At 40.1% G+C, this 72089-nt stretch overlaps 1 protein-coding gene and 1 non-coding gene across 4 annotated transcripts; one reads left to right on the top strand and one right to left on the bottom strand.

Moving 5' to 3' along the window:
• The first annotated feature begins 13319 nt into the window (after positions 1-13319).
• Positions 13320-22914, top strand: Rwdd3 (RWD domain containing 3). Of its 3 annotated transcripts, none has more exons than XM_042678598.1 (4): positions 13320-13441; positions 19419-19906; positions 22096-22211; positions 22310-22914. In XM_042678598.1, exons 1-4 carry the CDS (start codon positions 13354-13356, stop codon positions 22422-22424), a joined length of 807 nt encoding a protein of 268 aa, XP_042534532.1. In that variant the 5' UTR covers positions 13320-13353; the 3' UTR covers positions 22425-22914. The 3 variants fall into 3 exon arrangements, with proteins under 3 accessions (XP_042534532.1, XP_042534543.1, XP_042534551.1); XM_042678609.1 differs by having other exon boundaries at positions 19419-19859; positions 22310-22399; XM_042678617.1 differs by lacking the exon at positions 22310-22914 and having other exon boundaries at positions 19419-19959; positions 22096-22176.
• Positions 22915-52163: 29249 nt separating this feature from the next.
• LOC122112895 lies at positions 52164-52292 on the bottom strand. The gene has a single exon (XR_006148293.1). It is a non-coding gene; the product is annotated as a small nucleolar RNA SNORA51 (small nucleolar RNA).
• Between the last annotated feature and the right edge of the window lie 19797 nt (positions 52293-72089).

Genomic DNA, 72089 nt, shown 5'->3' with positions numbered 1-72089 from the left:
TTCCTATTGTGTTATCAACAGCGAACTACTTCTGTGAGCCTCCATGTTCTTACCCATGAATTGAGAAAAGTATTGATGTCTACATGTAGAGCTTTTGAGGATTAAATGGGAAAATATACCTTTAAATGGTTGTGTCAATTCTGAAGCTATGCTAGCTGCTGGCATGAATTCCTGGGCTGGCTGACTGCAAGGTGCAGGGTTGAAGTAGTGGAGGGATCTGTGCTAATGCTCATCAGTTAGCCAGGGCCTAAGCTCCATTAGACAGTAAAGGTTTGATGGCCTTGCTGCTGGCTGCTGAGAGTCCACACGGAGTCAGCTTCCTCCTGCCCACCTTCACTGTCACCCTCACTACATATGAGTGATAAAGATGCCCTGATCTCTCCCCTATAAAGATAGGGAGCCAGGGATCTCCCCTGCTGAGTTTTTTTTTGTATTGTTTTTTGCTGGTCCTGGGGCTTGAACTCATCTTGGGCGCTGTCCCTCAGCTTCTTTTTGCTCCAGCCTAGTGCTCTCCACCTGAGCCATGACCCCACTTCCAGTTCTTTCTGAGTAGTTTATTGGCAATAGGAGTCTTATGGACTTTCCTACCTGGGCTGACTTCAAACTATGATCCTCAGATCTCAGACTCCTGAGTAGCTAGAATTATAGGCATGAGCCATTGGTGCCTGGCCCTTGCTGGATTTTTGAAAAGCAAAGTTTCCTTTGAAGGAATCGCCTGGAATTAGCAAGGCATGTTGACATATCACAGTGTGTGCAGACAGACAGACAGACAGACAGACAGACAGGCCTCCTTCAAACCCATGGATGTGTGGACACTCTTTTGCTTGAACTTACCATGTTTAAGGTGGGGAATTTTGTATGTGGATGTCTTTTTCCTTTCCTTAGCTTTTCTGCTGTGAAAATGTTCTCCAAAGTAATAAAGCCAGGAGGAAAATCACATCCCTTCACGATTTCTTTAGTACATGTGAGTTAGGCATCAGAGCAAACATTCCAAGCTATATTTATTACTGAGTTTGGAAATTACCTGGTCAGGGAAACTAAATGAGTAATATCTCTGAAATTGCATTATATTTGAAGGTAGTTCACCAAATTCCACCAGATTTTGGAAAAAAATCTAAAAGCCAAACTTGGAAATTCTCATTATAGGAAGAAAAGCTTAGTGCTTTTTTCTTTTTAAGAAAAATGTATTTTTTTGTTACATGTCATGCTTTGTTTTTCAAAGTCAATGACTTGGCTGAAGAGTTTATTTTTTGATTTGTAAAAAGTGTAGGTTGATTGAGATCAAGAATAGAAACATCCTTAAAACATAAAAGAAAACTATGATTTTAAAAATAATTGCAAATCAGTTATTAATGTGAGTTGTTTTATAATTATTTTGGAGTAAAAAGAAAGCAAATGTTGGATGCAAGTGGCTCACGCTTCTATGCCCAGCTACTCAGAAGGCTGAATGCTGAGGATCTAGGTTTGAAGCCAGCTCAGGGAGTCCAGGAGACTTTTCAATAAATAACGAGAGAGAGAGAGAGAGAGAGAGAGAGAGAGAGAGAGAGAGGAGAGGGGGAGAGAGAGAGAAGAGAGGGAGAGGGGAGAGAGAGAGAAAGAGAGAGGGAGAGAGAGAGAGGGGAGAGAGAGAGAGGAGAGAGGGGGAGAGAGAGAGGGAGAGAGGGAGAGAAAAGAGAAAAATTGGGAGTTGGAGCAATGGTTCAAGTGATAGAGTGCTTAGCAATGAGCAAAAGAAGCTCAAGGACAGCACCCAGGCCCTGAGTTAAAGCCCTAGGACCTGTACACACACACACACACACACACACACACACACACACACACACACACATGACGCACTCCTAAGGACTGATGTGTACCCCTACATAGACTACCTGTATCACTATGGTCCCTTACTATACTATATATATATTATATATATAAATTCATAAAATTATTTGAAATAATCAGTTTCTCTGGTGCATTCAGCATCATACAAATAACCATTCTTTTATACTGTTACTTGCCCTGGAATTGATAGCTTTCTTTTTAAATTTTTATTTTTATTTGTTTGTTTGTTTGTTGTAGTACTAGAGCTTGAACTCAGGGCTTGGATGACATGTCTTAGCTTTTTTTCATTCAAGCCTGGAACTTTACTAGTTGAGCCACACCTTTACTTCTGGCCTTTTGCTGGTAAACTGGAGGCAAGAATTTCTCTGGGTTTATCTGTCCAGGCTTGATCCTCAGATCTTAATCTTCAGACTGGCTATGATTATAGACATGAACTACCTAGCCCAGCATTGTCAATCACAAAATAGTAGACTGGGCTCTCTGGCTAAAATTAAATTACTGTCAATGAAGGAATGGCTTTCTCCACTTTTATTCGCATCTAACTCACTGAGAACACCAACACCATTTGAACACACTTGAAACCTACAGCTTTGCTTGCCAAGATTTGGATTATTACATAAAAATCAAGCAGTGGCAAGGCTTAAAGGTTTTTTTTGAAAAGAATCAATGTCCTTCAGTTGTCAAGCTGAGGGGAAGCTCAGCTATGATCCAAGGAGGGGGAAATTTTTTATGAAAATATTACAAATTTATTAACCTGTTTTTCCCAATACTTAAGAAATGTTGAAGCATAATACATATAAAACAAAATGCACAGATCTTAAAGGTAAAGTTAAATATCACCCTAATCAAGGAAGTGCACCTTTCATTCAGGACAGAAGTTTTCCCCTTTGCCCCATCTCTCTCCAACAAGACCCTGTCCTCTTGAACACAATCTGGTCTTTTAATTTAAGCCATAATCAACAACATATTGAAGCATCAGAAAAAAGCAAAAGACACTGCCTCATCTGTACTTCCTTTATGATGTTGGATGTTCCAGTAAAGACAGTGGTAGAATCTGTTTAATACTGATGTGTGGCAATACGTTCAAGGAACAAGGAAGGCTAAATATGGACACACTGCAATTTTACATTCATTCATTCTGAGTCATTCTGCAAAGACTGGACACCTTTTATATGATAAGCACTGTAGGGAGAGTTGGGAGATACAGTCATCAACGACACAGAAATGCTCTGTCATCCAGCTCATCATCCACTGGGACTATGGCCAGAGGCACCATGACAGTATAGTCTGACAAGTGAGGAACTGTGACAAATTATGGTCAGACAGGAAGGTCCTCAGCCCACACTGGGAAGGATGGGGACAATCCAAAACCTGAGGAGCCACTGAGAGTTCTTCAGGCAGAAGTAGAAATGGTGTTTAGAAGAAAGGAGGAAAGGTAAGGACAAAGTGAACGGGGGGGAGGGAGTGATCAAATCTGAACAACAGCAGCCCTGATCCTTCTTCTAGGAGTCTGAAACAAAATGGCGCCATCCAGGAGGAAATGTCTCTAAGACAGGTGAAACTCACATAGAGTTTATCTGAAAGGACAAAAGTCTAGCCCAGATTTTTCTTCTTAGAGTTTTGCTATCACCAAGGAAGGAAGGGGTGGGGGGGAGACAGTGAGACAGAGACAGAGAGAGAGACAGTGAGACAGAGAAAGAAACAGCCCACCGAGACAGAAAGAGACACAGAAAGACAGAGACACAGAGACTGATGTGATATTGCCAGGTGGTAAGAGTTCCAGATGGAGCCATGTGTTTTTCTATATTTTTGACTTTTCTCCCCACTAAAAGCAGGATGAAATTACAAAGTGGAAAATGCCTGGGAACCATAGACACATTTCCACAATGGGACTATTGTATTGACGCAGAGTGTGTTAGAAAGATCAGTAAAATAGTGCTGCTTTGTCTCCTTGCTAGAATTCTAGGCAGGAGTCTCATCTGCTCCCATGATTTGAAGCTGTCAACTAGCAAATGTCTGCTCTCAGGTAGAGAGTGTGATGGGAGCGGGGGTGAGTGAGAAGAGACAGACAGAGACAGAGGCAGAGACAGAGACCGAGACAGAGACCCAGAAGAGACAGAGACTGAGAGAGTCTAATGGCTTCCAGCTGGGTCTCATCTCCTGATGGGATGTGGAGATAAGTCAGGGGCAACAGGCCATCAGAAGCCCAGAAGGTTAGGAATTAAAGCAGAGTAGAGACACAAAATAGAAGCTTGGATCTAGACAATGCCTACCTTGAGATTAGGACTTGTAAGAGAAAATCACTTGGATCTTGTTAAAGTCAGTAAAGTTTTCAGACAAATTTTAGCTTTTGAAGCTAGCCTGGGCTACATGGTAAGACTCAATTTCTTTTTTCTTTCTTTTTTTTGTCAGTCATGGGGCTTGAACTCTGGGCCTGGGCACCATCCCTCAGCTCTTTAGCGCTCTACCACTTGAGCCACAACACCAGCCACTTCTGATTTTCTGGTAGTTTATTGGAGATAAGAGTCTCATGGACTTTCCTGCCTGGGCTGGCTTTGAACCATGATCCTGAGTAGCTAGGATTACAGGTGTGAGCCACTGGTACCTGGCTTGGTAAGACTCAATTTCAAAGTAAAAACAAAAAGCTTAAATCATTCTTATTTCCTCAGCCTTTTCCCCCTTGGCTCTTTCCTTCCTCTTTTATTCCTCCCCTTGGTATGATCTTCTCTCCTGTTTTTGTTTGTCTGTTGGTTTATTTATTTCAAATCCAGGTCCAATTTTCCCAGTCATAGCTGTGGTTCCTTGATATACCTCTTTTTCCATTTTCTTTTTTTTTTATTTTGTTGGTCATGGGGCTTGAACTCTGGGCCTGTGCTAGCCCTCTACCACTTGAGCCACAGTGCTACTTCCAGCTTTTTCTGCTTATGTGGTGCTGAGAAATCGAACCCAGGGCCTCATGCATGCAAAGCAAGCACTCTACCATTGAGCCACCTTCCCAGCCCCTCTTTTTCCATTTTCTATTAGTGGAAATTGATCTTGCCAAAATGGCTGAGATTTCTCACTTATAGTACTTTTATGAGTTTGAGAAAAAGGATTTCTTTTGTTTGTTTTCTTATGTGTGTGTGTGTGGGGATATGTGTACAAGTGTGTATCAGTATTGTAGCTTGAACCTAGGGCCTTTCAGTATCCCTTAGCTTTTTCCACTCAAGGCTGGTCCTCTGTATCCAAGTCATACTTCCATTTCTGGCCTTTTGCTGGTTAATTGGAAGTAAGAGTCTCTCAGGTTTATCTGTCTGGGCTGGCTTCAAACAAAAATCCTGAGATCTCAGCCTCCTGAGTATCCAGGATTACAGGTGTGAGCTAACCAATACCTAGCAAGAAAAATGATTTTTCTTCTAAACGTCACACAATTCTCAACTCCACCTCAGATAATAAATGACTATGCTAGCAATATACACTGAGAAAATACAACCAGTAGACAGAATCTACCTTCACTGGCAACTGGAATTAATTGTTAGATGGTATTTTAACAAGGCAAACTCTAAACAAAGATAAGAAAACATTGTTTTACTAAACTTGATGAGCAAATGCTCCTATCAGAGGATGAACTTAGCTTGGGGATGATTTTTTTTTTTTACACAAAGCTGGACCTGTTTTGATTATCACTCTTGCTTAAGAATCAAGGGCAGGCATTGAGCAATCAATACTTTGGAGGGCATACAGATGATTGAGATATGGTGGAGGCAGATCTTTCTCTAAAAATGGCAGGATTAACATACTCAGCGCCCAATTTTATTTTGGTATCATGGTAAAAAATAAATTCGCAACTTATAATACTACACTATTAAAAAAAAACCGAATAAAACAGAAAAAAACCTGAACAATGAACAGCATTGTGTACCTCCGGAGGCTGACTGTATTCCCTTTCCTTTCCTAGTCCTGGGAACTGTCCCTGAGCCTTTTTGCTCAAGGCTAGCACTCGACCACTTGAGCCACAGCCCTATTTCCAGTTTCTTTTTTGGTGGTTAATTGGCGATAAGAGTGTCACAGACTTTCCTGCCTAGGGGAATGGCTTCGAGCTGCCATCCTCAGATCTCAGCCTTCTGAGTGGCCAGGTATACAGGTGTGAGCCACTGTCACCTGGCATATATATTCTTGAACTTACAAAATTCTTCTCTGGGTACTGCTGGTCCCAGTCCACTTGGTTTTACTTCATCATGGCATTGAACTTCTCACTGATAAGGAACTGCGTAATCCTTGTGTCCTCAGGGCAGCGAAAGCTTGTGCAATTGCTACATGTACATTACAAGTGTGCTGGTGGAAGAGACAAGTCCTTGAGAGCAAGGACAGGTGGCTTTGCTCTGTGGATCTGCGCATGTGGCCTCACTGAACCCCTGCGAACTTCAGAGAAATGCGTCAAGACCTGAGCCCTTACAGAGAACCACAGCACAGCTTCTTGGCAGGCAGTTTACCCAGGAAGTTGGTATTGGATGCTGTTTTATTTCCTTTGTAGTGTTCTGGATGAAATGAAGGCCTTGGGCATGCTAGATGCCAGGCAAGCACCCTTCTACCAAGTTACATTCCCAGCTTTTTTCTTAGGGGTTCTCTGTGTGTGTGTGTGTGTGTGTGTGTGTGTGTGTGTGTGTGTGTGTGTGTGTGTGTGTGTGTGTGTGTGTGTGTGTGTTGGAACTGGAGATTAGACTCAGAACCTGGGACTGTCCCTTAGCCTTTTCACTCAAGGCTGGCACTCTGTTCACTTCTGGCTTTTTACTTGGTTCACTGGAGATCAGAGTCTCATGGACTTTCCTGCCTAGGCTGCCTTTGAGCCTTGATTCTCAAATCTCAGCCACCTGTGTTGCTAGGATTACAGCAATGAGCCACAGATGCCCAGCTTCTTAGTGGTTCTTGAAAGTATTTTTGCTTTTCCCACATGATAATTTTCCTTATTGCTTCTTATTCCAGTATCTATGACACATAGCTTTCTTCCCATGAAAGGAATATTCTTTCCCAATACTCTTAATATTGTGTATCCTTAGTTCCAAGTCCAATTTTATTTTTTTTTTTGGCTAGTCCTGGGGCTTGAACTCAGGGCCTGGGCACTGTCCTTGAGCTTCTTTTGCTCAAGGCTAGTACTCTACCACTTGAGCCACAGTGCCACTGCTGGCCTTTTCTGTGTATGTGGTACTGAGGAATCGAACCCAGGGCTTCATACATGCTAGGTAAGCATTCTATCACCAAGCCACATTCCCAGCCCCAAATGGGTTTTGGTTTAAGATTTTAGACCTAAGAATGGAGTCTTCAGGCGTATAAACTGCTCATTAGAAATTAAGTAGAAATGTTTTCTCAAAAAAAAAGTTAAAAAAATTATCAGTATACATCGCCTTCCTGGCTTAGCAGTTTCAACCAGAGATGAAAGGTTAATAGACTTGGGGAAGGGACTCTTTAAAAATAACTGCAAGTGGGGGCTGGGAAGGTGGCTCAGTGGTAGAACGCTTGTCTTCCATGCATGAGGCCCTGGGTTTGATTCCTCAGCACCACGTAAGCAGGAAAAAAAAGCCGGAAGTGGTGCTATGGTTCAAGTGGTAGAGCGCTAGCTTTGAGGTGAAGACCTGAGGGACAGCGCCCAGGCCTAGAGTTAAGACCCATGTCTGGATCCAAACAAAACAAAACAAAACAAAAACCCGGCAAGCTTGCTAGGCAGCAGTGACTCCTGCCTGTAATCACAGCTACTCAGGAGGCTGAGATCTGAGGAATTCAGTTTGATTTCTGCCCAGGCAGGAAAGTCTGTAAGACTCTTATCTCCAATTAACTACCAAAAATCTGGAGGTGGAGCCGTGGCTCAAATGGCTAGCTCAAGGCTAGCACACTAACCTTGAGCACAATAGTTCAGGGATAGTACTCAGGCCCAGAGTTCAAACCTCAGGACTGGCATGTGCATGCGTGCACGTGTACACACACACACACACACACACACACACACACTAATTGCGTGGAAAAAATACTATGGTTGTAGAAAGTCACAGTCTATTGCGTGTGCTTGTGGGGGGGGAGAGATAGGGAGAGATAATCTTTTTTTGTGTGGTTTGACTTTTTTTTATTATTATGAAAATACGGTATAGAGGGGTTACAATTACATGAGCAAGGTAATGAGTACATTTCTTATCAAGCATTGTTGCCTCCTCCTTTGTTTCCCCTTCCCATCTCTTCCCATCTCCCCTCCCCACCTCCCTCCCCCACGCCAAAGTTGTAAAGTTCATTTTTCGACATAATGTCTTGTACATCTCGTTGTTGCAATGGGTCCACCTGTATCCCTATTTAAACAATTTGTTTTTTCCCTTCCCCTCCACAAATTATACCAACATCAAATACAGTGAAAACAGGGGTTATACTGTTGGGGAGGGACATACAAAGCAACAAAAAAAATATCTTATAAATATGTTAGAAACAATCGCAAGAAAGAGAAAACATTTGGGTCCTTATCTTGGGGTTTATTTCGCCTAACATCAACTTATCTGACCATTTCTACTTGTCTCAGACATATACTAGTTATTGTAAATAAGCGAAACCATAGGACCTATGTTTCTTTGGGCCTGGCTTACTTCACTTAATAGAATTTTTTCCAAGTCTTTCCATTTCCTAACAAATGGGGCAATGTCATTCTTTCTGATGAAGGCATACAATTCCATTGTGTATATATACCACATTTTCTTGATCCATTCATCTACTGAGGGGCATCTGGGTTGGTTCCATATCTTAGCTGTAGTAAATAATGCTGCAATAAACATAGTTGTGCTGGTAGCTTTAGTAGAGTCTTGTTTGTGATCATTTGAGTAAATGCCCAAAAGTGGGATTGCTGGGTTATAGGGGAGCTCTATGTGGAGTCTTTTGAGGAACCTCCATACTACTTTCCAAAGTGGTTGAACAAGTTTACACTCCCACCAATAATGCAGTAGGGTTCCCTTCTGTCCACATCCCCTCCAGCATCTGTTGTTATTAGAGTTCTTGATTCTAGCCATTCTAACTGGGTGGTATCTCAATGTTGTTTTGATTTGCATTTCTTTTATGGCTAGGGAGGTTGAGCATTTCTTTTTTCTTTTTTTTGTCGGTGGTGGGGCTTGAACTCTGGGCCTGGGCACTGTCCCTCAGCTCTTCAGCTCAAGGCAAGCGCTCTACCACTTGAGCTACAGCGCCACTTCCGGTTTTCTGGTGGTTTATTGGAGATAGGAGTCTCACGGTCTCTCCTGCCCAGTCTGGCTTTGAACCGAGATCCTCAGATCTCAGCCTCCTGAGTAGCTAGGATTACAGGCATGAGCCACCAGCGCCCGGCGAGGTTGAACATTTCTTCATGTGTCTATTGGCCATCCTTCCTTCCTCTTCAGAGAAGTTTCTGTTTAAGAGAGATAATCTTAATTGTAGAAGACACTGGCTCCACATTTAAATATTCAGAATTTCCAGTAGTCTGTGAATACCAGAACATTTCTTTCTTGCATGGTAGATGGAGAGATTTGACACGTGGCTGGCTGAGATTTTCATAGTGTGAGAACTATCAAGGTGACATAACACTGTCTCTTATAGGTTCCTTCCAAATGTCAGGTTGCAGACTTGTTCATAGGACATCAGCGCTGGAAGACAGCGACAATCCAATCCAATCGACAGGGCATTCTTATCCACTTCTTCTTTACTTAAACATGCTAAATGAGCTATGAAAGGCAGGTAAAGAAATCAATAGGGAAAAGCAAAGTAACGATGCAATCTACTATCGAAAAGATTTTAAATACAGTGATACATTGCTGTACTTTCATGTTAATTTCCATAGCCCTCTTGCTGACAGCAGGCACCAGCGATTGCCACCTCATGCTTTTGACAGCTGTAATCTGTAATCTTTCTTTTGTGTGTGTGCACGTAGGCTGGTGTGCATGCTGGTACTGGGGCTTGAATTTAGGGTCTGGCTGCTGTCCCTGAACTTTTTTTTGCTCAAGGCTAATGCAAAAATCCCAGCTATACTTCCATCTTTTTTGTGGTTAATTGGAGATAAGAGTCCCCTGGACTTTCTAGCCCTGGCTAGCGGAAGTTCCTCAGATCTCAGTCTCCTGAATAGCTAGAATTACAGGTGTGAGCCACCAGTGCTGGGCTGACAGTAGTAATTTTGGTGTTGATGATTTCATTCATTGTTCCTATTGAAGTTGAAAAATTAAAAGTAGATGAGGGGCTAGGAAGGTGGCTCAGTGGTAGAGCGCTTGCCTTGCATGCATGAGGCCCTGGGGTAGATTCCTCAGCACCTCATACACAAAAAGAAAAAAGCTGGGAGTGGCGCTGTGGCTCAAGTGGTAGAGCTCTAGCCTTGAGCTGAAGAGCTGAGGGACAGTGCCCAGGCCCAGAGTTCAGGCCCTATGACCAGACCTCCCCCCCAAAAAAAAGTAGATGAGAACTATTCAGTTATTTCACATTTAAAAAATGTTTATTGTTTTTTAAGTTTTTGAGCTAGTCTGTTGTCATCTCTAGGCTAGTCTCTAGTTGAAGATCTAGCCTCATCCTCTAGTGTGCTGAGATTATAGGCATGTGCTCCACCACCCAGATTTATTATCTATATTATCTTTAATGAGTAAAATAACTAATGTTTTGCTACCACTCTGCTTTTTGGTGTTAGTAGCAGGGCTTGAACTCAAGGCTCGTACTCTTAGTCAGCTTGCATGCTCACAAAAAACCGGTGCTCTACCCTGTGATGCATACATGGCTCCAGTTTGGGTTTGTGCTGGCTGTTTTAGAAATGGAGTCTCAGCCTTTTTTGCCACCACCAGCTTAGAACTGCAATCCTCCAGTTCTCAGCCTGGACTATAGCTAGGATTCTAGGCGTGAACCATCAGGAACCCAGGCTCCTACCACTTTTCATAGTAACATTGAAGCAAAAAAAAAAAAAAATAACCTAGTGACTTTTCTTTTTTGCTGGTCCTGGGGCTTGAACTCTGGGCTTAGTGCTGTCCTTGGCCTCCTTTTGCTCAAGGTTAGCACTCTACTACTTGAGCCACAGTGCCACTTCTGGCTTTTTCTGAGATTAATTGGAGATAAGCGTCTCATAGACTTTTCTGCCTGGGCTGACTTTGAGCCACAATCCTCAGATCTCAGCCTCCTGAGTAGCTAGGATACAGGTATAAGCCAAGGGTGGCCAGGCAATTTAGTGACATTTTACATTAAAATTTAATTCTTTTCTTCACCAATCTATTTAGTGGTTAATTATGAGCCTACTGAAGTACTGCTATGTTAGAAATAACTCAAAGGAATTCCTTTTCTTGTCTTTTAAAACAAATTGGCCGCATTAGAGATAATTATGAGTTTAAATAAACCTTTGTCTTTCCAATTACGTGCACAGCAGGGTTCTTGATTACTTGGGGTCACTGAAATCCCATGACATTCTGGAACCATTTGTCCTACAGTCCATCTTGTTAGTTTTCAGTATTTGGATGGCCAGATCTTCTGCTTAAAAAAACAAAAAACAAAAAAACTCCTTTTTTAGCAGCAGAGAAAATAAGAGTGATGATGCTTATATGGATTATGAGTCTTAAAGTCAAGTAAGTTTATTCTGATGTCTGTAGGTCTCAAACAGATACTTAGAAAATGTTTTTCTGCCCCAAAGCATTAACTCCTTACTTAGACCCACAAGTCAACTAAAAGCAGGCTAAAACCTGTGGCTCCTCTGGCTTCATTTTATATCTATCTCCTTTGTCTTAAAACAATGGGTCAGATCTGGTTAATTCTGCACACAGCCATGGAAAACGATTAAGACCAAACCTCTTTCATCCCTCTTGAAGTCTGAAGGCAAAGGAAAACAGTTTTCTAACCCATCAAGGTTTTTAATGCCAAGATTCCTACATTGCTCCCTATCAGTGGAAGTAGTTTCTGGAAAAAAAAATTACCTTTTCAACTTAACCTTCCATAGAAGACTTGGCTCACATAATTTGAAAGAGGTAATCACCTAACAAACTCCACTTCATCCCTCTCCATTTTTACCTCTTGAGCTTTATAAATTAACTCTGTGTGTGTGTGTGTGTGTGTGTGTGTGTTGGTCCTGGGATTTGAATTTAGGGCCTGAGTGCTGTTCCTGAGCTTCTGTGCTCAGTGTTAGCACTCCGCCATTTGAGCCCCCTTCCACTTGTTTTTTCTTATTACAGTTTATTAGAGATAAGAATCTCAGACTTTAAAAAAATTAATTTATTGTTATTATAGAGGCGATATACAGAGGGATTACAATTACATGTATCAGGAAAGGAATATATTTCTTTCTTTTTTCTTTTGTCAGTCGTGGGGGCTGAACTCTGGGCCTGGGTGCTGTCCCTCAGCTCTTCAGCTCAAGGCTAGCGCTCTACCACTTGAGCCACAGCGCCACTTCCGGCTTTTTCTGCTTATGTAGTGCTGAGGAATTGAACCCAGGGCCTCATGCATGCAAGGCAGGCACTGTACCACGGAGCCACCTTCTCAGCCCCGGGAGTATATTTCTTTTTGTACAGTGTCTCTTCACATAATTTTTTACCTGGGCTGGCTTTGGACAGTGATCCATAGATCTCAGCTTCCTGAGTAGTTCAGGATTACCACCTGCTTCCTCTTCTCCTGCCTGAAAGCAGTCATCACCTGACTGAGTCAGCAAAGAACCCCAGGCTCTGGGATCACTTTTGAATCCACTCTGGTCCCGCCTCCTGCCATTGCTTCCCCCTCCCCCAAACTCTTTTCTGCCTCAACCATGTGGTGGGTTTTCCTTTCTGGAGAACCTTACAGACTACAGGTGTGATCCACAGATGCAAGTTTAACTGTGTAACTTTTACCCTGAGCCTCTTTTTCCTGCCAGTTACCTTGTGTTTGGAGGGGATAGGACTGATTGAGAAACATCTTTGTGTCAAGAGTGAAGTCTGCCCTCCAGCAGCAGTGATTTCTTATCAGGACCATCTTCACCTCAGTCCTGGCTGATCCTGAGTCCCACGGTGGCAGAGAACGTGCCTGTTTGGTTCCCAACTGTATCTTAAAAACACTTCCAGGGCTGGAGAAGCACTCACCTGTTCTGTGCTCTTCCTTGCTTTTTTTTTTTCAATTGACAAATTTCTTTCTCTCAGTCCAGCCCCACTCCAGCAACCTAATTTAGAGGACTTGGAACTTTGTGTAGGCCCCAGGAGTTGAAGATCGGAGAGCATGGGCGTGGCTTCTAGGGACCACCGGGCCTGCCCCGCCCGCCCCGCCCACCCCCGGCCGCCCCGCCCACCCCCGCCCGCCCCGCCCACCCCCGCCCGCCCCGCCCGCCCCGCCCACCCCCGCCCGCCCCGCCCACCCCCGCCCGCCCCGCCCACCCCCGCCCGCCCCGCCCGCCCCCGCCCGCCCCGCCAGCCCCGCCCACCCACTCACTGTCCCGCCCTCCCATTTCCGTCCTTCCTGGCTGCGGAGGCGCGGGGCGCCCTCCAGTGGTCCTGAGGCTATGCTGCCGCACCTGGCCGAGGGAGAGCGGCCGCGCCGGAAGTGGCTTGGAGGCTGCGGTGCGTCGCGGACATGGCGGCGGCGCTGGTGCGCGAGGAGCTCGTGGCCTTGGCGGCGATTTTCTGCGGCCCCCGCGAGTGGGAGGTGCTGAGCCGCTCAGGTGAATACCCCCGGGCCGTCGGCATCCAGTGCTCTCCGCGAGGCCGGCCGGGGTGTAGACGCCCCCCCTCCCCGCACCCCCCCCCCCAGCCCAGCGGCCCGCCCTCGGCGCGGCCTTGGCCCAGCCCGTCGCACTGAGGCCCACGCTGCCTCCGCCTCGGGGTCCTTCATCCGGGCCTTGGTGAGTTGGGGGTGTCTGGGCGCCTAGAGCAGAGCCAGGCACCTGCTCGGGGTGTGTGCTCAGTCTGTCTTTGGATTCACCCCCAATATTTGGCCTAACCTTTTACAGATGCAACACGAGACTGCTTTCCTCCTCCTCCTTCTAGTTCACGGAAAAGTGGCTGTCAGTGACAGGTGGGTGGGGGGGCGGCTTAATCATCCAGCCCGTGCTTCGTGAGCCCCTGAACCCTGCGGAACTTGTAGGTCACCGGCCTTTCCTGGAGCTTAAGGACTGCAAAGCTTAATGGAGCCTTTTGTTTCTGTCTTAGATTCCCTGAAGTTAAAAAACAAAACAAAAACAAAACAACCCGAACTATCTCTCAGACTGTTTTGGGGTGGGAGTGAGGGGGAAAGGAGAGGGTACCAGGGGATGAGCAGGATCAAGGGAGAGGGAGGGAGTTGTTCAAAGTACTCTTTACCAGCCAGCACCAGTGGCTCCTGCCTGTGACTCTAGCTACACAGGAGGCAGAGATCCGAGGGTCGAGGATGGTACTCCAAAGCCAGCCCAGGCAAGAAAAGTGACGTAAGGAAAGAGACTCTTATCTACAGTTAACCACTAAAAAGCCAGAAGTGGAACCACAGCCAGCCTTGAGGGAAGAAGTTACGCGAGAGCTTGAGGCCCCGAGTTCAAGCCCCAAGTACTAGCACACGCACACACCTACTTCATACAGATCTATGGAACGAACACAGTGGTACCCCTTATACTATGAATGTCAGCTATTAAAAAAATAGTAACAACTGCAGAAAACTCCGAACTTGACATTTATGAGAAAGCACATTAATGTAGTACATGGGGGAGGGGAGGGGCAGGGCTGGGGGACTAGGATTACCCCTTCTTAGAGAATAGTGTGTCTTCTATTGGAATGACTATACATGACCTGGTTCAGGCAGGCATGCAGTCAGCAGTGTGTGGATACAGGAAGCTGTGTTGGAGGAAGGTCTTTTTGGAGTCTCCATGGCCTGTGAACTGCTATCTTTTTCTTAGCCTTCATGCATCCGTGCACCCCCACACATCCATGGAGGGCAGCTGTGCCCAGACACTGGGAACCTATTGGAAGAGGGGAGCTGCTTTCTTTTTAGTAGAGAGAGAGAAAGAGAGAGAGAGAGAGTGTGTGTGTGTGTGTGTGTGTGTACTAGGGTTTGAACTCAGGGCCTTGCTACTGCTTGTTTTATTTTCACTCAGGGCTGGAGCTCTACCACTTGAGTCACACTTCCACTTCTGCCTTCCTGGACTGGCTTAGAACCATGATCCTCAGTTGTTGGCCTCCTGAGTAGCTAGGATTTATAGGTCTAAGCCACCCATGCCTAACTTGCTTGTGTCTTTTGGAAACAGTTCCTTAAAAATTCAGAAGAGGGACTGGAAAGGTGGCTGAGTGGTAGAGCGCTTGCCTTGCATGCATGAGGCCCTGGGTTCGATTCCTCAGCACCACATAAGCAAAAAGAAAAATCCAGAAGTGGCGCTGTGGCTCAAGTGGTAGAGCGCTAGCCTTGAGCTGAAGAGCTGAGGGACAGCGCTCAGGCCCAGAGTTCAGGCCCCACGACTGGACCCCCCCCCCAAAAAAAAAATTCAGAGGAATGGATTTACTCCTGTTTAGTGTTGTGTACTATCATCCCTTTACTGATGGGACGGCATTCTGAATTATCTTTTATTTTTTCCAGTCTTGGGAGTGAACTTGGCTAGGGTGCTGTCCCTGAGCTTCTTTTGCTCAAGGCTGGCTAGCACTCTCTGCCACTTGAGCAACAGTTCTACTTCTGTCTTTTTTTTTTTTTTTTGCTGGTCCTGGGGTTTGAACTCAGGGCCTAGGCCTGACCGTGAGCCTCTACCACTTGAGCCACAGCACCACTTCCAGCTTTTTCTGAGTAGTTTTTTGGAGATAAGAGTCTCAAGGACTTTCCTGCCTGGGCTGGCTTTGAACTGGGATCCTCAGATATCAGCCTCCTGAGTAGCTAGTATTACAGGCATGAGCCACCACCCGGCTGGCATTATGAATTCTTTACCAGCTTCCTCTGTCTCCACTGCTGTCTGTATTGATAATATCCTCTGCCCAAGGCTGCTGTCTGGAAAAATCATTAGTTTTCCTAGATTCCTTTCTAATGGCTCAGTTGGGAATATGTGGGAAAATGGATGAATGATGTCCATTGCACTTTAACGAGGTGGACATGGTCTGAGTCCATGGCTGAGGGTTGACAACTGCTTCTGGGTGAGAGGAAACCTCCCCCAAAAGTGCTGGAAGCGAGACAGCAGTTTCTTCCTGCAGAGAACATTGTGGGCCCTTTATCTGCTGTTAAATTGAGCATGACTTTGAAGCCAGGCCTCCTAATTAATTTAATTCGGGGTTCTGGCATCAATAAGTAATTGAATTATAAAAGAATTTAGTGTAACAACTTAGGACATTTTGTTGCTGAAAGGTTCAATGGTGAGTAGAACAACTGGGTGATTGAAATAGCCGTGTCTGATGCCTACTGCTGGGGAAAGCAAGGTAAGCTGTCAGACCAAAGGAAATGTGCAGCCAACCTGGCCACCGTTCTTCCTGTCCCAGTGGAGTCAGGAGACTTCAGAGGAGGGATGGTATGTCTGCCGAGATCATGGCCTGGGCAGGCCGGGGGACCAGCTGTTAAGGCCCTAAGATTGAAGAGGCTGTGTACTTGGGTGATTTATGCTAAGTATTTTAGGGAATATAGATATGTTTTGGTGTCTACATTAGTCATAGCAAGTTCATATGAAAAAGCAGTGGTTATAACCGCTTATAACCTGTTAAGTATGTGTATATATATAAATTATTTATTTTTGGTGCTGATCCTGGAGCTTAAATTCAGCTTAAATTCAGGGCTTGGATGCTGTCCCTGAGCTTTTGTGCTCAAGGCTAGTGCTCTACCACTTTGAGCCACAGTACCATTTATATTATTATTATTTTAATAGTTAATTGGAGATACAAGTCTCATGGACTTTCCTCCTGGGCTGGCTTTGAACTGCAATTCTTAGCTCTCAGCCTCAGTAGCTAGGATTACAGGCCTAAGCCACCAGGGGCTCGGCATTTTTTTTTTTTTTTTTTTGGTATGTGTGCTGATACTGGAGTTAAATATTGGCCCTTACAGTCTTGGCTTATCTTTCCCCTCAGAGTTAGTGATCTACTGAGCCACAGCTCTACTTCCAGCTTTTTGTTGGTTAAATGTTTGTTTTTACCATCTTGCTTTCTCCTTTTCACTCTCAGAGAAACATCTTTGCACTCTTCAGCCAGCCCCCATCTCTGACTCACTGGCTGTGCTTGCGTTCCTGATCCTACTCCTCCCTTACAAAATGCTCATCTTCTTGTTCGAAAAGAAACAACACGCTGGGTGCTAGGGGATCACACTTGTATTCTTAGCTACTCAGAGGCTGAGAGCTGAGGATCCATAGTTTGAAGCCAGCCCAGGCCAGAAAGCCCATGAGATTCTTAGTCTCCAATAAACTATCAAACAGCCAGAAGTGGATCATCTGTATTTATAGTTATAAATTAAGACATTTTTAAGCATAGACCTTAAGGAAGACCTCTCTGGAATGGCTATCCTTCATGTCATTCTGAAACACTGATACAGTCCACATGACAGGCTCTGTGTCTTACACAGCCCCCTCCCTTCAGGGACCACTGCATGGTCATGCTCAGTGACTGAGGGATGATGAATGATTGAAGGGCTTGAGGAAGACTGGCTTCTGCAGGTCATTATGGGAGTTTATACAGTCATATGGATCTGTTATAGGTCTGCAGGTCTGTTTATAAATGCAAGTGTCAAAGTGAATTGGATTTATGTGACTGATGTATAAACATTTTTACCAAATATGTTTTTTAAAAACAGAATCTTACTGGGTGCTGGTGGCTCACACCTGTAATTCCAGCTACTCAGAAGGCTGAGATCTGAGGATTGCAGTTCGAAGCCCACCTGGGCAGGAGAATCTGTGAGAGTCTTATCTCCAGTTAGCCTGCAAAAAGCTGGAAGTAGAGGTGTGCCTCAAATAGTATAGTGCTAGCCATGAGCACAAGAGCTCAGGGACAGCACCGAGGCCCTGAATTAAAGCCACAGGATTGGCACAAAAACAAAACAACAGTAATAACAACAATAACTCCATAAACTCAATGAAAGAAAAGAATCTTGAGAAATGTGGTAGGTTTCAGAGGGATGTACCCTGTTAGATTTGGGAAATGTTTCTTTATATAGTACTCTTTTCACTTGTGTAAACGAAGTTTCAGTTATAGGAATATGGTCTTTAGGCTGGTTACTGTGTTCTGTCCTGATATAGTAAATCTTTGTGCAACAGACGTGCATGAACCAGAATAATGTCACTGGGGCTTTTATATACTTGCAGTCAGAGGTTCGGAAGAGATTAGTTAGAACTCTGTTAGGGTCTTTAAAATGGGGTTATGTTTGCATCTCAGTTGTTGAGGCTCCTAAACAGTTACCCAGGTATGAAATTCAAGAACAATTTTGACTGCTTTCCTCATGAAGAGGAATGAAATAGGCAGATGGAGAACCAAGGAGGTAGAGGCTGCTTTGACTCCAAGAGATTCTGTGCCCAGTTCTGTCCTTTTCTCAGTAGCGTGGGTGCTAGGCTGGTACTCTACCACTTGAACCAGAGCTCCATTTCCAGCCTTTTTTTCTTTGGTGGTTAGTTGGAAATAAGAATCTCATGGACTTTCTTTCCCCATTGGCTTTGAACTTCGATCCTCAGATTTTAGCCCCTGAACTGCTAGGATTACAGGTGTGATCCACCAGCACCCAGCTGTTCGCTTCTGGTCCCTGTGCCTCTGCCCCTTGCAGAATGAATAAGCCTGCTGTTTCATCAACTCTGTGGAAAGTGGGGTGAAGTGGTGTGGAACACATCAGAAGGGGAAGCTGAGCATGTCTGAAAGAGAACAGAGTATTTCATGCCATATCCTGTGTCCCTTCCCCTGCCTTCCCCTCAGGGAGCCAGACAGGTTAAATTGATATACACTGTTTCAGTTCATCTCTCCGCTTCATGTCACACCGGCCTTCCTGTATCAGAAGGAAGATAGGAGGGGACCAGGCAGTCACAGTGTCACACGCAGCCGTGCAAGCCTCCTGGGGTTCCACTGTGACTTGTTACAAGATACTCTTTCATGAGTTAGCACACAACTTTGTCATCACTTTTCTTAATGTTTACAGGGGACTGTTGCTTGGAAAATTCCTAAGAGATTATCAGTGATTTCCAGCATTATAAGCTATGAATTGTATGGTGAGAAACTTTTGATAATTTAGTAAAAAATGGTCTTTACACTAGTGACTTCCACCTACAAACCTAGTTACTAAGGAGGCTGAGAGCTGAAGATTGGAGTTCAAAGCCAGCCCAGGCAGAAAGTCTGTTGAGATGCTTGTTTCCAATTAAGCACCAAAAAAAAAAGCCAGAAGTGGAGCCATAGCCCAGATGATAGAGCACTAGCCTTGAGTGAAAAGCTCAGGGACAGCATCTAGGCCTTGAGTTCAAGCCCAGGGCTGAGGGAGAAAGGGGGTGGGGGATGGGATAGTTTAAATCCAGGTAAGTCTTGGATAGTGGTGTGAGCAAATGTGTGTATTTATCTATTTATGGTTGAAGGACATGCTCTATAAGTCTTGGCTTTCTTAGTATTGTATGCCTCTTCCTAAAATCACTCTATGATTTATTTTCCATAAAAGAAATTATAATCCAAAACAAAACTTTTCACTTATTAGCATTCCATTGGAATTGAAAGCTGTTCACCTAATGGTTCTTTTTCTATGTCTTTCAGAAACAGATGGGACTGTATTCAGGATTCACACGAAGGCTGAAGGACTTGGAGATGTAGACATACCCGTAGAGTTGGTATTCCAATTACCTGTCACCTACCCCTCATGCCTGCCTAGGATCTCCGTTAATTCTGAACATCTGACCAGAGCCCAGTGCGAGACTGTGAAAGACAAGTTACTGGAGCAAGCAGAGACCCTCCTGTCAGAACCTATGGTTCATGAGCTGGTCCTCTGGCTTCAGCAGAATCTCCGGCATATCCTCAACCAGCCAGAGCCCAGAGAGGGCAGTGGTCAGGATGCTTTTGCAGTCAGCCTGACCACAGATGATGGATTGTGGATGGCTCTTTTGCATCTAGATCATATGAGGGCAAAGACTAAATACATCAGAACCGTGCAGAAATGGGCTTCCGACTTAAGGCTCACTGGAAGACTGATGTTCATGGGTAAAATAATACTGATTTTACTACAAGGAGACCGGAGCAACATCAAGGTGCCCCCAAATTAAGTGCTGAATGTGAACCTGATTATTTTCTCCTTAAAATGGTGTGCCTTTAAGTGTGTCTTATAACAATGGGGTAGAGTAATCATGAAGATGTTTCTGCTTTCCATATCACTCTATAAATGGATCTTCATTTTCTTTTTGAAGCATGTCTCGCTCCTAATTACAGCTACAAACTAGCACACCTCAAGAATAGGAAGAATAGGATTGTATTTAAAAAACCATGCCACTTAATGAAAGTGATAGGCAATTAAAAAAAACAACTGTGGCCCATATGTTTGTTTTTATAATTAGCTATAAGTCTCAACTTTATAAGTACACATTAAAAGGTTGTGAATGTTAATATTTCTTTCAGTAGTTAGGCACAGCAAGATGTGTATTGGTGGGTAGCCTGCAACATTTGTAACTTGCTGGCAGTTAAAAATAAATCCTGACAGTTTAACTTTGTATCTGTACAACCTGGAGAGCAGGGGCTTGGCCCTTACAGCCTAGAGCTAGAATCAGGAGGACTGTCAGCCTGTCACCTCCTACCTACCCTGCTTTCCGCTTGACTTATCACAGTGGTGGCTTTCAAAACCATCATCTTCGGATTTTTCAAATGCCTACTCTGAACCCCTCTAACCTATTTTATGAGGGACCAGACAAGGAGAACTGCTTATTATATTTTAGATCTTAAAAGAGATACAAATCATTTCATAAGTTTCACACTTTCAAATAGATTGGGTCAGGAATAATTACAGTAGAATTTATTTAAAAGAGACTGAGTATGAACAACCTGTAATCTTGTGTGGAGTAATGATCAAGTTTTTTTTCAAGGTGGGCTCTTATTAGAGAACCTGTTTAACATAGATTTCCTGGGCTTTGGCTAAGTTACAGTATACAATATATACAACAAAAAACTCACATTTATTGTCTATGCTGGATTGGTGCCTGAACAAGGAACTCACTGATATTCAGGCAATTCATAGTGCATTTATAGACTTTGATCTCTGAGTAAAATACCATCTGACAGAAATGAATACTAATTAATTTTCTCACTCATATTTACCTGAAATTCAGATTTTTCTTGGAACCAGTGTGGGCCTATTAGGATAAGTGCAGTATTTTGTACATGCTGTTACTAGGATTGAGTCATCAATTAATTAACAACTCTATTCATATGACTGTAACTCTGCTAATACAGAGAAATTATGTTTTTCTGAGTTTTTTCTTTTTGTTGAATAGTGGTTTCTGAAATGTCAGTTTATGTGAATTTCTCTGATTTTTTAAATAAGATTCTTCAGTAGGATTGAGAGTGCTTTGCCCATGCTTTGCCAGAGACCCCTGATTTGGCATGGAGGAGGCCTGAGCGCCTGCCTGATCACTCTGTGCAGATGCTGGTTATGACAGTGAGAGCTTGTCTGTGAAATGTGCCTGAACATCACAGCCTGGTCCCTGTGTGTGCTAAGCATGCACTGTTTTATTTATCTATCTATCACACCACCTAGCATGTAGGTGCTGTTGGGAGTCCTATTTTAGAAAGGAGGTAAACAAGGCCTGGGGGAATTTTTTTTTTTTTTCCAATCCTGGGTCTTGAACTCGACACCTGGGCACTATCCCTGAGCCTCTCTGTGCTCAAGGTGAGTGCTCTACACTTGAGCCACAGCACTACTTCCGGCTTTTTTCTGTTTATGTGGTACTGAGGGGAGGGGGGATTTTTTTTTTTTTTTTTTTGTAGGTCATGGGGCTTGAACTCTGGGTTTGAACTCTGTCCCTGAGCTTTTCAACTCAAGCCTAGTGCTCTACCACTTGAGCCACAGCACCACTTCCTGTTTTCTGGTGGTTTTATTGGAGATAAGGGTATCATGGACCTTCCTGCTCGGGCAGTCTTTGAACCGTGATCCTCAGATCTCAGCCTCCAGAGTAGCTAGGATTATAGGCGTGAGCCACCAGGACCTGGCTCTGGCATAGGGGATTTAAACAACCAACCCAGAATCAGGTGGCTGGTAGTCCATTCTAGATTGAAACGTGTACAGTTCAGTTATATCCCTCCTTATGCACATTCTGCATGCTGCAATGTAACTGTTTTACTGTTTGACCCAGTGAAGTCCTCTGTAAGCATAAAAATAAGCCCACAGGTTTATGACCTCTTTAAGTCTTTGAGGCTCAGAAGTATTTCATGTACTGATCTATCACTTTAGGAGTACCTGATGCTTCAGAAAACAGCCAAAGTCGATGTGGACTCAAGTGGAAAGAAATGCAAAGAGAAAATGATTAGTGTACTATTGGAAACAAAAGTACAGACAGAACACAAAAGGTATAATTTAGTACTATTGCAGATGGAAAAGCAACGGAATCGATAATTATACTCTGACAAATCTAGGCATATTCATGAGTTTCTCTTGTCTAATTCAGGTTTCTGGCATTTGAAGTCAAAGAGTATTTGGTGCTGGATGACTTACAAAAGGAATTTGAAGCTGCAGGACTTCAGAAGCTTTTCTCTGAATTTGTGCTCGGGCTGGAAAAATGAAATGAATGACAGGAGTCTGGATCAAGCAGCAGGGTTTTGTTGTTTTTGCCAAGGGTGGGGGATGGGCTCATTGAAAGAATCACAAGAGGGCAATTTTAAAGTTTCTCTGAAGTACAGTCTTCCTCTTTTCAGGGACAAAAACCAGTTGTGTTTCATGGAATATTACACAAGAAAATACCCCTTATGTCCTAATTTTTGCCAAGAAAACAGAATATTTATTAGGTGATAATAAAAAGAGATAACAAGCCTGTGTTTTATTTATTTATTATTTTTTACTTTTTTATGGTGTCTTTATGAAACAGACCTGTGCTTCCTGTGTTCTTTTTTAAAATTAACTTTTAACATATTATTGATATACAGAGGGGTGGGTACAGTTTTACAAGTCAGGTAATAGTATATTTCTTTTTGGACATTGTCATCTGAGCCCTTGTTTTATATAGACTGGAACTATGCAATTTTCTGGCTAATTTTCTTCCAATTAAATGATTTTTTTAAAAGGCATTTGTTCATGTGTTTATTTTTCGTGTTTATGTTTTTGACATTTAATCATGATTCTTCTCCATTCAGCTTACCAGGTCTTTTGTTTTAAGTTGAATGTTAAGAGAAGAAAAACACTGATTTCTTTGTGGAATTGCATCAATTATTGCTCTAAATGTGAAGCAACGAAGAGCTATAGAATGTGGGGCCAGGTGTGGTGGCTTATGGCTGTAATCCCAACTACAAGGGAGATGTAGATAAGAGGACCAAGGTCTGAGGCTGGCCATGGATAAAACTCTCAAGATCCTATCTGAAAAATAAAAGCAAAAATGTCAGGAGGTGTGTTCCAGGTGGTGAAGTGCTTAGTACCTGACCTAGTACCCCAAACAAAAACAAAGCACAAAACCAAAACATGTATAACCTGAGTTAGAATTGCTTTCTTTGGCATTTTGAAATAAGACATTTTAAATTAAAATTATATTTGAAATGTTTGATTTCTGGTTTTTCAAGGGGAGAAATGTTTACAGAAAATGAATTTGGCTGGCTGAATAGAAGAAATTACATAGCTATACTAGTTATGAGATCTTCTAAAATCATGGTAACTATGACCTAAGAGAGAGAAAGTTTCAAAGTAAAAGATGGCATTGAAATCTAACAACAACAAAAAAGTTGCTTGCATCTGAGAGGACATTTGTGTGTGTGAAGCCAGCTGGGCTTCTATAAGAAGCCAAGGAATGGAGGAAATCCAATCCTCACTGCAACCTACAGAGTGCCTTGATGTCTTTATATATTCTCTTTTTGGCAGTACTGGGGTTTGAACACAAGGCCTCATGCTTATTAAGCAGATGCTTTACCACTTGAGTCACACCTTTAGCCCTTAATACTTTAGTAGGTGCTTGTGGACTTTGCTCAGGGGTGAGCCGCCCACCTATGGGCCATGTAGCTGACATTACAGGTGTGCACAACCACACTTAGCACTTTAAAAAGTTTTAATAGGTTGGGGCTGAAGTGAGGAGATATGGCATGCTGAGGACCATTTGCTGGTGCTGCTGTGTGACCGGGGTTCAGTCTGATGACCGTATTTTCAGGCACCCTTGTTATTAAATTACACCTGCCTATGGTCATGTTATAGAGCACCATTCACGAGATGGGATTGTTCAGTTTCATTTATTGCATTTTTTGGGGGGGGGGCATTTATGAGTTTTTCTGAAATACTGGCAGATGGAGTTAGTATCATTCTAGGGGACCAGAATATATGGCAAGATGAAGCCACGCTGTCTCTGTGCAAAACAAGAAATTAGCTCAAAAACTTTGGGCTGGTTATTATTACCCTTTCATTTGATTTGTTGTAGTTTTAGTGAAAATTAAAGTATGGAAAAGAACAGTATTCAGAATATTGACCATATGGCTGATATGAGCTGGCGGATCATAACATTGTAATGTGGCTTATTCTATCAAGACTGACAGTGATACTCAGAGGCGAGGTGAAAAGATTTATATTAGCATTTATTAGTTCTACAAAGGGTTTCAATGTCATTTCCATAAATACATCTAGTGTACCCAATTAAATTCACCTCTACTTTTCTCTTCCCTTTCCCTTCTCCTCCTTAAAATGGTTTCCTGGTTCTATCTTCATACATACATATAAAGTACTTTGGCCATACTCACCCTCATTCACCCTTTTTAATGGCCCTCACTCCTAGTGTGGCTGGTAAAGTGTAAAAAGTATGGTTTTTACTTTCTTAGATAGTTATATCTAAATCTTTCACAAATACATATTCATCCAGAATGGAAAACTAAACTTTGATAGTATTTACAGTATCTGTACAATTAACTTGACCTTTGGATAAAAAATTATATGCCAAGGGCTGGGAAGGTGGCTCAGTGGTAGAGCGCTTGCCTTGCATGCCTGAGGCCCTGAGTTCAACTCCTCAGCACCACATAAGCAAAAAGAAAAAAGCCGGAAGTGGCGCTGTGGCTCAAGTGGTAGAGCGCTAGCCTTGAGCTGAAGAGCTGAGGGACAGCACCCAGGCCCAGAGTTCAGGCCCCACGACTGGACCAAAAACAAACAAACAAACAAACAAAAAAATTATATGCCAAAAAAATCTGTCCATGGTATTTTTTAAATGTTCATATTAGATGAAGAGGATCTATATAGTTTTTGTTGATATGTTTGCCTCAGACTGCTGTTGTTCTTTTAGTTTGCAGTACTTCGAGAAAAATAATTAGGAATTCTCCTTTGGTGAGTAATGAGCTTTTCATTGAGTAAAACTGAATATATATATATATATATATATGTATATCATATATGTATTAAAGGATGTGTCATATATGTATATATATGACACATCCTTTAAAAAGTATCCAAGTCCTGAAAAATCTTAAATCTCAAACTTGGAATAAGGAAATCCATGATTTTAAAGCTTTCAAATTTTCTGATCGTCTTTGGAGGAAAAATTACATCAGAAACCCCAAGCTTTATCTATGATTTATTTTTAAAATTCAGTATTTAACAAAGTATCGGAGATAATAAGATACATGTGGAAATGAAAGACAGAAGCAGCAAGAAGCAGGCAATAGAACTGCACCCATGTGGACTCCACGCGCTGGCATTTTCAGACATAGATCCTAGAGCTGTTATGCCTGAAATGCTCCAGGAAATAAAAACCAAAGTGTAAAATGGAATTAGAAACTGTAAAGGTGGCAAGGCATATTTGTACAAAACCTGTCAACCAAACAGAAATTCTAGAACTGAAACACGGCAATAGTTCAGGGCATGGTTAATCAGTGCACCTAGGAGACCAAACCAGTCTAGGTTCTAGATCAGTTAAAAACATGTTGACTGTGCTTGGGAAAGAAGAATGAGGGGGAGTGTGTGGGGGCTGGACAGGAGGTAGAAGAAAAGGGTGGAACACTGGAGTGCAAAAGCTGCTAAGGCTGACATCCTTGTTACACCGTTGGAGAGGGTGCTTACTGGTTCTTTCACACTGGAGTGTCCTTCAAAACATTAGATCCTAAAACTGTCACCAAGCTGATGGGCTTGTGGATTTTTTATGGACTTGATCTCCCTCTTAAAAATAGGCACACCTGTAATCTTAGCTATTCAGGAAGCTAAGATCTGAGGATCAAAGTTCAAAGCCAGTGTGGGAAAGAAAGTCTGTAAGACTTAAAAAATTTCTTTATTGTTATTATAAAGGTGATGTTTAGAGGGGTTACAGTTATATAAGTTGGATAGAATACATTCCTTTTTGGACAATGTCATCTCTTCCCTCATACTCTCCCCCTTTTTCTCTTCCAGCCCTACCCACAAGTTTTAGAGTTCATTTTCAACATAGTGTCTAGTTTTCTATGCCTCCCCTTACTCTCCCAAAGACATAAAAAACAAGGCAAAAAGAAAAGAAAAATGCAAAGAAAAAAATCCTCTTGGTTCCATTTCCTGGAGGAGATTCTTATCTCCAATAAACTACCAAAAAAAAAAAAAAAACCCATATATGGAGCTGTGGCTTAAGTGGTAGAGTGCTAGCCTTGAGCAAAAAGCTTAAGGATAGCACCCAGGCCCTGAGTTCAAGCCCCAGGAAAGGTACACATACAAAAATAAAGTCTTCTAAGGTATGTGAAGTGCTTGCTACTTTCTATTCACTAGGTTTAACAAGATATTTAATGGGATAGTGAAATGTGGAAAGCTCTTTAATAGTGACTTACGACCCAGAGCCATTAAGTTGATATAATCCTTAAGTAGGAGTCCTGAAGGGGAAGTATGTGGCTGTTCTAGAGGTCTTTGCAAATTGATATACACTAAGAAGCATTTGCCTGCCCAAGAAGTAGATACCAAGTACTCAGAGCTGTGTTGATTTGCTGCAGTCCAAGACTCAATTTGGAAGAACAACCACAATTGGAGTCATGACTCACTTAAGTTTGATCATCTATAGCAGTTTTCTAAGACCCATCTACCTCTACATAAGCCCAGCGAGTGAATTAAATGGGAATGCTGTGGAAATTATACTGGCTAGAATACTATTTTGAGCACATGGCCTTGGAATGACTGAATATCCATAATGGAAAAAAATAAAGCAAAAATTTCCTCTACTTCATCTCATATCATATCCTGAATTAATGACATGTAAGTTACAGAACTAAGTTTGAAAAGACAAGAATATTTTATTGATGTTTGGGTCCCAATCTTAAGCAAGACACCAAAGCAATAATTTTGTAGCAAAGCTGACTTGTACTACATCAAAGTTAAGAACAACTGTTGACTAGAAGATATTGAAGACAATAGAAATACAAATACAAAATTAGAAGAAGATATTTGAATCCATTTTGTGTTCCAGAATATTAGTAAGAGACAAATACCATCAGGTAAATTGGACATTTCCCAACTGAGAAACCAAATGTTTTACACACACACACACACACACACATCAGCTTCATTAGCAATCAGAAGAAATACAAATTAAACCCACAATGGGATACTACTGGTCACTTACCAGAATAAGGTTTATTTAAAGATAGGTAATAGCAGGGAAGGCAAAAGGATAAAACAGTGACAATATTGGCATCAGTTGTTAAAATGTAGCTCTGTAAAATTAATCTGCTGTTCACATTTGGAACTGTTCTGATATCTTGATTTGTTTGTCAGTTGATGCATTAAACCAAATTTTGCTCTGATTTGATAGCTGGAATTTTAGAAGAGACGAAGAGGTTTTCAGCTCATATTTACTGAACTTATTGGAGTGCCTTCTTTCTGCAGTTATAAAACCCTGAGTTACTGGTTAAAGGATACTGTTTACAATGGAAGTTAACAACTTGACAAACTGTAGCTTACTTTGGCTTGCTTGAATGTCTGATCCAGTCAGAACTGGCCATAATAACACATTCTAGGAAAAGTGACATTTCTTCTAGGCCATGAGTATAAAAGATATGGACTCAGAGACACGTATTGATTTTTTTTTAAAGAAAGTGGACTCATCTACTTTGAGGTATCTTTCTGGAGTTCTAAACTTGTGTTTGCTCAGTTCAGTGTTTGCAAGACACTTGAAGTAGTTAAAGGAGAGAATACAGGAATTGTACTATTTTTTTTTGTGTGAACTCCAGCATGGTACATTTCTGACATGTCTCACAGTGCTATTTTCCTTTCCTTTCCTTTCTTTTTTTTGCTGGTTAATTGGCCATAGAATCTTGCAGACTTTTCTTCCCAGGGTGGCTTTGAACTATGATTCTCAGATCACAGCCTCTTGAGTAACTAAGCTTACGGGTGTAAGCCACCAGCACCTGGTTCCTTTGTTTATTTGTTTTTGTGAGAAAGGATAGTTCTTTGTAGCTTTTATGTTTCCTATCAGATGTTATCAAATTCCTCTGTGATATCTATGAATTTGTTACTTTACTAGGACTGATTGAGAATTGTTCCACATCTGTTCTTTATGGGGTATTTTGTTTTTTTTTCTCAGTTCTTAGAAACTAGATTTTCTTTAATCCAAGGAAGCATTTGATATTCCATGGTTTGATTTTCTGGTTCACACTTGTCCCATTTGGTGGCTGTTTGCTGTTGTGTAAGGTAGGATACTTTATCATTTAGCCTGAGACAAAGATATAAGGCAGTGAGTACAAGGGAAAAAACCAACAAGACAGTATTTTAAATTCCATCCCACATCTTACCAAAATAGATTATTTTTTAACTATTTATGTAGAAATATCACTCTAGAACATTCTTAGTTTACATTTCCATATTGCTAATGAAGTACATGTCAATTTGGCATGCTTTCATTTTTATTATTGTAATTATTCTTTAAGATGATTGCTAATAATTATTGGAAATATGTATGGTGCTAAGATAGTGAGGAGAGTCAGAGTGAGATGAAACTTTTTGTTCTGAATTGTCTTGATCTACAGAATCCTATGAAAATGACAGTGGAAAAGTAAAGAAAAATTTCCTCTGAATTAAAATTATGCTCACTTCTTGGTTTTTAGTAAGTCCAATCCCGGATTTACATTGCAGCTCACATGAATGTGAAGTCCCAAGAAATCCAAGTAGAAATAAAACAGAGAGAAAGGCAGACTACATTTGATTTTTTTTCCTAATTAGAGCTTTGTTCTAGGCCCTCAAGTACTAAATTATTGTCATTTATTTTTTTAATCATTCATGGATCTATAAGAAAATAGGTTGAATAACTTTGCCTGAATGAGGTCCCCAGGACTCAAAGGTCAATTCCTTTGAAAGCAAATCTTTTTTGAAATCATACTGGAGACGAAATGTGTATGTGTGTGTGTGTGTGTGTGTGTATTGGTGCTTGAACTCAGCATCTGGGCGCTGTTCCTGAGCTCTTCACCTCAAGGCTAGTGCTCTACCACTTGAGCCATAGCTCTACTTCTAGCTTTTTAGTGATTAGAGATAGGGCTCTCATAGTCTTTCCTACGTGGGCTGGCTTGGAATTGTGATCCTCAGATCTCAGCCTCCTGAGTTGCTAGGATTACAGGAGTAAGCGACCAGCACCTGGTAGTAGTATAATCTCTCTCTCTCTCCACACACACACACACACACACACACACACACACACACACACACACCTATGATAGTCCTGCAAGTCCTGCTTGGAACCCTCTAGGGACCACTTCATTACTCCCACCCCCATTGGGGAGGTGTTGTTATTACCGAACAAGGTGACAGCCAATAGGTTCTTTGTCAGTGAATGAAAATCTGGGCTCCTTAACTTCCAGCCTTTTATCCTCACCTGGCCTTTGAAATAGCATAGAAGCAATGTATACTTCTCTGTAATAGCGTATCAAATATTTGAAGGAAGGTACTGTGCCTTATTTTTTATTCTTCATGTCCTAAGTTGCTTGAATAACTTATCAAATATATAGCTTTCCCCATTTACCTGGACATTTGTCTTTCTTTACATTTTAATTGGCCAATGTGTCTCCAAATGTGGCATCCAGAATTGAATTCCATGGTATGGACAAAGTTGAACTAGCCAGAAACACAAAAGAACTGTCATGGATGGTGATCTGTGGGTTCTCAGGGAAGACTTCTTCTTCAGATGGGCTGAAACTCTTAAAAGGTAGGCTGGAGGTGCAGCTGAGTGATGGAGCCCTTGCCTCCCATTATTTAAATAACTAGGTTTGATTCCATCACTACAAACAAACAAACAAAAAATTGCCATAAAAGAAGAGACTTGCACGAAATCAATTGGAAAAGGTAAAATGCTTTATAAATTAAATAGTCCCTTTAAGACTTTAAGGTACAACAAATAATCAAAGAATAAATGTTTTTCACTGTTATAACTTGTGATGAAATGCTGACTTAACTTTGTGTCTGCAGAGTTAGCAAAAAGCCCAGTAGATTTTCTTTTGTTGTTGTTGTTTGCTTGTTTTGTTTGTTTTTCTGGGCAAGTGTGAAGATCATTGATCTCAGCTCCTTTAAGGGAATTTTGGGCTCTTTCTGAGTCAAATAAGTTTTAAATCATAAAGTGAGTTTTGGAAGACATGTTCTAAGTAGATGAGAAATGGTATCTTTTCATTTGTACATACTCATTTAATGAGATAATGGGAGAATGTACTGACAGGCCATTTTAGTAAGTAGAACTATTCTCAAAGCAGTTTTTAATATGTCATCTATTTTCCTTCTATTTTGATATGTACTTTCAAAATTTTCTGATTTTTAACTATTTTGAGTATAATGGGACCCTGGCCTGAATATGGCTTAATATTGTCATATACTTATTTATCCTCAATTATTCATTGCATGTTAAGAATTTGGAAAAGACATTTACTGTTTTCTTTCTCATTCCCTTAACTCTAGAAGAATTTTTGAAAAGAATATATGTATATCTTTTTTCCTGATGTGCATGATGTATATTTATACCTCAAATATTCTGATAAAGCATTCTAACCTACATTATACTGGTGAATTTAAATGTGTATAAATTTCATTGTGAAATATAAATACAAGGGCAAAGTGGAATAAAGTAATGAAGAGGCCTCTCATTTCCTGCACATATACTAGTCTGTTTTCTGATGCTGTAATGAATAACCCAAGGTTAAGTACTTTACAGAGAAATTTATTTAGCTCCTAGTTTTAGAGGTTCTAGTTTTAGAGTCTGGAAGTCCTGTGTGGCTTCTGGTGAGAAACTTAGGGAGGGAGAAAAATAGAAATGCAGAAAGAGAGCGAAGGTCAGGTTTGATGTTTTATAGTGACCCTCGTGCAGCAATTTCCTGGGCTCCAGGAGTATTTCTGACTTCCTTCCATGGTTAGTACTATGAGTACCAATTATTTTCCAGTAGGCCTAACTCTTAATACATCCCCCCCCCCCACCCCACCTCATCCCAGTACCACCATACCAAGAATCAAGCTGCCAACAATAGAATCAAGCTAACTTTAACCTAATAGATTACTTTCCTTCCTTTCTTTGTTTCTTTGTTTGTTCGTTTGTTCCTGCCTTCCTTCCTTCTTTCCCTCCCTCCCTCCTTCCCTCTCTCCCTTTTTCTTTTTCTCTCTCTCTCTCTTTTTTCTTTTTTTTCATTTTTCTTTCTTTCTTCCTTGTTCCTGTGTGTGTGTGTGTTAGAACTGGGGCTTGAACTTAGGGTCTGGGTGCTGTCCCTAGTATTAGCTTAGGGCTAGTGCTCTACCACTTGAGCCATGATAACTTCACTTCTGGCTTTTTGGTGATTAATTGGACAAAAATGTCTCGTGGATTTTCCTGCTTGGGCTGGCTTCGAACTGTCATGCTCAGATCTCAGTCTCCTGAGAAGCTAGGATTATAGGCGTGAGCCACTAGCACCTGACCACAATAAATTCTTAAGCAATTTTTGTCAGATGAATACTGTATATGAGAGAAGTATTATTCTTGGCAATGAACTGGACATCATAGCTGGAAATTGGAATCCCATTGATTAATGTGCCATTATTCAAATAGACAGGATACTTTGGGACTGTAGTATTTTAAGACTTTATATATCTTCTGTAGTAACATTTCTTTTCTTTGTCAAAAGAAATTACTATATGTTCTAAAATGTGACCATATTGCAGTATTTATGGTTTAATTTGTGCATGTCAAATACTCTGAAGAGTATAAATTATTTAAAAATACATGCATGCATGCATGTTGAGAATAAAAATTAGTTGTTTAGTACAATCTATTTAAAGAAAACCCAGTAAATCACTTTCAAGAATTATAATATTTTTAAATCTATATTTAGTAAAGTAAGAAAAAAATGTATATTCATCCATTTTGGTGCAGTTTAAAAATTTGTACAATTTAAACGTTATTTTCTTTTCTTGTTATAAATCTTGCCCACTGGAGGGACCCTGCTTTGTACAATTAAATTTGTTTGTTGTACCAGGCCCAGAATTTCTCCTTCTGTTAGATTTATTTTCTTCTTAATAGTTCTTAAAAATGGTTAAACCTTTCTAGAGAAATACTGTACTTTCTTTTTCTACTTTTAAAATATAATCTTTTTGAGGTAGGTGTTATTTGCTTAATCATGGAATTTATAATCATATATAGACTAAAGATTTATAAATATTCTAATAGCATTTACTGGTTATTGTTTTTGGCTATATGAATGTGTGGGTTTTTATATCAATATTAGTTAGTATTTTCCAAACTTCATAATATTTTCCTCCAGCAAAGAACTGTCTCTTTGCTTAGGAGAAAAAAGCTCACTTATAAAATGAGGCCATTTTGCATATTAATTAGGAGGTCTTTGAACTCTACGAATAAAATCCGTTAATGCTTTGGGTATGGAACAATTATGCATTCAGGACATTAATTTTATGCTAATAAAGCGACAAGCTTTACATTTTTCTTTGTTTTGTTTGCATTTCCTAAAGATAATTTAATGCAAATAATCCATCCGTATACTGCACAGAGCGAGTCGGATGGCTTCCCTATAGTTAAGATTGTATCAGCACTCCCATTATAAATCTCTATTACCCATGGTTTATAATTTAATTGAAAAAACTCACTGCAGGCAGAAACTCAACACTTAAGAGTTTCAGGCTAAAAGCAATATTTCTCTTTTAAAAATTGCCTCTTCTATTTAATTTCATAGTTAATGGAAATATAAGAAGGACTATCCTGGAGCTGATTTTGAACAAAGGCAAACAGATCATTGTCTACAACTAAAATAATTTCTACATAAAAGTGATTGATATCTTATCATTGGCCTAACATTACAATGTTTAACCCAATTAAAAAAAAACCAACAGTAACTGAATCTGTTTATCTTCCTGTACACATAAAAAGTACACACTTACAAGTGGAACAAGAAAATACTGTAAGGCTAGACATCTTTCCATGTGTATTTGATAATGTTGTTTGATTGCCATGTGAACATTTTGTCCTTTCAGTAGATTGGAGCTAATGCAGTTGCCTTTTGTCAAACTGAGCTAGGAAGAGGGCAAGCAGGCTGGGAGCTGTGTGCTCTCAAATGCTTTACTTCACCTGCCATAAAAGTCTTCATCTTAAGTTTATGCTTCAATTACCTTGATGGGATACAGGGGTTAATTAACAGGCATAGCAGTCTCAGTTGGCTTACATCGTTTGAATTCAGAAGATTAGCTTTTTAGACACATGGTGGTTTTGTCATCAGCTCTTGAACCCAGATCTGGACATGTAGAGAGGTTCAACCTGCTTGGTAATATGCAATCTCCAATCAAGCCTAGAGCACAGCGAGACAAAGAAATTGTGAGTTAGAAGAAGATGTACTGTATTCCCTTCATCCCATCAACCTTTCCTATTTAATTCTTACTTGTAGCACTGGGTGTGACATATGTACCATGATTTCTTAACCCTAGGTAGTCATGGAAACTTGCTTAAATATGGTCTGGCTTGTCTCTGAAACATTTAGTGTTTTTAAATCAGTTGTCTTTGACATTCTAAGAAAAATTATAGAGGAAAAGAATTCAAACACATCTCTTATAACACTTTGCCCCATACAAAAGTCTTTCAGTGCCTATAACACAATTGCTCAGATGGTAGCAAAAGACAGGCTAAGAGGCTGAGTGACTTGCTAAAGATCACCAGGTTAACCAGTAGTGATTGGCACTCTCATACTTCTTTTTTCTTTAACAGTGAGATTGAAACCATGACCGTATACATATGATCTACCACTCAATTTATGTCCTTGGGCTTTAGCACACACATTTTAAATTACGTAGTTGTTTTAAAGTAAGTAGTTGCAGAAAAGAGTTTTTATTCTGTAAGTCACATTATGAATATGATACATCTGGATCATGGTCAACCCTTTCCATCATTCTCACCCATCTTTCCCAATCCCACCCATCCCTCCCCGCAAGTTAGTACTCACATTCTATCTTCAGTTTTGTCATCTTTCTCTAGTAGCTCAGTGGCTCCTTATTTCTTCTTATTTCATACTTTTACCTTTGAACAAGAGTCTAGTATATGGTTAGTACATTCCCCTTCTAACAAGATACCTTAGACTGTGTAGAGTAGGTAATTTATGTCTTTTTTGGGGGTGAGGTCCGGTCGTGGGGCCTGAACTCTGGGCCTGGGTGCTGTCCCTCAGCTCTTCAGCTCAAGGCTAGTGCTCTACCACTTGAACCACAGCGCCACTTCCGGCTTTTTTCTTTTTGCTTCTGTGGTGCTGAGGAATCAAACCCAAAGCCTCAGGCATGCAAGGTAAGTGCTCTACCACTGAGCCACCTTCCCAGCCCTGAGTAGGTAATTTATAAACAATACATATTTCTTACAGTTGTGGATGCTGGACAGATGAAGTTCAAGGCACAAAAAGATTTGGTGTCTGCTTCTTCTTTTTTTTGCTGGTTGTGGGGCCTGAACTCTGGGTCTGGGCACTGTCCCTTGGCTCTTCAGCTCAAGGCAAATGCTCTACCACTTGAGCCACAGCACCACTTCCAGCTTTTTCTGCTTATGTGGTGCTGAGGAATGGAACCCAGGGCCTCATGCATGCAAGGCAAGCACTTTACCACTGAGTCACCTTCCCAGCCATCACTCTCTGCTTCTAAGTTGGCATCTTCCTGCTGTGTCCTCCAGAGGGTGCAGCTGCCATGTCCTCCTGTGGAGGAAGGACTGAAAGGCCAGGAAGGGCCTTATGGCTTAATAACTTACCAAAAGGTCCCACCTATTAGTACTATTAAGATAATTTTAACAGTGGAAATGAAGTTTCCAAATAAATTTTAGAGAGAGAGAGATACAAACATTCAAACCCCAGTAGATGCCATGAATATCTGCTATTTTCAGGGACTATCATGGAATTTGTGAAGTTTCTATTTCCAATTCTTAAAATATTCTGTATTGCATCTAGTATATGTATGAGTCAAGCGGAAAAGGTCAGATAATGTGATGTTAGGAAAACGATCCCTTAAATATGTATTTTAATGTTTTTTTTCCTTTCATGCATGTGTTTCTAATGCATTTATAAGATTATTTCTTTGTTGCTTTGTATGTCCCTCCCCCACAGCGTAACCCCCGCTTTCACTATATTTGATGTCAATATAACTTGTGGAGGAGATGGGGACAAACAAGTCGTTTAAGGATTCAGGTGGACCTGTTGCAACAATGAGAAGTACAAAATGTCATGTCAAAAACGAGCTTTACAATGTCGGTGTGGGGGGGAGGGGGGGAAGGATGGGTGGGGGGAGGGGGGAGGCTGGGAAGGGAGGTGAAGGGTAAACAAAGGAGGAGGCTGCAATGCTTGGTAAGAAATGTATGCATTATCCTGCCCATGTAATTGTAACCCCTCTGTACAGTATGTTCTCAAATAAAATAAAATAAAATTAAAAAAAATATTCTGTATTGCTTAGGTCCTTAAATAAAGAACTTAGAGCATAGACAAGATTCCTTTACATCGAATCTACATGATAGATCAATGACAAAAGGGAACCACAAATTTACTATTTAATCTCTCTGCTTCACAATTTTTCTTTATGTCAGAGCCAATGCTTAAGAGTAAGGGGTAGGAAGAAAGAGTATGTAAACTTAGGTGAGTCTTCAGTCTTAAGAGATTTATAAGAAAATAGTAGATGATAATTTTTGAAGGATGGTTTAAAATTACTACTGGGGTTTATGTAACTCACTCCTCTGTACATCAGCTTCATAATAACAATACAATTTTTTAAAAAAGTAGTACTAGTATAATGGATCAGGGAAAGCAGTAATTATACCCACATAGCTGCACTGAATATGGATGACCATGTGTGTGTGTGTAAAGAAAAGCAAAAGACTATTTCCTCATATTTACAAGCTGCTTCAATTAAAAAATTAATTATAAGAATTTTAATGTCATTATTTGTTCATACTTCTTTCCATTTTTGTTGTTTTTGGATAGAATAAATTTAGAATGCAATACAGATTTTTTTTAGGTTTTACTTCGTGTGTGTGTGTGCATGTATGTGTGTGTACATGTGCGCATGAGTGTGCCTGCTGCTGGGGCTTGAGTTTAGAGCCTTGAGCTCTTGCTTTACTTTTTCCATCCAAAGTTGGCTCTCTATAACTTGAGCCATACCTCCATTTATGGCTTTTTGATGATTAAATGGAGATAAAAGTTTTACAGATTTGTCTGCCTGTGTGGCTTCAAACCTCGAGCCTTAGAGCTCAGCTTCTTGAGTAGCAAGGTTTACAAGCATGAGCTGCCAGTGCCCAGAGACTTCTAACGTTTTTATTCTGAAGAAAGTTTTCCTAATTGTGTCAGTGTTGTGAATGATATCTGATACTGAGTTGAGGCATTTTTTAATAACATTTTATATAACTGAATGATCTATCCACACACCATATAAGAATCAATAATTTCATTCCCTTCTCTGACCTGTCCCAAGTAGATGCTCTTATTTGGTAAATTTTTTTTTTGTCCGTCATGCAGCTTGAACTCTGGGCTTGGGCACTGTCCCTGTGCTTTTCAGGTCAAGGTGAGTGCTCTACCCTTTGAGCTACAGCGTCACCTCCAGTTTTCTAGTGGTTTATTGGAGATAAGAGTCTCACGGACTTTTCTGCCTGGGCTGGCTTGAATTGGGATCCTCAGATCTCAGCCTCCTGAGTAGCTAGGATTACAGGCATGAGCCACCAGCATCCAGCCTATTTGGTACATCTTTAAAACCTCTTGATTGTCCTCATCTCTCTCAGTTAACTTGCTCAACCTTTTCTATTTTTTTGTCCTCCACCACCTTGCCCAGTACCATTAGAGATCTCATAATGGTGGCATCCAAAAAGAAATTTTGACAATATGAGGTGAGGTGGTGAAATGTATTTGAAAGCTAATATGCTTTGGCTTTAAACCAGGAGTCAGCAAACCTTTTCTGTGAAAGACAAGCTAGTAAATATTCTAGTAGTCACTGTGGTCCACCCAGTCTCAGTCCCAGCTATTCCATTCTTGACACTGTAGAACAGAGACACCTGTAGAGAAAACATAAATGTACATAGCAAGTCCCCATGCAGTTACTTATAGACATCGAAATTTGAACATCATATAATTTTCAAGTGCAGCAAATATGCTTTTGAGTTGGCTCAACAATTAAAAATTTAAAACCATTCTTAGCGAAAAGAAAAGTGAGATGGGTAGGATTTTGGCTCTTTTATTTGCAGATCCCTACCTCAGGCATACCTGGGTTTACATGGCAGTTGTATGAATTGTTGGCATTGTGTTTTGGGGCAAGTTGGTTCACTTTTGTAGTTTCAATTTTGCCCATAAAATGGACTAGCATCTACTTTATGAAGTATTGGTGATAATAAAATATGATAACCTATAAACTCCTAATAAAATAATTGTTAATGTAGACACTTTGTAAATGGTAAATATAAAGGCAACATAAAATTTACATCCTTAATGATCAATTTATCACACAAGTTATCATAAATAAATGTTGGTTTCTTTTCTGGCCAAATGGAACCACTTTTATTAAGATTAAAAGGAGTACATGTTCTTTTCAAAAACAAGATAATATGAACATAAAAATAACAAAAGTAACAAGATAAGATTCATCCCATAATTCCATTACACAAAAGATACCTTTCTCATTTTATATCTAAGTAAACTGAGGCTCAGGGATGTTAATTTGCTTAAGTTAACATTTATATGGTATTAATTTCTCTCTTAGGAAGATTATTCTTTATTTCAAACCTCTGGTTATGGTTGGGAGTCAACCAAATTCTCATATCCTTTGGCCACATTGTCTGTGTATGGTCCAGAAATGTTTAGTTGCCATGCCCTTCCTTGGATCTGCTATATGATTTGTCATGGTTGAACTTATGACTCAATGGCATGACCAATCAATGGCATTTCCTGGGATAATTTAGATTGAAATTTAATCAGGGATACTCTTTGCTCATGAGATTTGAATAACAGAAATTTAGCACTATTTTGGCCACAGACTAAATTTGTGGAAGCAGTTGGCCTGAGAGAATGACCCCAGTGCAAGGAGGAGACAGTGTTGGCAAACTCTAGGAGAAAGAAGATGAGAAGATGAGAGGACTAGAGAGGGGGAGAGAAAGGGGGGAGGAGAGAGAAAGAGAGGAAGAGAGAGCGTGCCAGATGACCCTTGAATGCCTGCGTCTGAATATTTCTAAAGGCAATGACTTCCCCATGGTTTGAAGATGAAAATGTTGACCAGATAACCTTTTTTTCCCCCACAGGCCAGTTTGATTTTTTTGTCTCCCTTATTTCCAGTCAAAAAAACCTCCCAAAACAAAAACATGAACTATGTAGATAATAAGAATGAGAACCTAGATCTTTGTAATCTTAGAGCTCTGAGCTTCTCTTTTAATTCTAAAGACTACTACTGCTGGTGGCTTGATCTCTCTTTCTCTTTTTTCTTTCCACCTCACTCTTTTCTGACGGTACCATGGCTTGAACTCAAGGCCTCACACTTTTGCTTAGTTTTCTTGCTCAATATGGGAGCTTTATCACTTGACTCATACCTCCAGTTTGGCATTTTGCTGCTTATTTGAAGATGGAGACTCAAAGTCTTTTCTTAGATAGCTTTGAACTTTGATCCTACAGGTCTCAGCTTACTAAATGCCTAGTATCAGAGCTGTAAGCCCCCAAGTGTCTCAGCTTAAAAATAGCTACAAGTTAAAATTTGCAACTTAGTGCCAAATTATTGTCTAAATTGGCCTTCCTAATTTATGCTTAGCTAACGATTAACTGCTATGCATCTTCTGTTGGCCAATCAGTCTTTTCTATTTATGCTCTTTTCTGCCTGTTTTGTGCTCTAAGGAGGCTTGTTTGGAAGCACAAGTTCCAGTATTCTGGTTTGTGTTAAGGCTGGAGAGAGGTTAATTTGGGGTCTTCATCTCTTATTGTTCCTGGATTGGCTGCTTCCCTTGATCTGAGGTCACAGGCCCTGGTGGTTGAACCTGTCCACTCAGCTTTGCGCTTCTTGTTTAAAGCCCTGTGCACTTCAAGATGCCTTGTGGGCTCTATCTTCTGCAACCACACCCTTAGAAATAAATCCTCTTAAATGTTCTTGAAGCTACCCAATCTGAGCGTGCTCTTTGTTTCCTGTCTGGACTTTGAGTAATATTGTTTATACAAAAATCATCTTTGCCTCACATTTCATGTCAAGATATGGCATTACCCACGTTTTTAATCATTTCAATTCTCATAAGGGGAAAATGGCATCTTGTTTTAATTTATATTTTTTTGATTATTATTGAGCTTGAACATCTGTTCATATGTTAATTGGCTATTTGCATATTTCTGTTAATTGCTTGTTAATATTCTTTGCCCATTTTTCTTTTGGGTGATCTCTCTCTCTCTTTCACCCCCTCTCTCTCTTTCTCTCTTTCTTTTTCTGTCTCTCTTTGATTCCCATTATGAGTGAAATGTTTATTTTCTATTATATTTCCCAACTGATTCTTGGTAATCTAAGTAAAAACATTGATTTGATATTTTGTTCCATATGTTTCGTCTGAATTCTTTTATTCATGTTAATAGAGTTTGCTCAGTTCTCTTGACTTTCTAATATTATTTGCAGTGAATGATAGTACACAGTCTTCCTTTCTAATTTATGCCACAATTTCCTCTATCCTGTTTTGGCCAGATCCTATAAAACACTGAACCGTGCAAGTGTTAATGGGAATCATTGGCCAGTAGGGGTGTTAGAAAGAATCTCTGTCTCCTCCTTAGCTTTTTCAAGAGAGGGATTCACAGAGCTACCTCTTAAGAAACATTTGTACTTGTCTGGGAAGCAATGCTCAAGTCTTTGAAAATCCCTGTGCACAGAAACCGGGTTTTTGTTGTTTTTGTTTTGCCCTTGCCAGATATAACTGTGATACTGAATTTCATGATGTACATTGTAAAGTTCAACAATTTGCGTAGATCCTAAAGGACCAAAATATAAACAAAATAATTTATAATAATGTAGCGAAACCTCTATGGTTTAATGTATAAACTCAGACTTAATTAATTTTTAGACAATTATTTTAAGGTTTATTTACTATGCCTGTCTTCAGTTATTATTACTACTGAAGGATAAGCCATTGTATTTTATATTTTAGGGATCATATATGGCATCTTCCTTTTGGATGTGTTTTGCCTTCAAAGGAAGCAATTGAGATGAAAAAAAAAAGAACACTAAATGAAAGAAAGTCTGGTGTAAGGATGGCATACTATTATTGCTCCTTTTTCTTTTTTTAAATTTAATTTGATTTTATTGAAAAAGTGATGTACAGAGGGGTTACAGTTACTTAAATAAGGTAATGAGTACACTTCTTGTTGAACATTGGTACCCCCTCCCTTGTTTTCTCCATTTTCCCTCCCTGCAACTCCCCTCCCCCCAAAGTTGTAAAGTTCATTTCCAACATAATGTCTTGTGAGTATTGCTGTTGTTGCATAGGTTAACCCTTTATCCATTGTCTTACCATTTTGTTATTCCTCTTCCCTTCCCCAAATCAGATAATCATATATACAAGACACAAGGCACCAAAAAAAACCCCCAAACAAAACAAAACAAAAAACAGTGACAACAGGGGATAAACCAAAAGGGGAAAAACTCCCGAAAGATAAAAAGAAATAACTTCACACAGTTCATTAAAACAACAACAACAACAACAAACCTCTTGTTTCCATATCTTGGAGTTCATTTGGATCAGCATCATTTTGTATGGTCTTATGCACATAGCTATTGAGCTATTGTGATCTTCTGCTAGGACTATCCTAGACATACACTAATCATAACAAATGAGGGAAACCATGGAGCCTATGTTTCTTTGAGACTGGCTTACTTCACTTAATATGATTTTTCCAGGTCTTTCCTTTCCTTACGAATGGGGCGATGCCATTCTTTCTGATGGAAACACAGAATTCCATTGTGTATACATACCACATTTTCTTGATCTATTCATCTACTGAGAGGCATCTGGGTTGGTTCCATATCTTAGCTATGGTAAATAATGTTGCAGTGAACATGGTTGTGCTAGTTCTTGCTCCGTTTTCTTCCATCTCTCTTCTCTCTCTCTCTCTCTCTCTCTTTTTCTTTCACACACACACACACACACACACACACACACACACACCTCAACAAACAATTTCCATCCATCAATGCACCTCAAGTTACCATTTTCTTCATTCGTTTCTTCTTTCCTTCCTATTTTCCTTTCTCCCTCCTATCCATTCTGCAAATACATCCTTAATTACCTCCAGAAAAATTACTTCAATCCCAACAAAAAGTTAAAAGTTATTCTTATCATTACTGATAAAAATAGTTAATAATATGGAATCCTGGCAACAATGGAGTAAAAAGGCATTTTCCTTTTCTAGTGTCTGGAAGTTTATTTTTTATTGAAAATTTTCTCTAACATAGTTTGACTTTAAATTGTATTATCTTGTTTGGATATACTGTATATTTGTTTATGTGTTACAGTGTAATATTGCAATATATGTAAGCAACATGTGATGATCAGATCAAGCTAACTGGCACATTTATGCCTCCAACCAGTACTCATTTCTTCATGTTGGAAACTCAAAATCTTTTCTACTAGTGATTTTGAATTATACAATAAATTGCTTTTGGCTATAATTATCTACTGTGCTGTAGAATATCAGGTGTTAATTCCTCCTATCCAACTGTACCCCTGAATCTGCTAACCAGCCTTTCTTCTTCCTCTTCCCTCTACCTTTCCCATTCTTTGCTATGATGACTTTACTATTTCTTTTTATTTTCTTTATTTTTTTTTTGGCAGTTGTGGGGCTTGAACTCTGGGCCTGGGTGCTGTCCCTGAGCTCTTCAGCTCAAGGCTAGTGCTCTACCACTTGAGCCACAGTGCCACTTCTGGTTTTCTGGTGTTTTATTGGAGATCAGAGTCTCATGGACTTTCCTGCCAAGGCTGGCTTTGATCTGCAGTCCTCAGATCTCAGACTCCAGAATAGCTAGGATTATAGATGTGAGCCACCGGTGCCCTGCTGACTTTACTATTTCTATGAGACTAATGTTTTAAACTCCCAACTCTATGTGAGGAGGACGCTCAGTATTTGTCTTATCTGAGGAAATTATTTTCAAAATTTTATTGTAAGTTCACCATTAATACATATTATTAGGTATTCACTCAGAACTAAGCCCTAACACTGGACGGGTAGCTAGGGAGCTTGAAAAGCTCAAAGTCCTCTTGAGAATATTCATCTTCATTTGCTTGTTCTTCCTATGAAATCTATTATTGGTAGAACATTTAAGAATAATAAAGCATCTTTTATTCAATTTGACTTTCCATTTTCTTTAATTACTAGTATTGAAACAGTTTTGCTCTATGCTATATTTCACTGTGAATCTTTCAGCTATGCTATAAGACTAAATTAAGCTTTTATAGATTCGTTTTAGTATAAACCTTATCCCTACTTACTGCTTCTAGGGTAATACTCATCATAAATTAAACAACAACAACAACAACAACTGTTATGTGAATAAGCTCTTAGAAAACAACTGAGTTATAAATCGGCATTTTTCTGGATAAAAAGAAATCCCCAAAGTTAGTTCAATTAGGTCAAATTTGTGGGTATGAATCTAAGTTTTATCTGTAAATTAATATATAATTACAGATTCTTTTAATGCTCATCTTAATTGCTATCCTATCATTTTAGCAATATAGCTTTCATTTAAAAATCAATTTGGAATTTCAGAGTTTAAAAGTTGAGATCCATGACATTATGTTAAAGAGAATGTTAAACCAGTTTTTCTCTCTCTCTCTCTTTTTTTATTCTGGACAGGGTTGGGAGAAGAGCTTGGTAAAATGTTTTTTCCATTCATTAGAACAAGAAGAAAACATTTATTATTGCCTATTAATTGGGGATTTTACTTACCAAAAATAGCCACGTAGCCTGGTACAAAAACACATATTACATTAGAGCTGTAATACTATTAGGTTTGTAAGGAAGAGCTGCTAAATATATTTTGAATATCACAAAGACTGTTTCTTGCCTGGAGCATGCTCTTTGTTATATCCTGTATCTCGTCTTCTTATCTTATTCATGAGGAGAAGTGAATCTCAGTAAAGTCTATGGCTTGTGTTATGTTTAAACTCTCCTTACTGAACCAATATGTTCACAGATAAGATCAATAAAATATGTGTAAACCTTTGAAATTTAGATTGGAGAGGAGGCTGCCTAATCAAACTCTGGTACTGAATTTTATACAACATACACCAGCCTTTTAATTTTATATTCAGGTCCTGATAGACCAGAGGATAAACCAAACACATCTACAATCTTCTGGATTAAATTAAGATGGTTTTCTGAAATCAAGAACAATTCCCCGCCCCCCCCCCCCCAAAAAAAAAAACCTCAAAACAAAACAGAATGAAATCCTGGATACACTTACGAGGAATTATTATGTATTAAGTATTATGTATTAAGAGGAACTATTATGTATTATAGAGGAATTGCATAGCAGTTATTCATTTTATTTCCTTGTGAAGCACCTTTGTCTAATATTAAAATTTTGAATTAAAAGTTTAATGTTTACCCCTGTGTGGTTGGGCCATTGGTTCAAGATGCAGTCTGAGGAAGTGTGGGGCTATGCAATGTGTTTTTCACGCAGCATTTTTATGGCGCTGATATCTAATGCTGGCTCTGTGAGGTCATGGGTTCTCAAGTCATGCAAGTGCTAAATTCCTTCTGAAGCTTTCAAGAAGTATTTTAATTAAGTTTTCAAAATTGCCTTTGGATCATATTCACAACTCTTTAGTGCTTTATTTCCATTAACAAAATAGTAATTAAAATTAAATTTTAAAAGAAATAACCACAGTAGGTCATTCTTTTATTAACTTGAGATAGATAATGAACCTGTCCTATATAAAGATGGAGCTAAATCTGTGGAGAGGCTGGGGATAGTGTATTTTAATTAAGGTAATCCTTATTTGCATCTAACAAACAGCATCCCTACTTAGAATTTTAAGACCTTAGTGATACATATTAGTACATTACCTCAACAAATCTAATAGAGATTTAATGCCTATGTTTTACGGAGCAATTTGTCATAAATTAAGAACATTTGCATAGTAAATTTCAAGGATGTTATTCTTTGCAGTTTTCTATAATTAAGGAACACATTCAACATTAAAATTTTATAATTTTTGCAGTGCTAGGGATGCTGGCTTTGTTATTAAACTGAGCTTCATTTCAGCTGCTTATAACCCCATGGAAAAGCCTAGCTTTAATAAAAACATAATAAATGGACTGATTCTAAGGTTTTTTTTTTTTAACTCTTAAATCTTAGCGATGGCTTGTATGTTTAAACACGCAAAATATAACTCTGAAGATATCTATTTAGTTGGGTAGGGAGTGTTTAATCATTTAACAAACAGGCCAATGAGACTTACCCCAATCACACTGCTAAATAGTTTGAGCCAGCTGCATAATATATAAATTAAGTGTTCACTAATTGGGAGTATAGATAAGAATCTTTACTCAGCTAAAGGTTCAAAATATTAGTATCTACTTTAGTAAGTTAGAATAGCAGAGTTAAAGAATCCATTTTAATTAAGAATGGCAACGTTATCCTTAAGGTTTCTTTTATTTTGATAGTTACAATTATTTTGATATGTGGATTTTATTAGGGATCATGATTTGAGGAAATATACTTTAAGGTAAGTTCACTTGTGGTCATCTGGATTTTTGATTTATGGTGACAAATTTTGTCACTTGGGCTTTTTATTTTATTTTGTTATTATTAAGTAGTTGTATAGAAGGGTTACAATTCCAAAGTCAGGTGACTTCTTTTGTGTGCGGGTACTGGGGCTTGAACTTAGGGCCTGGTACTCTTGCTTGGCTTTTTCACTCACGGCTTGCACTCTACCACTTGAACCAGACCTCTACTTCTGGTATTTTACAGGTTAATTCGAAATAAGAGGCTCTCAGATTTGTCTGCCAGGCTGGTTTCCAACCATGATCTTCAGATCTCAGCCTCCTGAGTAGCTAGGATTACAAGGGTGAGTCACCAGCACCCAGCGCTCTCTCTCTCTCTCTCTCTCTCTTCCTACCTTTTTATTTATGACAATATCTCACTATGTATCCAATAGCTGTGTTCAAACTCACCATCTTGCCTCAGCCTCTCTGAGTACCACCGTGACTGACGACTTCTTCTTTCTCTTTCTTCTTCTTCTTCTTCTTCTTCTTCTTCTTCTTCTTCTTCTTCTTCTTCTTCTTCTTCTTCTTCTTCTTCTTCTTCTTCTTCTTCTTCTTCTTCTTCTTCTTCTTCTTCTTCTTCTTCTTCTTCTTCTTCTTCTTCTTCTTCTTCTTCTTCTTCTTCTTCTTCTTCTTCTTCTTCTTCTTCTTCTTTCTTCCTCTTCTTCCTCTTCTTCTTCCTCTTCTTCTTCCTCCTCTCTTCCTCCTCCTCCTCCTCCTCCTCCTCCCTCCCCCCCTCTTCCTCTTCTTCCTCCTCAGTTGGGGGGCTTGAACTCAGGGCCTGGGAGCTGTCCTTGAGCTCTTTTGTTCAAGGCTAGTCTTCTACCACACAGAGCAACAGCCCCACTTTTAGCTTTCTGGTGGTTATTTGGAGCTAAGAGTCTCAGGAGCTTTCCTGCCTGGGCTGGCTTTGAACCCTGATCCTCAGATCTCAGCTTCCTGAGGAGTTAGGATTGCAGGCAGGTGTGAGTTACTAGCTTGCACTTGGACATTTTTACCTGAGTGATTTAGAGTATGAAGCTTTCTCAGAGAAGAAGGAATTTATACTTTATTGTTTACCTTTGGGCCAGGCAAATGCTGCACCAATGAGCTACATCCCTATCTCTAAATGTAATGTATCCAAAGTCTAATTAAGATTTTATGGAATGGCCATTAAACATTTATCATTATTAATTTTTTAAGTTGTTATTATAAAGGTGATGTACAGAGAGGTTATCATTTCATAAGTCAGGTAATGAGTATATTTCTTTTTGGGCAATATCACCCTTTCCTTTTCTCTTACCCAGTATTTTCCTCGTATCCCCACCTACAAGTTGCATAGTTTGTTTTCAACATAGTAATTTTTATTTATTTATTGTCGGTTATGGGGCTTGAACTCTGAGCCTGGGTGCTGTTCCTAGGCTAGTCAGTTCGAGGTTAATATTCTACTACTTGAGCCATACCGCCACTTCTGGTTTTCTAGTGGTTCATTGGAGATAAGAGTTTCATGGAAGGGCTGGGAAGGTGGCTCAGTGGTAGAGCGCTTGCCTTGCATGCCTGAGGCCCTGGGTTCGATTCCTCAGCACCACATAAGCAAAAAGAAAAAAGCCAGAAGTGGCACTGTGGCTCAAGTGGTAGAGCGCTAGCCTTGAGCTGAAGATCTGAGGGACAGCACCCAGACCCAGAGTTCAAGCCCCCTGCCCGGACCAAAAAAAAAAAAAAAAAAGAGTTTCATGGACTTTCTTGCCCAGGCTGGCTTTGAACTGTGATCCTCAGATCTCCGTCTCCTGAGTACCTAGGGTTATAGGCATGAGCTACTGTTGCCTGGCCTAATATTTAATTTTTAATCTCTTAAGAATTCTGAAGTATTTAGGCACTTTGTTTTTTTTTTATCATATATTGGACATGGTAGATGACATTATTTCATGTTATATGACTAAGCAGAGTTATATGACTAAGACTCACTGAGAATGACTAGTTTGTTCTCTGTGTCAAAGAATTTGACACAAATGTTTTAGACTGAAACTACTTCAAGGCTGTTTTGTTGTTCTGGCTGCGAAGTTTTAGACAGGCACTCTTACATTTGACCCAGGCCTCCAGTGTTTGCAGAGGTTTAGAATGTCACTCTCACTTGGTGAGAGACATTAGTCCACTTGCATGCTAAATCATGGCTGACCCTATCTGCTTCCATTAAAGTCCTAAGAGTTAAAGTAGCATCAAATAGTTCAATATGTATGCAATCCTCTCTTTCTGTCAACCACTGAGCACTTCAGCTTTATTAACTCATTTAATTTCTACTACAATCTTATGATGTTGTTTTTATTGACCATTTTCCCTATAGGAACACCAAGGCAACAAGATAAGAAAATTGTACATATAAAGAAGTCATAGATGTGAAATGCAGTCTGATGTCACAGCCCAGGGTGTTGACAGTGTTGCTATTCTGCCATCTTTATTGGGGAAGGTGGAGACTGGGCTCCACAACATGTCTAGGGTCCAGATCTTTCTTCCATTGTTTATTTTTGTGATTTGTGGTAGCTCTAATAGAGGGCACAGATGGGGACAATGTACAAAGAGCATCAAAAGAGAGTATTTGTGTCACTGGGGCTCAGTGTCACCTTGCATGTTGGCTGGTCAATTCCTTTGTGTGACCCAAGGTGAATCACCTCCATTCCTTCAATTTCCTGCTCAGGAAGGCAAGGATGCCAAAACCCACATCACTGGCGTCTTGAGTTGTTTCATGTCACCTACTAGCGAATGTCAGGTAAGGGCTTTATACACTGTAGTAGTTCTTGTAATTGGCCTACTTATTTCACCTAGGAGAAAAAGGCTCTCAGTAGAATTTATTTGCCCAGACTACCAGCATGCAAAGCTTAAGATTTACTTTATTTTTGACAATGAAGTAGATCTTTGGAGTATGACAGATTTCTAGGTTAGGGGTTTTATAGTTGTGTGTAAAGTGAAGAGAACTTTGCCATGTATACATCTTCCCTTGTGATCCAATGACAAACAGCTGCATGAGGTCTCAGGCTCATTCATGGTGGAAAACCCAAAATGTTTGTACTGTGTGTTTACTTGCAGTTAAGCCTTGGGAGAGTTAATGGTGAGTTTTGGAAAGAAAGTCTATAACATAGTTTCATTTGGAAAGAGGGAAAGGATTTTGTTTTTTAATTTTAATAATGTGTGCCAGGTATTGTACCTGGATCGAGTAAATACATTTCATTTTTATGATCACTGAGCAATTAGCAGAGGCTGTCTGTGATGCTGTGCTACGATGGATTCTGAGCCAGCAGGGAGGAGTTCCAGGGCTGGGGGTGAGTGGGTTAGAGAATAGACTGTGTGCTTCTTGCTCAGGATGTAACCATGACAATATCACCCCGAGCCCCAGTCTGAGTCATGTTATATTACAATCTCACTCTATGAATAAAGTACTTTGAAGATGCTGTCTTGGACTGTTTTCTATTGTGCTCTGCAGGTATGGCAGTATTTTATTCATATATTCTATGACATTTGGTACTTTTGGTCATTTCATTCTATCTTGATACGACCAATGTTAAAGAGCTTATTTTCAAATGGAAGTTATTATTTGTCTTAGATAGATAACAAAAGCATCATCCCTGCCTTTTAAGAATTTAGAGTTTAAAATAGACACAGTATGGCCAAACAATAGTTTGAACATACATGTATATATATATATATATGTATATACATATATATACATACATACATACATACATACATATATATATATAAAACAGAACCTACAAGTTGAACAAAACATTTTGTTTTTCTAGACTTGTTTCTTCTCTATCTTACTCAGCATGTGCTAATCAATTTGCATATGGGTTTGCAAAAACAGAAAATACTAATGAATCAATTGTAATGGGAAAAGAGTGAAACTGTCACAAAGTCTTACAGTTCATTAATTTCCCCCATACCTCTTATTAATGTTATACTCTTGATCCATGATTGCTGCTGTAGATATTAACTTAAAAAATTCATTGCACGAAATAAAAAATTTTCTTGCCAGTTTTTAAAATATCATTTGGTATGTTCATAAGTTTTGCGGAATCCCCAATAAATCTACTGAAATTTCTTGAATGAAAGGAATGTTAAATCATACTTTTTACTTCTGTTTTCTCCTCTGTCTGTCTGTCTGTCTCTCTGTGTGCCTCTCTTTTGTTCACAAAGAGAACAGACCAGTTTGTCAAGAACCTACCCTAGAAAGTGAGAGATCAGAAGTAAGGGCTCAGAGGAGCTGAGTTTTGCTTTGTCTCATCCTGAAGTGGGACACCATAAAGTGTCTCAGTGTCTCAGGACAATTTGTGTGAACTGTCAGCTGAAAGCACTGACAGTGTTCCATTAGTAATGAATTATGGGAACAATTTTATTAATTTCTTCACCTCTGCCAGTATATATTAGTGTAAGTTACTCAACCAAATATCAAAAGAACCATTGCATTTTAACCTTTGAGTCTTTTTTACTGTGTAGCCAGGAACAGTGAAAAAAATAAATTAATATGGCAGTCCTTTTTTTTTTAAATGACTGGAGATAAGGCATGAACATAATTTTTTCCTGTTTTTAATTTAATAGCAGGTTTATAGTTTTATGCAAAACCATTCACATTACATTTGACCCTCTGGGCGCTGCTTTTTCTTTCCCCCCCACCCCCGTGGATATAATTTTGAGTCTTTAATAATCTGTTGTTAAATCCACTCTGAGTTTGATTAATGAATTGTGATGAACCCATGCATTAATTTGCAGGTTTGGTCTGATGCCCTAAAAGGCTGCTTTGTTGTGGATGTATTATTAATGTAACCTCTTCATGAAGAGGGCCATCGGAGGGCAGTGTGACCCAAATAATGGACAAGCTACACATCTGGGAGTTTCATTCATGCAGCTCTACAAGTGAAGGTGCAGTGATATTATTTCAAAGAGAGAATCCTGAGTTGGTGGAATGCCCTAGAATGGGGTGGGGAGGGCGCAGACCCTGAGGAGGGGTGTCTGTGGAGGGAACTCAGGGGAGTTGGTGAATTGAGCAGGAAGAAGTCTTCCATTTGATTAACTCCTAACTGAAACATAATAGTCTATTCAATTATAAATGTAGTCATGACACTGAGGAATTATTAGCCCAATGTGTGACTCTGTCATCACTAAGAAGCCACAGATCTTTTCAGAACATGGTACAGGATTTATAAGCATCCTTGATGCTTATAAAAACAAAAACACACCAAAGCAACCTCATTAAGATACCTGCTCACCTAGTTACTTAAAGTAAATGTATATATATGTTTATACATACATGTATATGTAGATATATATATGATTTTATCAGTAACTTAAAAATATGGATTAATTTAATTGATAATCTTTTAGACATTTAAACATGTAATTCTGAAGCTGGGTTGGGCCCCGGTGGCTCATACCTGTAATCCTAGCCATTCAGGAGGCTGAGATCTGAGGATCATGGTTCAAAGCTGGCTTGGGCAGGAAAATTTGTGAGACTCTTATCTTCACTAAACTACAAAGGAGCTTGGCTAGGGCTCCAATAGTAGAGCACTAGCTTTGTTTAGGAACAGTGCTCAGGAACTGAGTTCAAGCTCCAGGACAGACAGACAGACAGACAGACAGACAGACAGACAGACAGACAGACGGACACACACACACACACACACACACACACACACACACAATGTAATTCTGAGAAGGACCCTTCCTTCTCAGAAGTCTATGGCTTCCCATGGTGCTGTAGAGGCTATTGTCTATGCTACCATTGCTTCAGCTGGAGTACCAAGATATTCGGTATTCCTCAGGAAAAGGTTCAAGGTCAGAACTTGTCCTGAGTGAGGTCAGATGACAGCAGTATCTGAATCCTGCTGATGCTACCTACACCCATCCTTCCTCCTCCTCAGCAACTGGAAGCCATGAATTATTTGTCTTATTCACTGACACTTCCCAAGCAAATATTTTATCATCTGACCCATACAAGCACTTAGCAACTAATGAACATACAATATAGTTAAGAAATAATTTTTTTGCTTTATTTGAATGACCACGGGTTTTAGAGTCATTTTTTTTAAAAAAGAAATGACAAAATTTGGCATAGACATTCTAAAATGTTTATTGCATTGCAACAGACATTTACAAGCATTAGAAATGTTTATGGGAACTGCTAATAACCAGCTTATTGTCCAGCAGCTCAGTTTCTCAGAGCACTGTAGACTCTCATAACTGATTTATTTCAGAGCATTGTTATAATTAAACAAAGAGAACTAGAATTCTCCAAAGGCAAATATAGCTGCAGAGAGATAGGAAAATTAGATTAAGGAAGAAAATTAGCATGTGTATTGGGAGTGTGTGTAAATGTGTGGATATGTTTGTGTGTCTCTGGGTACACAAAGACCCAACCTGGTAAGAGAGACTTTAGGGCTGTAAGTTGCCTTAGAGATTATTTTTCAATTTAATTTAACAAGTATTGAAACAGAAGCACAAAGAGGTTAAGTGACCACTGACCTCCTAATTGCTAAATCCAATAAACCCTTCTCAGACCTTATCTTATTCGACCACAGGATTGCATTGTGTGTTGTTTACCTTTTCCTTTTCCTGGAAGCTTACATATGGGCCTTTTTTTTGGGGGGGGGGGGTCTTTTCTGCCCTGTTTTTCCCATCCCTGCTTTCTACCTTCTCCCAGGATGATATATCTTTTATACACTTCTAATCTCCTCAGGTAGAGCTTTGTTCTAGTTCAGTGTTTATCTACTTTCTTCACTATTCTTCCTTAAATAGTATGTGTGTGTGTGTGTGTGTGTGTGTGTCCATGTGCATGTGCACATGTGCATGTATGAACATGCCTGTGGTAGTCCTGGGGCTTGAATGCAAGTCCTGGGTATTATCCCTTAGCTTTTTCACTCAAGGCTGGAACTCAACTACTTGAGCCACAGCTCCACTTCTGGCCTTTGGCTGGTTAATTGGAGATAAGAGTCTCATGAACTCTCCGGTCTGGGCTGGCTTTGAACCACAACCCTCAGATCTCAGCCTTTTGCCTAGCTAGGATTACAAGCTTGAGCCACTCGTGCCGGGGTTATACTCTTTAGCCTGTTGTATGCTCCTTGAAGGCAAAGAACACATGAAGTTTTTTCAGATTTAGCAGAGAAAAACATTTGATTTGCAGATAAACACGTTTTCTACCTCCCCCCTCCCCCATGCCTCCCCTTCACAATACCGACCAGGTATGGGGTCTGGGCTGAGGTGTCTATGGGGTAGATTTACTCTGCCTTCTCTTTCTATAGTCAGTGTAAGAACACAGCCTGTGGTCAGCATCTGGACGTCAAACAGGTGTTTTTTTATTCTATGTATGTCCCCAAATTGGAGTTTTGACTGTAAGACATAGACATTCGATATAATACTGGACACAATTATTAAAAATACTTCCTTGTGCATATCCTTTTCAAACATAATTCCTTTATTTTCTGTGGCCCTTCTAAGAACACACAACATGTCTTATTGTATTTAAGGGTTCAACCCTGTCCCTATGTGCTTACAAAATGAAGGACTTTATTCTAGATGCTGATGACCCAGCAGCGAGCAAAATCAAATCCTTTGTCTTCTTGGAGATTATATTCTACTGACTGAATATAGACAATAAATAAGTTAAATATACAGTATGCCAATGTTGTTCACAGCTATGCAGAAAAATAAAGCAGGAAATGGGACATAAATGCTCAAGGATGGAACTGATTTGTTTTTCTCCCCAAACTGGCTGAATGTTGTCTTTCACATCTCAGCTGATGGCAGCTCCTTTTTCCCAGTTGCTTGGATACAGTCCCTAGAAAATCACCCTTCTTTTTCACTCTCACCCAACCTGTTAGGAAACCTTATCTTTTTTACCTTCAAAATATATCCAGAATCTGACCACTATTTCTATCAAAACATCCTTGGTCTAAGCTACCATCAGCTATCACATGGATGATGGCGGTAGTGCTTGAGATGAGCTTTCCTTTTCAACACAGCAACCAGAACGAGTTGTTTACAGGGTTAATAAGATATTTCCATTCCTCTTTCCAAAACAATAGTGCTCCTTGCTTCATGTGGAAAATCACCATCATCAAAATGGTTCTATGGTTCTTCATGATCCCGGACAGCCCCTCTACTCCTTTCTTCTCATGTCACTTCTCTTTCTCACCTCTAGGTGACCAACCTAGCCATCTTCCTTACCCTGGACTCCTGGGTTTAGCACTACAAGTAATAGGCTAGTGCTTCCCACTTGAGCCACAGCTCCACTTCCAGCTTTTTGGTAAGAGTCTCATGGATTTTCCTGCCCAGGCTAGCTTAAAACTGAGAGTCTCAGATCTCAGCCTCCTGAGTAGCTAGGATTACAGGTATGATCCAGGCTTTAGGAAAGATGTTCTGTCTAACCAAGGATTAGACCCAGTTTCATTAAAGAAGTCCCTAACTATTGTTTTTTCTCACTCTTACAAGAATCATTCTAGTAGGATCATTTTGATGGGATTCAGGGTACATGATTATGCCACAGACATTGTACATGAAGCAATTTGTGTTTTGACTGGTGATAAATTGATAATCACCAACCTAGCTAAGCCAGTCCACAGAGAAGCAGTTAATATTGTGAAACTTCAATAAAGTCGGCTGTCAATGCGATAGATATTGCAGGTGAACTCCTTGATCTCTCATTGTAATCCTTTGAATCTCTGTTATCCATCACTCTATAACACATTTGTTTAGCAGGGAAATAGGCTTCTAAAATCTCACCATCAAAGTAAGCCTCAACAATAACACTTCTAAATCTGACACGTCAGTCTCAACAACACTGTCAGAACACTATTTAGCTATCAAATTTAGTGAGGTGATGTAAATTTACAGAAGGACAGGAAGAGATTGAAGAGTGTTCTCTTTCGTTTTCTTGGACAATAAAAAAAGTATTTGAAGTGCTTGCTCTCCCATTTCCTCTTTCCTAAGCAGGCATGAGAGAAATGGGTACCAATATAAAGCATCCTCCTTCTCTGATTGGTCCACATGTAGACTTTTAAAAAGCTTATGTGAGTTCCTTACTGTTAAATCTTAAGTGGTACAAAATAGAGTACGATTTGGATTTAGAAAATAGAGCTTTATTTTTTACCACTGTAAACAAAAGGGTTGGGGGTGTGGCTCAGTGGAAGAACACTTGGCCAGCAAGGCCCTGGGTTGGATCCCCAGTAGTACAAAAAGAAATAAAGAATGTAATAATGATATATGTTCTTTCATAGGAAAAAAAAGAGCCATTCATATTTGTTGTTGTTATCTGGTACTTTTTTTTTTCTGCCAGTCCTGGGACTTGAACTTCATAAGGTTCTGTGCTCAGAGGTAACACTCTACCACTTGAGCCACATCTGGACTTTTGGACTTGAGCTCCACATCTGGACTTTTGGTAGTTAATTGGAGCTAACAGTCTCATGGACTTTCCTCTTTGGGCTGGCTTTGAACCCATCCTCAGATCTCAGCCTCCCTAGTAGGTAGGATTGCAAGGAGAGCCACAGGTACCCAGCTAGAACTTAGTTTTATTATTAAAAAAATTAATTCTTTCTGGAGAGGTTGTATTCCACAAAGGCCAAGTCTTAAGAGTGAAACTAGTCATTACTCCAGTTAGCGTTTCCAGGACATGACTCTTGATGAAGAAGAAGACATTTACTCTTTCTCGGGTATATTTGGAATGTATGGGAACATTCTAATGAATGATCTTATTGTATGTGGTTCAATCTCCCCAGGGAAGAGTTTTCTCTTATTTAATCTCAGGAAATAGGATCAGCTCTGCCAAGGTATTATAGAGCCTAAGGAAACACTTCCTGTATTTAAATGAAGAGCTACAAAGTTGCTTAAAGGGGTTTGACTAATTAGAATTCCAGTGGAGCAAGTTTGGGAAGCGTTTGGACTAAATCTGAATCCACTTCTATTTCTGGTGGGAATTTTGAAGGGATTTTTTTTTTTTTTTGCATAGTTTCCCTAGGCGGTCAATTACAGACCTTCTTTTCCTAGTAATTTCTGAATTCATTATTCTCAAATATCAAAATGCATAAAGGAAAAATACATTCTTTTAGCTATGGTAGAAGATACAGTGATTCAACCAAAGGTTTCTTAGGGTTTAGAAGAAAAAATATGTGGATTTTTCTCATCTTTATTCATCATGACTTTGGAAGAATGGGAAATAAGACCTGAGGTAGCCGAACTCTCTTTGTGATAGCAAGCTTCATGATAACCAGGACATGTGTGTGACCCTCTAAGTACCCTCAGGGCACCATGCACAGCATTTTTGGTACCATATATGTACTCAGTAAACATGCAATTACATTTACTGATGTACATTTTCCTACAACATTTTCTACAACATTCTGGTAATTTAGAGGAAAAAGCCAAACAAAAAAAAGTTCCAAAGTCTGTTACAAGACTCTTTTGACCACTTGATTTGGAATCGATTTTTCTGACCGATAGGGCCTTCCTATGTTAGTAAAACTCTGAGAGTTCACGAAAAGTTTGCTTTGATTTTGACCCTATATTCATTAAATTGAGCAAAATGGTGAGGCGAGAATAATGTTTCAAAAATATTTTTTATACATGTGGTACAGTGCATTATTCTTTCCAAAATGAAAATTCTTTCCAACATGCTAATTAAAGTAAATTTTCACAGGTTTACTGGAAGCACTGAATAATATTTTGATCCTACTAATAAGCAGCAGAATGAAATGTTCAAGAGATATGTGATAATAGCTAAGATCTATTGAATGCTTGCATTAGCTACTGCCTTTATTTCCTTCACATCCAAGAAATTACTTGAGCCTTTCATGCAACATTGAATTTGGGACTATGACCAGCATTTTATATAAGAAAGAAGCCGAACTATTTATATTGATGAATTATGGTTTAGGTAACAAGGCAGATTGTACCCAATGTGGTAATTCACTTTTTATTTCTTTTGCCCAGCTTTCATTAACAATTATGATCATGTATATATAACATGAATCTTAACCATTTTAATGGTTTAAAATTATATAATTTGGTGGCATTAAACACACTACCATATGATCCTACCACCTCCTTTTTCCAGAATGTTTTTCATCTTTACCAATTAAACTTCTGTATTTATCATTCCATGCCTCTTCCTTCCTGTTGTTTTTTTTCCAACCTCCAAAACTACCATTCTACTGCCTGACTGCAAATTTGACTACTCCAGGTATCAGGTGGGATCTATTCTTAATTTTTAGAAATATTTTCCATTTTTTAAAATTCTGTAATTTGCTCTCTCTCTGTCTCTCTGTCTTTCTGTGTGTGTGTGTGTGAGAGAGAGAGAGAGAGAGAGAGACAGACAGACAGAGAGAGAGAGAGAGAGAGTCATAAGGCTTGAACTCAGGGCTTGTGTGCTGTCCCTGAGCTCATTTGCTCAAGGCTAGTGCTCTACCACTTGAGCTACAACTCTGCTTCTGTTTTTTTGATGGTTAATTGGTCTTATGGACTTTCCTGTCTAGGCTGGCTTTGAAAAGATCTTCAGATCTCAGACTACTGAATAGCTAGGATTACAGGTGTGAGCCACCAACAGCTGACTAATAATCTGCCTTTTTTTAAAAAAAAGAGTGATTTGCTACATTTTAGGCTTAATAAATGTTCTTTAAGCCCTAAGTATGTGAGCCTATGTTAATTTTCATAGTTACCTTAAAGCATTTGGATTTTTAATAGCATTTCATCAGGTTTTTTCCCAAGGGCTTGACAGAAGATTTTGAACCCCGTGTATCTCCTGTTTCTCATTCTTGTGTATCTCTCTATTCTAGGGCATCTTAGGGCATTGGACTTGGGGTAATTTTGTTAAATGTTCCCAGACAGTGTTCATGTGCTCTGTGGGATTCCATAAATTTCTGACCCAGTGACATTGTAGGCATACTAGATGAGTCTACAGGGCAGTCTGAAGCATTCTCAGAAGGAAGGCAGCTAGCAAACCCAGAAAAGGAACCCAGGCAATACACATTATTATTTATTATCCAGAGATTGAGATCACCTTAAACCTGTTCACATAAAAAAGCATTAAGAAAAACTAATTTAAAAATAAATTAGTTGTACTTTTCTGGTAAGTCAAGAAAGTCTCACTTTGGTAATCATCCTTTATTTGGGAGTGAAAATAACTCCTCTTTTGGGGAGTCATAGTACATTCAGTGATAGTGGATGGCCACGCGATTAGGGCACTGTGAGAATTCCACCAATGAGTAAAAAAGATTCCAAATGGGCTCCAAACGAAACTATTCATACCATCTTGGTTGGTCAAAGAGGTCTTAGCATTTGAAAGGTGCTCAGTGTAAGTATGTTTTGTTTGAACAAAACTGGAGAAACTTCCGAGAGTTCTTGATGAGGAGGATTTTGGTGCTAATTATAATTACACCTGGACACAGAAAAATCGACCTCCGCGGAGGAAACCACCACGTGGAGGACCCTGGGAGCTGATACTTGCTGAACTGTCATGGGGCTCAGCCTCTGCTAGAACTGTGTCTGTGGACAAGTTTTCTCCTCTGTGGGTTGCAGCTTCCTCCTTGGAAAGGAAGGGGTTCTCAGCAGTTTTTAAAAAGGTGATATAAATATATATAAATTGAGTCTTAGGATGAATTCTGGTGTCCACAGTAGGTAAAGGAGACCATTCTGGAAGGAGCCCTGCCTGCCCTGCCCAGCCCTAAGCTACACAGTCTGAAAGTGACTGGACTTAATGGGCTGCCAGGTCCTTCTCCAGCTTCGAGGACCTGGGGACCCTGTGTGAGGGGCAGCCTGGAGGCCAGTGGAGGGTACTTGAGGACACGGTCGAAGAGCACTCCTTCAGAGTGTCCTTGTCTGCCTTCAAACCTACTTGGGCTTCTGTGTCTACAGCTTGGTTGAGGGTGCCACGATCTATGCTATATCTCCTTGGCCTGAAACCTGGGAATTATCTAGTACTTACGGTCCACATCCTATACAGCACTACGCTGTCTCAGCTGTGACTACCTCTGCCTATTTCATAAGATGACTCTTTGCTCTCAATCACCAGACCTCAGCTCTTTCTTTCTTTCTTTCTTTTTTTTTTTGGTCCGGTCGTGGGGCCTGAACTCTGGGCCTGGGTGCTGTCCCTCAGCTCTTCAGCTCAAGGCTAGCACTCTACCACTTGAGGCACAGCGCCACTTCCGGCTTTTTTCTTTTTGCTTATGTGGTGCTGAGGAATCGAACCCAGGGCCTCGAGCATGCAAGGCAAGCGCTCTACCACTGAGCCACCTTCCCAGCCCTCCTTCTTTCTCTTGGACAGTCTTGACAAAAAAAAAAAGATGTGATCATCTTCTGATTTTCGATTCCTCCTCCACTCGCTCACTCTTTCACTTGTTCCGTGGCTCAGAGGGCAAATCCATCTCCCTAGGAGGCTGGAAGAGACTCTGCCTGCCTGCTCTTCACCCTCCAGCCTTGGCATTGGTCATAGCCTTCTATTTTATACACTGGCAATATCATATCTGGAGTTCTCTTGTATATAGTTATTTAGTTTCATTGTCCTAAGTGCTTGGGAGCAGAAGTGTTCCAGATTGTAGAGATTTTGTTTTTGGATTCATTGTATAGACTTTACTGGTTTGGCATCCCTAATTCCCAAATCCCTAATCCAAAATATGAAACGTTCCAAAGTCTGAAACTCTGTGTGTGTGTGTGTGTGTGTGTGTGTGTGTGTGTGTGTGTGTGTGCTGGTCCTGGGGCTTGAACTTGGGCCTTGGGCACTGTCCTTGACCTTTTGTGCTCAAGGCAATGCTCTACTACTTGAGCTATATCGCCACTTCTGGCCTTTTGCTGGTTAATTGGAGATAAGAGTCTCATAGACCTTCCTGCCCAGGCTGGCTTCAAACTTCCACCCTTAGATCTCAGCCTCCTGACTAGCTAAGATTACAGAGGTGAGCCCCCAGGACCCAGCAAAGTCTAAAACGTTTTGAATGTCACGCTGGTGATCAAAAAGACTCAGGTTATAGAGCATTTTGGATTAAACAATTTGGATTAGGAATGTTCCATCCAAATGATGTAGGTTTTTACACCTTGAGTCCTTGGGTCACAGTGATTCTTCTCCATAATCCCCTCTCCCCTCTTTTCTGTAGCTAATTTCTAATTTTTAAGGCTCTGAAAGTGTCATTCCTGTATTTCTATGCAGATGACTGCTGGCTGAAACAGTCCCTATTGTGTCTCTTCTATTGCGTGTTGCTACCATATTACGTGATTTCATCTAGACACATCTGTCTCTCCCACTGAGTCGTAAGTCATTGGAGACCAAGTCTCTTGTCTTTCTGTCCCTCTTCCTTCTCAGGGAGAGGCCTCTCAGACAGTTCTCTCTGGTCTTAGCTCATTGGTTCAGACTCACCTATCAGTCAAGAGATGAAAGTGGCTTTGGGGGCCACTTTTAAAATTTAAAAGCCATCTTTTCACATATAATATTATTTATTCTACTCTCTGTATTTATCATAGAGCCCCGTTAAGCTTTAAAAAGACTCCTTGCTTTTTCCTCCTCACAGACCGCATCATTCAAAAAGAGACAAGTCAAAAGATCCAAGTGGGAGAAGTGGAATAAATTCCCTCAAGTAACCTTCTGGGTCTTTTGAGTAAATTTGCAATTGTACCTTTGTCTTGAAGTTGGCCTTATGGAACCTGAATGTCTGTCATGGCCTCGGTGGCTGGAACACTCGAGAATCTCAGTCAGGAAAGCAATCTTCTTCACCACGTCATTCTCTCTCTTCTTGCCTGGTACTAGGGATTTCCGTAGCTTTTGTAGCACATTATGTGAAGGGGATGGAAACTCTTTTGGAGGTAATGAGACTCCCAAGGCTCAGAGCTTAGAAATGGAACTATGTCTTTGGGCTACGAAAAAGATGACTGCCCTCTAGTCTGAAACCTCTAGTCAGAGAGCCTCTGCACCAGGCACCATTGTGAAGTGACTTATCCTGGGTACTGTAGACAAAGGACTCTACATTTTGTCCTTGCTCTGGAGGGCAGTTTATGGCAGTTCATGAAGTACCAAGAGGGACACCGCCCTGGCGTCCAGGAGGAGTATTTTGGTGCTGTCCGATTAACCTTTGCTTGCTATTCTGATGGGGTTGGCATTCTATGGTGCTTGTTGAGCACTGACCCGATCCTTCCTTTGTCACTCTGTAGAGCTGATTTTGCTAAATGACAAAATGGAATCTGTCACCATGCGACCCAAACAAAATGATGATCTCCCCCTCCCCCTCCTACATGTGAAGCCTCTCTTCCTTTTGACTTGCTCTGTGGTCATAAGCATTATTCACGAGCAGTTAATTATTGGTCTTCACGCATAAAATGAATGTGACATTTGAAGCAGATGTTTATTGTTTGTTACATATATAGATTCCTCCCCCCTCCCCTCTGCAAACTTCGGCTCCTGCAATGGGCTGAAATTACCATCACAACGTACTGCATTGGTACATGCAGCGTTGTGATCTGATCCCTGGCCGGTGGGTGGGAGCAGGGCACTGGTGTGGAAACACAGGCAGGAACGTGCTTTTCTTTTCTTCTTGTTGATGGGATGGACCGGGTTGCCTGAACAACTGCTTGGCTGAAACAGCAGCCGAGTTCCACCAGGGGTTGCTGTTGAACTTCTAAAAAGATCCTATCTTGGAGGAAAATGTGGGGGAACGGTGGATGGGGTTGGAACCACGTGGGGGAGCGGTGGATGGGGTTGAACCATGGCAATGGGGGGAAGAGGAATGGGAAAAATACATCTTGGATGCAAACCTGACATTTCTGTCTGAGGTGAAGCGTGCTTTGGTGATGCCCCACATGGAATGTTCCGGAAGTGTCAGTAATAAATACTTCCATCAGAAATCTTCATATTCCACATCTCTACTTATCCTACCCCAAGGATTGTCATACAAAGACATAGCTGTCAGGGTCTAATTTTGGATCTGAGAATGAGGGTGGTTGTCAGGCCTCTTTTTCCATGTGTGATATTTATCTTCTCTCACAAACAAACCAGAGTGTGGGGTTTTTAATTAATTTCCTAGTATCTCCCATGGTAATTTTCTCTCTAATATATTAACACGATGATTTAAACCTTCATTCAGAAGCAGACTTTTGGTTGGAAAATCACTAAAGGCTTAGATGGCGTTTAGTGTTATCAATAAGCTACACGTTCGTTGGTTTGCAGGAAATCAATGAAGTTGCCCTTTCCTCAGTTTTATTTTTAGAGGCATCAGTGGGATTTTATCTCTTTTAAGTGTATTAAGGAAATCATGGGTGAACTGATTTTGTTATTTTTCTTCTTTTGATTGGAGGCAGTTCTTAGGCTGTTTCTCTTACTGCTTGTGGAAGCTGAACTGTAAGAAAAGTTCTTGATTTGATGATGAGTGAATGATTTTTTTCCTTTGAGTATTCCCTTTAGAAATACACACACATTATATTTATGTGTATATATATGTGTGTGTATACATTTACATATACATATGCATATGAGCCAGAAAAAGAGGCCACTTGAAAGGAGCATGCCACTGAAATTCACAGATCATTTGGGAGACAGCATGTGAATTTGTCTTTTATTTCCTCTGCCCAATATTACTTTCAAAAGAACATGGAGAATAAAAAAGCATAATAAAAATGCTAAGATAAGGCTGAGTTGAAGCTATCCTATTTGTAATGAACAGCATGTTTAAAAACAACCAGGCATGTTAATTAGCCAGATTCAACTAGTTCACCACACACATCCATGGACATGTATGTATTCTCTTAATCATCATGTTGTACATGATAAATGCATGCAGTTTTACCTGCCAATTAAAAAATCAAAACAATTTGACAGGAAAAGGCAAAGCCATGCATTTTGTAAGATGTCACAGGTGGAAGAATTTTATCTATTTGTTTTGGCAATACTTATGTCTTTATTTAGTATTACACTTTCATTTGAAAAGTTGACTCAAATTTCATAAAGATTTTTCTTTCTCAATTCATCTTTAGGATATTTAATTACTGGGGTGATAGGGCAGTCTTTGAAGAAACATTTATCTTCCTTTGAAAAAGACATTGAAACATCACTGGACAGCCACAGCAGTAAAGGATAAGCAAGTAGAAGGTCCTGGATTTGATCCCCAGTACCAAAAAAGAAAAGACAAAGAAAATATCCCCCAAACAGCTGGTTAACACCTTCCCCCAATTGACAAGTTTCTAGACTATTATAAAAAGCTTTGAATGCTTGACAATTAAAGATTAAATCCTTGAAAAATACATGAAATTTCTCACAGGTTTGCAAATTGCATATGTTGCTTTTTTGAATGAGGATTTCCTTCCTTCCTTCCTTCCTTCCTTCCTTCCTTCCTTCTTTCCTTCCTTTCTCCAGATTTCAGCCGTTATCCTACACACATTTTCTTTTAGACCCAGTAGACAAATTTGATATCTAAATACACATCTAGTAAGAAACAAAATTTTAAAGCTCAGCTGCTCTGTGTTCATAATCTGAATTCCTCTCTCTCCTGTATGTTGTATGTAAGCACCACACACACACACACACACACACACACACACACACACACACACACACACACACACACACACACACAAATCAACCCTTTAAACACAGATTGATTCTGACAGCTTTTATTTTACGTGATTTCCAAGGATCAGTTATAAAAATGCTTCTTAATTGAAACAGTTCTTTCCTTTCCACCCTCCCCTGGCTTTTATTTTATTGTCCGTTTCTTTCTGACATCTTGTACATTAAATCAGAAGCTGTTTCTGAGACATGAAATGACAGTTGGGTCTTGATAGTTCTCAAAGCGGCGGGTTGCTGTCGCCAGCCTGTGAGAGGCATTCCACAAGATGGGCCCTCACCTACAAACACAACAGAAAGGCAGGTTAATCACCAAGGAACGGCTTCTGTCAATTCCCTATTGCCCTGGGTCCTCTCGAAGAGGAAGAAAGACAAGAATCATTTTTCCTTTTCTTCTTTCTTTTTCTTCTCTGTTTACTTGAACAGAGCTTAACTTTTCCTTTGAAATCCTCTGTCTCCTTTTGGGCTGGGCTGGCATGGCTACTCCTGTAATTTAGTAGCGTGTTGTAAAGAAAAAAAAATCAAAGCATCCTTTTGGAATAGTTCCCCCTTCCCACCCTATCTTCCCCTGATGAAAGAACACAGAAAGCAAATGCCATGTGACACAGGCGTGCACAGAACGCATTTGTTACACTGAGAGTGTGAGGGAAATGTCGTTTGTGTTACTGGGGTGTTTTGGAGTTAGAAAGGGGTTATTAGGGGAAAATTGTATATACATATATACAGTAGGTAGAAATAAAAAAGAAGACAGGATTAAAAATATGATACCCAGTAATGAACAGCTGAATGAATCAGACCTTTCCTCATTAGAGGTAGAAAGAAAATATTGTATAATGGGAATGGTAACAGGATGAGAAGTGTACATTTGTTTTTCAGTTCTACCTAACTCTTTGTAACTTTACAATGTAAGATTCCGAAATTGGAGCCAATTACCATAATATGTGGTGGTTTGGTGGGAGCTTGTTCTACATCAGACAGTTAAAAGGTTTTATTACTATTAGGAGCCTGTTAATGCCCTGATAATGTCTCTACTTGCTTTGTAATGTCTCTTGTTGAAGTATAGAATTCTTTTATCTTCTTATTACATTATGCAAAAAACTTGAATTGAAAAGATATTTGCAGGAACATTTAAAGTAGTGCATCAATCAGCTTCAAAGAAGAGAAAAATGTTCTTGGAATAGCTTCTAAAAGGATAACTGTCAGTTTTATTTTGGATGAACAAAGCGACAACGCAAAAAAAGCACTTTATTGTAAAAGCATACTGTGCAATTCAATAAATACACCATATAAATATAAAAGAGAAGAAAGTTCATAATTATCTTATGACTTAAATGTAATTTAAGTAATACTTTTAAAATGCATGTAGTGGTGAAAATACTCCTTTTTCTACCAGGTTCTGAGTTCTAGCTTCTAGATCCCCATTAGGTGATAACTTCAATCTCTGATAATGCAGCAATTTGAATGTAATTAGTCATGGTCCTGTGTCCCTCTCCCCCCCTAATATATATTACCAAGATAGAGAAAAGAGTGTGTGTAGAAAGCATTACCATCACTTATTGGTACAAGCTTTGCAAAACGATTCATTTTAAACTTCCCTGTACTCAATTGTTTTTCTTTCTGTCAGTAATGCTATAAGACACTGTTGAATGGGAATGTACCCATACTGGGACTTAGTATTAATAGCATTTCAAAATGTTTTATATGTGTTAAGAAAATCCATTAACAGTATAATTTCTGGACTTGTAAGTTCAGGAGTGCTTTGTCACTTTTTGTATAAGAATGTTTCTACTTAATTTCTAAGTATAAGGCAAGTATTTATTAGTATGCATACATTTATAAATATGTATACATGTATGAATTTATTTCTGTGTATCTATCTATCTATGGATTTTAACTGTACATGTCGACTACACAGTCTTCAAATATGTAGCCCAGATTATAAACTTTAACCAGGTAAATGCTATAGAGATGATTCTTTCAGGTAAGATATAAGCATCTATAAAGTGAACTAAATAGTTTAAGGAAATATTCAGACCCAACACATGGAAAATATAATGTGAAATTTCACAATAGGACAAAACCTATAAAACTCAATTTTCCTATCAGATGTGTTTCTATACATACAGACATGTATAGAGTCATGAAGGTAATTGATAAATACTTGTTGATTAAGATAAAGAATATAAAAAAAGGACAGTATCCTAATCAATACAGATTTGTCTTCTGTTTTGTGATCTGGCAAAGATATGCTAAGCTCTTATTAAATAGAGTACCAAGAACCATCTTTCAGACTTAGGTCCTTTCAAGATTCAAATAATTTTATTGGAAGTCAACTAACCAGGTTAACTCATTCTCACACACCACTGTAGCTTGTAAAATTGTATTAATGCTGTAATATTTCTAAGAAATAATCGTCAGGTATTTTAAAACTGCAAATCGGGCACCTCGTAATAAGAAATCAATTCATAACTTTATTTGTGACATCATTTTGCGGGCAACTTATTTCTCATGGCTATTGTACATGATGCCTGATTCATTAAAGTGATTTGTAGTTATTTCAGTGGGACTCACATAGACTCTGCAGGAGCAGAACTCAGCAGCGACTCTCCAAGACACTCAATTTTCTCCTTGCTCCTTTCTCTGGGCCTGCTTGGGAACATTCTCATTTTGAAAGTACGAGGGAAATTATCTCATAAAAGAAATTTAATAACAACCGAACTTTGGAGATTTCGAAAACGTAAAATTCTTAAGTTATTGAATGATGGGGAAAGCTGTAATTTATAACCAGCGAGTTAGTATGTTGTACACATCTGTGTACTGTTTCAGAAAGTAAAGGTTGTTACCATAGCAACTGCCACATAATATGGAACATACGTTATTTGTGAGATGCCAGGCTTCGTGTTAAAAAAAAAATATCACCCAACAATCTCCCTCCTCATGGCTGCTCACTGATGTTTCAAGGATTTCTACCTTTTCTTTACTATTAGGAGGGATTTTCTTATTTAATATCTTGTCATTTTAAATATTTTCTTTCTCTCATACTTTTAGAGTTTGTTAGCTCAATGGATATATTTGCACAGTCCTGCACCACGATTTGCTAACTACCATCAAGACATTTTCTCACCTTGTCTTATTTGGTTAATTAAAATAATGATAATTTTATTTTTAATTGTAGCAGCATGCATATGGAAAGAACATGCTCAGTGTGAAGAACACAGGTGAATGTACTTTTTATTTTGTGCAGCTCTAGTGTTTGAGTTCAAGGCCTTGCATTTACTAAGCAGGCATTCTTACTACCTGAACCATATCCCAACCCCCAGTGCATTATGTTTGTGACCCCATTGAGAATTTTGCAATTTTCTACTGGGTGACCATTTTGGTAGCTTGCCACTTCGAAAAAAATTAAAAAGGTCACTTAGAAGTATATATCTATTCTATAGATGTCATTTTTTTCACTTAAAATATAGATTTCATGCTTGGTTTCATTTGAAATCATTGTTTCGATGGTCCTGAACATTTTATGATGACAGACTTTATTTCCCTAAAGACACCTATTGAGTCGATGTATACGTCTAAGTGACCTTTTAATTTTATTATTATTTTTTGCAAGTCCTGGGGCTTGAGCTCAGGATCTAGGCACTGTCCCTGAGCTTCTTTTGCTCAGGATTAACACTCTGCCACTTGAGCCACAGCACCACTTCTGGCATTTTCTCTTTATTTGGTACTGTGGAATCGAAACCAGGGCTTTGTGCATGCTAGGCAAGCAATCTACCACTAAGCCACCTTCCCACCCCACCTTTTAATGTTTTCATTTTTGCTTTTGTTTTTGTTTTTCAAAGTGGTCAACTACCATAATGGCAAGTGGTATTTGCAGAGAATTGGGAAGTTGGCAACCAATTCTGAAATCCTAATTTTAATGAAAATCCTGTTAGTTTTATTTATAGGCTAATTAATCAATAAATGAGAGAGGGTAATAATGTAGAGGGACAGAGAGGACCATGCAAAACAGCTGCACTAGGCATCAGAATGTTCAACTGGTTTGAACTACAAGTCTGAAAACAACTTGATATTAGAAAGTGATTTTTGATTCTCTTTGGGTCCACTTTGTGGAGAGGATTTTGAAATGTAGATACCTTTGATACGATAGAATTTCTTGTATGGGGTTGTGCGGTTTGTAGTCTAGATTCAGTGTGTTAGTCCCATTCTTGACATATTTTATTGGGTCGGCTATTTCTTGGGAGAGTAGCCTCTGTGTTTTCTTTCACATGGTCAGGATTCTGGGTACCAGGTCTCCTTAGAGACAACTATGTCTGCAACTTGAGAATGCTTTTGTATACTAAAAACGTGCCCTAGCCATCCTGAAAGCAAAATACTTCTGGTGAAAAATAGGAGAATGATGGATATTCTTCCTTAAAAAATTTCTTAAATCAATGGACATTGATGAAACATTAATTTGTGCCAGGCATAGTTTGAGGGATCTAAAGATGAGTAAGAGAATGTCTCTGGCTGTAGAGAAATGGTAAGTGTAATCAGGCCTTGAAGCATGCCATTGGCTACCATGGTGAGCTAAGACAAGGATCCCTCAAGCTGTGGCAGTCACCGGCAGTAATGGAAATCACAGGCAACCTGTAACAACGCAGCTTCTCTTTGACAGGGACTCCAGGTCCCTTTGGCAATGTACCCTGCACAATAGTGACAGGATGGCTTTCTTGGGAAGAAACGGAGACTCAAAGACTATGAGTCACTTGCCTAGGGTCACACAGTAGAATTGGAGTTCTCCAACTTGTTCCACTTGCAAATAGGTCCAGACTCATACTTGGCACCTTCTTTTCTCACTGGGCTCTGCAGAGGCTGCCGAACTGGCTTTCCAGCCATAACTTTGGCTCTGTAGTCAGATTCCTCAAAGCTCCCAGAGTTGTCCCAGAGCACAAATGGATCACATGTCTCTTCTTCCAGGCCCTTCCAACAGCATGTTGTTATTTTTTCTTCCAAATTGGAACTAATTTGTGAGTTTTTTCTCTTTCTTTTTTTTATTGTGAAAATACCACGCAGAGGGGTTACAATTACATGAGCAAGGTAATGAGTACATTTCTTTCTTTTTCTTTTCTTTTTTTTTTTTTGGGTCCGGTCGTGGGGCCTGACCTCTGGGCCTGGGCGCTGTCCCTCAGTTCTTCAGCTCAAGGCTAGCACTCTACCACTTGAGCCACAGTGCCACTTCCAGCTTTTTTTCCTGCTTATGTGGTGCTGAGGAATCGAACCCAGGGCCTCATGCATGCAAGGCAAGCGCTCTACCACTTAGCTACCTTCCCAGCCCCATGAGTACATTTCTTATCAAGCATTGTTGCCTCCTCTTTGTTTCCCCTTCCCATCCCTTCCCATCTCACCCCCCAGCCCTCCCCATCGTGCCAAAGTTGTAAAGTTCGTTTTTTGGCATAATGTCTTGTACATCTCATTGTTGCAATGGGTACACCCATATCCCTATTTAAACAATTTGTTTTCCTTCCCTTCCACAAATTATACCAACATCAAATACAGTGAAAATATGGGTTACACCGTGGGGGAGGGACATACAAAGCAACAAAGAAATATCTTATAAATATGTTAGAAACAATAGCAAGCAAGAAAAACCACTTGAGTCCTTATTTTGGGGTTCATTTTGCTTAATAGAATATAACTTGAACACTTCTCCTCAGTGGACAAGAGCTTGCATTTTCCCATCATCTCTTAAACATCAGGTCCCTTTGCAAATCACGAAGCTCATTCACTATGTCCTGTCTCAGACCAGGGATCAGCATGCTTTTCTAGGCCATGGATGTTTATTGCAACTATCCAATTCTGCTATTATGGCAGAAAAGCAACTTTAAATTTCATTTTTATAAATGGGCAGCAGGCTGGATTTAGCCCATGACCCTTGACCCTTGTCCACTTTCTAGCCTTCCTTTTGTTCCTCTAACTTGCAAAGAAGGGGCTCCAACTGTCTCCAGATCTTACCAGTTGAACCTCGATTCTCAGAGCTCATACTGTTAACATCAAGAATTATAGGTATGAGCTGCCCAGCCACTGGCTAACAGCAACCATTTATATATGCATACACGAGCAAATGTCAAGATGATCAACTTAAATGAAGAAACTGTGATGTTTAAAATGAGTCATAATAAAGGATGAAACAATGAAAAAAAAAAAAAAGTAAGAGAATACACACACACACACACACACACACACACACACACAATTTTATGCTGATTCCAGGGCTTGAGCTCAGGGCTCAGGCTCTAACCCAACTTCTTTCCTCATGGCTGGTATGCTACCATTTGAGGCATACATCCAGGCAGACATTTTGGCTGACTAATTTGAACTAGACTTTCACAGATGTTTCTGCACAGGCTGGCTTTGAACCGCGGTCTTCCAAGTCTCAGCTTCCCGAGTAGCTAGGGTCACAGGCATATGATGCATATTTGTGTCATCCTGTTCTACAGCAGTGCTACCCATCAGCCTTTTATATCATTGTCTTCATAGCTTTTATGGCAGGAAAGTGCTCCCTAACTTGCTTGCTTGTTCACACACAACACTGTGTGTTCTCTAAGGTGTGTTCTATATGAGGAGGAATCTTGATTGTCTTGCTCATGGTAGAATTTCTACCAACCAGAGCAGAGGCTGTGGTGCACAACAGAGACTGAGTAGATACCTGTAGTCAAAAGGAGTACAACTCTTGAAATCTAAAGTGTGTATATTTAATAGTTTCTCAATATTTTTTTATTTTTTGGTAATTGCACTGGGTTCGTAGAGGGCCTCTGGACACAGGCATAGTCTCACCAACATGCGTTTCTGGTTGACCTGGAATTCCTCCCATGAGCTTCTTCCAAGTTTATGTCTTGTCTTCTGCCTCCCGTTGTGTGTTGAACCCTGTAATAGGTTACTGCCTTTGCTGACACGGCTGCCATGTCCCCTGCTTGTCCTCATTGACATTAAGCTCCACTGTTTTCATGCATAGCTTCGTGGATGCTTCTGTACTCTGTGGATACCTTGAAGCTGGGCACTGGTGACTCATGCCTGTAATTCTGCAACTCTCAAGGCTGAGATCTGAGGATCGGGGTTCAAAGCCAGCCTGGGCAGAAAAGTGTCCCTGAGACTCTTATCTCCAATTAGCCATCCCCAAACAACAGCAACAACAACAACAACAACAATCAAAACAAAAACAAAACCCCTAAGAAGTGGAGCTGTGGCTCAAAGTGGTAGAGCATTATATGAGCATAAAGAGCTCAGAGACAGGCTCTGAGTTCAATCCCTACACCTGATTGGAAAAAAAAAGACACTTGGGATATTGGGCGTGTTGGGATACTCTCTGGGGACTACAGAGCCCATTGCTGATGGCCATGGCTCCTGCTGGCCCCTCTGCTGAGAGTCCTAAATTCTGAGCTGCACTGCCTCTGTCAAGCACTGAGCTTTGCCTGGAACCATTGTGGTCTCCAGTCACACTAGACAACACCATATCAAAGATACAAGTGGCATCAGTCCTTAAAGGGAGGGAGCTGGGACATAACACCCTTTATTGGTGTGCATATGCATTTCTCTCAATGTAGTGATTTTCAATGAGTGCTGCCTCTAAATTAAAGAAGTTTCTATTTCTAGTGCCCACCGTACTTCTTAAACACAATAGCTAGGCTAGACACTGGTGGCTCATGCCTGTAATCCTAGCTACTCAGGAGGTGGAGATCTAAGGATGGCAATTCAAAGCCAACCCTGGCAGGAAAGTCTGTGACTTTTATCTCCAATAAACCACCAGAAAACCAGGAATGGTGCAGTGGCTCAAGTGGTGGAGCACTAGCCTTGAGCTGAAGAGCTCAAGGACAGTGCCCAGGCCCAGCATTCAAGACCCATGACTGGCCAAAAAAAAACCCCCAAAACCAAAAACCAAAAACACCAAACCAAAACCAAAAACCAAACAAACAAAAAACACAATAACTAGTACTTACATGACACTGGTCCTGTGCCTCGCACTGTTGGGAGCTGTGCATACACTGACTTGTGTAATCTTTACAACTAATACCTGTGGCAAGAATCCCAATGTCCTCATCCCCATTGGTGCCAGAGGTTCATGGTCTCATTCAAGACTATTAATGAGTGATATGTTGAAGACAGAAATCGAGGCCATTGGTTTTCGAGCCCCTGTCCTTAGTTAACCATGTTTAAAGACCATGAGGATAGATTGGTACAATGCTGTATTCAGAGTCTCTCTCTTCCACTGCTATCCTGGGGCTTGTAGTTACGTTCCTCATTGGCCCCCAATGCACAGGTCACTTGGTACACAACCACTGGTGTTTGCTAGATCTGTGCAATCATGTCTAATCTTAGGGTCCAGTAAGGACTTTGGGACCCATATGCTCTTCCCAGAAAGGTGCTAAGGTAGATGTATGGAACCATGTCTCTAACACAAAGGAACACTGCAGGGAGGAAGTGAAATTTGCTTGCAGCCTGAAAGATGAACGTGAGTTTGTGTCAGAGACTTTGGAAAAGGACGTAAGCATACTAAGAACTATGAACTACACACCATGCAAGTCAAGGGATCAGCCAAGATCTAGGAGAGTTAAGGCTGTGAAAGGAGAATGGAATGGATCTTGAGGAAGGTTGGTCAGGGCTAAGGAGTTTGCACTTGATTTCGTAGTGACAAGAAGCGGAGGGATGGGGTGGGGTGGGGGTGAGGGTGGGATGAGCAGCTGTGCTCACATGGGGAGCTGGATAAAGAACTACTCTCCCACATTCCTTTTGGAGAGGGAAAGCTTTCAATCTAGGGTTCAGTCTACTTCATGTCTGGTCTGTGGGTGGTCTGTGGACTAATTCCTTGGGACAGGATTCTGTTTTCATGGTTCTAATGTGGACTAATTACTTACAATGCCCCTTATCAGAATCTATTTTAGCCCCTTTATTCCTGTGCCCCTTCCCCCCTACTCTGGCAGGAGGGAAATTCATTCCTAAATGAATTCTCTTGGAGTAGCTCCAAGAAGTTCTAGGATCTGGAGGACTCTCATATATGTGATCTCACACCAGATTGCCTTGAATGGCTTTATCCAGGTTAAACAGATGTTGGAGACCCAAGATGCAATCTCCTGGCCTCCTCCCAGCTGTGAAGAGATGAAAGAACAGAACTTTAGAAATTTGCCAATAATTTTGGGAACTCGCTCTCATTTTTCTGCTTGCCTAACTAGGCAGGCAGTTATTTACCTTTTACTTTGCTTCTTTCATGACTCTTTTTTTTTTTTTTTTAATTTGCAGTACTGGGGATTGAACTCAGGGTCTTGTATTACTAGGTCATAGCTCAGACCTCTTTTTGCATTCCCTTCCTTCCTTCCTTCTTTCCTTCCTTCCTTCCTTCCTTCCTTCCTTCCTTCCTTCCTTCCTTCCTTCCTTCCTTCCTTCCTTCCTTCCTTCCTCCCCCTCCTCCTCTTCTTCCTCTTCCTCCTCCTCCCCCCTTTTCTTCTTCCTCCTCCTCCTTCTCCTCCTCCTCCTCCTCCTCCTCCTCTTCCCACTCTTCCCCCTCTTCCTTCTTCTCTTTC

The sequence above is a fragment of the Dipodomys spectabilis genome, unplaced genomic scaffold, assembly GCF_019054845.1.
Source record: "Dipodomys spectabilis isolate Male_0828 unplaced genomic scaffold, ASM1905484v1 ptg000002l, whole genome shotgun sequence".
NCBI classification, from domain to species: domain Eukaryota; kingdom Metazoa; phylum Chordata; class Mammalia; order Rodentia; family Heteromyidae; genus Dipodomys; species Dipodomys spectabilis.
The sequence above is the reverse complement of the archived record's forward strand: the minus strand, read 5'-3'. Positions and strand labels throughout refer to the sequence as shown.

What these genes read in the sequence shown, in the direction of transcription:
- Rwdd3 (XM_042678598.1), top strand. Translation starts at nt 13,354, where the DNA reads ATGGCGGCGGCGCTGGTGCGCGAGGAGCTCGTGGCCTTGGCGGCGATT. An exon ending in GGAGGTGCTGAGCCGCTCAG is followed by an intron (nt 13,442 to 19,418) that starts GTGAATACCCCC and finishes TATGTCTTTCAG; the next exon opens with AAACAGATGGGACTGTATTC. An exon ending in GTACAGACAGAACACAAAAG is followed by an intron (nt 22,212 to 22,309) that starts GTATAATTTAGT and finishes TGTCTAATTCAG; the next exon opens with GTTTCTGGCATTTGAAGTCA.